The sequence below is a fragment of the Andrographis paniculata genome, unplaced genomic scaffold (assembly GCF_009805555.1).
Source record: "Andrographis paniculata isolate CXL003 unplaced genomic scaffold, ASM980555v1 Contig74END, whole genome shotgun sequence".
NCBI classification, from domain to species: Eukaryota; Viridiplantae; Streptophyta; class Magnoliopsida; order Lamiales; family Acanthaceae; genus Andrographis; species Andrographis paniculata.
In genome coordinates, this window is record NW_026137611.1 from 1,130,828 (window position 1) to 1,202,916 (window position 72,089).

The 72,089-nt window shown below is 31.0% G+C and overlaps 5 protein-coding genes across 6 annotated transcripts in view; 1 reads left to right on the forward strand and 4 right to left on the reverse strand.

Annotated features, from left to right (window-relative positions):
- Nucleotides 1-3,101: 3,101 nt before the first annotated feature.
- Nucleotides 3,102-3,826, forward strand: LOC127265864 (F-box protein At3g07870-like). Its single transcript, XM_051295881.1, has one exon. The coding sequence runs from the start codon at nucleotides 3,167-3,169 to the stop codon at nucleotides 3,824-3,826; it is 660 nt and encodes a 219-aa protein (XP_051151838.1). The 5' UTR covers nucleotides 3,102-3,166.
- A 6,393-nt stretch (nucleotides 3,827-10,219) lies between these two features.
- Nucleotides 10,220-39,088, reverse strand: LOC127266076 (cytochrome P450 CYP72A219-like). Of its 2 annotated transcripts, XM_051296191.1 has the most exons (6): nucleotides 38,793-39,088; nucleotides 24,399-24,577; nucleotides 12,017-12,234; nucleotides 11,659-11,903; nucleotides 10,876-11,257; nucleotides 10,220-10,778 (listed from the first exon to the last, which is right to left on the reverse strand). In XM_051296191.1, the coding sequence occupies exons 1-6, from the start codon at nucleotides 38,864-38,866 to the stop codon at nucleotides 10,347-10,349; spliced, it is 1,530 nt and encodes a 509-aa protein (XP_051152148.1). In that variant the 5' UTR covers nucleotides 38,867-39,088; the 3' UTR covers nucleotides 10,220-10,346. The 2 variants fall into 2 exon arrangements, with proteins under 2 accessions (XP_051152148.1, XP_051152147.1); XM_051296190.1 differs by lacking the exon at nucleotides 38,793-39,088 and having other exon boundaries at nucleotides 24,399-24,756.
- Nucleotides 39,089-51,994: 12,906 nt separating this feature from the next.
- Nucleotides 51,995-54,702, reverse strand: LOC127266093 (cytochrome P450 CYP72A219-like). The gene is made up of 5 exons (XM_051296213.1): nucleotides 54,210-54,702; nucleotides 53,710-53,927; nucleotides 53,363-53,607; nucleotides 52,881-53,262; nucleotides 51,995-52,583 (listed from the first exon to the last, which is right to left on the reverse strand). The coding sequence occupies exons 1-5, from the start codon at nucleotides 54,499-54,501 to the stop codon at nucleotides 52,155-52,157; spliced, it is 1,566 nt and encodes a 521-aa protein (XP_051152170.1). The 5' UTR covers nucleotides 54,502-54,702; the 3' UTR covers nucleotides 51,995-52,154.
- A 6,549-nt stretch (nucleotides 54,703-61,251) lies between these two features.
- LOC127266186 (cytochrome P450 72A225-like) lies at nucleotides 61,252-67,165 on the reverse strand. The gene is made up of 5 exons (XM_051296349.1): nucleotides 66,740-67,165; nucleotides 64,238-64,452; nucleotides 63,304-63,545; nucleotides 61,874-62,258; nucleotides 61,252-61,787 (listed from the first exon to the last, which is right to left on the reverse strand). Exons 1-5 carry the CDS (start codon nucleotides 67,026-67,028, stop codon nucleotides 61,362-61,364), a joined length of 1,557 nt encoding a protein of 518 aa, XP_051152306.1. The 5' UTR covers nucleotides 67,029-67,165; the 3' UTR covers nucleotides 61,252-61,361.
- A 1,780-nt stretch (nucleotides 67,166-68,945) lies between these two features.
- The window catches only part of LOC127266144 (cytochrome P450 CYP72A219-like), a 4,534-nt gene continuing 1,390 nt past the window's right edge, over nucleotides 68,946-72,089 (reverse strand). Inside the window, exons 2-5 of the mRNA XM_051296291.1 lie at nucleotides 70,776-70,993; nucleotides 70,191-70,435; nucleotides 69,682-70,063; nucleotides 68,946-69,446 (exon numbers count right to left, since the gene is read on the reverse strand). Of these exons, the coding sequence (XP_051152248.1) occupies nucleotides 69,012-69,446; nucleotides 69,682-70,063; nucleotides 70,191-70,435; nucleotides 70,776-70,993 (1,280 nt within the window). The 3' untranslated portion in view covers nucleotides 68,946-69,011. The remainder of the gene's footprint in view (nucleotides 69,447-69,681; nucleotides 70,064-70,190; nucleotides 70,436-70,775; nucleotides 70,994-72,089) is intronic.

Consider the following 72,089-nt stretch of genomic DNA (forward strand, 5'->3'; position numbering starts at 1 on the left):
CCTGATATTTTCATGATTATTATCATTAATTCCTCTTTTCTTTCGAGGATGTTTGTCTTTGGAACCGAGTGGTCTACCACGCTTTAAGCGTGTCGCTGATTCATTAGCACTTGTAATTTGTCCATCAGGGACAATTATTTTAGCTGGAGCATTAGCAGCTTGGATATATGATCGAGTGACTTTGCTCGAGTCATTGAATGCATCCGGTAACTGATTTGCAATATTTTGCAAATGTATAATGCGTTGAACTTCTAGTTCACACTGCTTTGTACTAGGATCATAAAAATTCAATGGGATTTTCCAATTAATATCCCTTTTCGGTTCGTTTTTGTCTCCTCCTAATGTCGGAAAATATGATTCGTCAAAATGAGAATCTGCAAATCTTGCAGTGAATAAATCACCCATCATAGGCTCAAGATATTTTATAATTGACGGCGATTCATATCCGATATAAATGCCCAATCTACGTTGAGGACCCATTTTTGTACGTTTGGGGGGTGGAATAGGAACATAAACAGCACACCCAAAAATACGTAGATGAGATATATTTGGTTCGTGACCAAATACTAACAGCATTGGGGAATAGCTATGATAGCTTGTCGGCCTCATTCTTATAAGTGTTCCTGCATGTAAGATTGCATGCCCCCAAGTTGAAACGGGCAACATAGACCTCATCAGTAATGGTCTAGAAATCAATTGCAATCTTTTAATAAGTGATTCTGCCAGGCCATTTTGTGTATGAACATGAGCAACTTGGTGCTCTACATTAATTCCAATTGACATGCAATAATCATCAAATGCATTCGATGTATATTCACCAGCATTATCCAGACGTATAGTCTTAATTGGATTATCGGGGAATTGTGCCCGTAATTTAATGATTTGGGCAAGCAATCTCGCAAATGCCACATTGCGAGTAGATAATAAACAGACATGTGACCATCTGGTAGATGCATCAATAAGCACCATAAAATATTTAAATGGCCCACACGGTGGGTCTATTGGTCCATATATATCCCCGTGTATTCTTTCCAAAAATGTAGGTGATTCAATACCTACTTTAGCTGACGATGGCCTGGTTATCAATTTTCCCTGAGTGCAGGCAACACATGTTAACTCATTTGAGTTTTAACATTTTTTGACCTTTTAATGAATGGCCATGCGAATTCTCAATTATTCGCCTCATCATTATACTGCCAAGATGCCCAAGGCGATCATGCCATATTTGAAAATCGGTAGTCCTTTGATCTACCGTGAGGTGTGTTTCAACAACACCTAATCTGGCATAATATAAGCCAGCAGAGAGTGATGGTAATCTCTCAATGATGCATTTCCTTTTATCAATGATATTGGTGATCAATAAAAATTCACCATCGGTATCACTCATAGTTTCAATGTGATAACCATTTTTCCGATATCCTGAAAGCTCAGTAAATTTCTTCGAGCTTTAGTGTCCAACAGTGCATACTGTATCACAATTTTCGTCCCAGCGGGGAGAAATATAATGGCTTCTCCAGAGCCTTCAATTAATTTCGTACTGTCACTTATTGTATTGACATTCATTCTTTCCCTTTTCAAATGGGAGAAATATTTTTCGTGTTTCAATATAGTATGTGTCGTTGCACTGTCAATGAAACACATATTTGCATCATTTTGTTTGGCATCCATTTAACCTTCAAATATAAATAATGCAGTATTAATAAAGGCATATATAAGTATTACAAAATGCATTACAAAAAGGTAATATGCGATAATTTAAATATTACAAAACATAATGTAAAATGACATAATATGTCTATCACTAGGGGTTTGCTGGATCTACGACAAAATCCGCTATATCAAGATGCGTTGTGTCGTAATCCAAAAGATCATCATCGGGGTCGTTATCATTATCAACGTGATTAGTCTCGACCTCCTTCCCCTTTTTTCTGCAGTGAGGCTTGATAAAGATCGGCTAGGTGTTTGGCTTTTCTGCAGGTATTGGCCCAATGGCCTTCAATGCCACACCGATTACAACTGCCGATTTGCCTATTTCCCTGTTTAGCCTTTTCGGCTATATCCCCATGTTGAGGTTTACTCTGCATCCTGTTAATGTCAAAACTGCGGCGATTGTAAGGGGTATATCGACCGCGTTGACTCTCACGGCCGCGACCACGTCCACGGCCTCTACCACGTCCTCGGCCTCGTTCAGAAAATATCACGTTCGCTTCAGGGAACGGACTGGAACCAGTGGGCCGGGACTGATGATTTTTCATCAGTAACTCATTATTTTGCTCAGCTAATAAAAGGCATGCAATGAGCTGTGAGTACTTTTAAAAATTTTTCTCGCGATATTGTTGTTGCAGCACAACATTAGAAGCATGAAAGGTAAAGAGAGTCTTCTCCAATTTATCATTCTCAGTAACATTTTCTCCGCAGAGTTTTAACTGAGATGTAATTTGATGGATAACAGAGTTATAATCTGTAACAGTTTTAAAATCCTGCAATCGCAGGTTAAGCCAATCATGTCGGGCTTTGGAAAGAGTGATATATTTCAAGTGCCCAAATCTCTCCCTCAATTCATTCCACAAATCAAGTGGATCTTTCACCGTCAAATATTCAAACTGTAGAGGAATGTCTAAATGATGACGGATGAAAATAATAGCCTTAGCCCGATCTTGGCTTGTAGCCGTATTTTCACTGGCAATTGTATGAACAAGGCCCATAGAAACCAGATGCATTTCTACATCCAGGGACCAAGTCAGAAAATTATTGTCGGTGATAGACAAAGGTTTAAAAGAAAATTTTGCAAGGTTTTTCATAGTTTAGAAAATAAATAATATATATAGTATAAAAATAAAACTTACCAAAAATAAAATAGGTAAGAGCCTTCGTGCTGATAACGTTTTATATAATAATAATAATAATATAATATAATTATTGGATAAGTATTAAATGTATATATATATTTATTTGTGTGTGTACGGATGTATGTTTATATGTATATATAAATATATGTGTAAGAGTAGTAATTATATTATATTGAATGTATTAGAAAGCAAACAATTAATGCAGAGGGGGAGGGGACAATTAATGCAGAGAGAGAGAGGCAAGGGAAATGATTGTAAATTATATTTTCATTGCCTAGAGCACACACATATTTATAGATGCGTGAGTCAGTAAATGAATGATCGTAAAGCATCCACGTTCTGTCAACGTAAGTGCTGCGTGGTTTATAACACTCACAACCTTAAACCCAAATCTTCCGAAAATGGCCTGTTATTTACCCGAAATCATCGTCGCCAACATCCTCCACCGCCTGCCGGCCAAGACCCTACTCCGCTGCACCGCCGTCAGTAAACACTGGTATTCCCTAATCACAAGCCCTCAATTCATCTCCTCGCATTTGAATTTCTCCGCCGCGAGGGAGGATCGCGCTGTCCTGCTCCGTCGTTGCGTCCACAATTCCGAGCGCTACGACCTCTACAAGGAAGACCATTCTTTCGCCAGCCTCCGCAGTTTGGAATTCCCCTTCTGGAGCATAAATTCGTGCTTCACAATTGTCGGCAGCTGCAATGGCCTGCTCTGCCTGTCCGACGATAGGGTTTATCTCACAAGCACAATTATTCTGTGGAACCCTTGCATCCGGAGATCAATTCGCCTCCCGAACCCTAATTTGGTTTCCAATTCATTTGGCACATTCATCCAATGCCTCGGATTCGGGTTCGATTCGGTCTCCAGCGATTATAAGGTGATTAGGATAACTTATACATATTGTTTCATTGGCGAGTATCCTCGGGTGGAGCTTTACAGGTTGAGCGGAGGTGTGTGGGAAGAATCTAGTTGATTCTTTAAAAATAATAAATGGAGGGGATGGCGATGAGAATATACTAAACAAGTTCTATGGTTGTTCAACTTATGCCCGAGTCAGTTAATACATCAAAAATAAGATAGGCTAAGTACTTACATTAAACAAAAGTATTCTCTAAAATTTACAATAAACAAAAAGTATGCCCAATTAATTTAAGAACCAACTTCAATTCGTAACATACTCCGAATGTGATTTGCATATTCTGCTTCTCCATGTTCGGTGAGCCATGAAATACACTGCTTTACTAATTCTTGAGATACTTGGAGATTGTTAGGTAGGGCATCTCGTCGCTGTAGTGCTTTCTTGCTCATATGTGGAATCCGATATGCATTGTGTCCTTTTATCCTCATAATCTCTAGCATGCACCCTGTAGACTTAGGAAAACATAGTTAAAGGTTTCAGCTGATAGTTGATCATATAAACGTCTAACTGCATCCACCAATTGGTCAACTGTGGTGCTTGCCGATTCAATTTGAATGCTTTGAATTGCCCTAAACCATCCAAGATCATTAACATTTAAATCGGGAGAATTGGGGGGCTGGTGCATGAGAACAATATTGAATCTATCGCTGCTTGCAGCAGCACGAAAATCTAGATCGTTGTTCTTAATGTGTGGCTTTGCATTGTCTTGTTGGATGAATATTGTTTTGTTTGCATTGGGAGGCCACTTCTGTTTGATTGCTGGGATAATCTAAAATTTTCGTATGTACAAATGTTAGCATACAATAATTATGAATGAAAACAACTAAAAAAATGCATACCTGATTGATTATACATTCTTTGATGACATCCTTTGTGATTGATTCAATTGATTTAGTTTCTAGTGTGTCGGCTGGCCAGTTCTTGCTGGCTCTCTGAGCTGGAACTTGTCGTGTGAATGGGAATATTCCAATTTTTCCATCAAATAAAACCTTTCGGTCTGGGCTGAACACTGGCCGACAGCACACATGAACATGATTTTCGTGATTAACTTTTTGTTCTTGCATGCTCTATGTGGCACGGCTTCACCTGGAATCAAATAAAAACGCCTAGTCTCTCTTGTCAAGTAAAACAACTTTTGGTCAATATGGATTGTGTTATCCATACATCGAAAAGCCAATTCTTGTTGGATAGTATCGTAAACTAGATTATTCAATGCAAACCATTAATAATAAAGTATTTATTATTAAGTAATAAGTTGGAAATGACCGAATGGATGGTACGCTGAATTTATAAAATTCAGCATTACTTAAGTAACACCATTAATTACTAAAGTATTTATCTGACTAACATGATTAAATTTAAAATTAAAAGTAGGGATTGAATGTTGAATGCATTTGCAAGTCAGCATATGATTTTATCCTTTAATTGATAATTTTGGCTCTATATGTCCAATAATATTGTTTACCTAATTTTTAATATATTATTCTCTTATAAAAATTAATATTTAAAATAAAATATTATTTTTATATTACTGATTCTTTATACTTCACATCAAAAGTTTATATATAATATCTTCGTCCAATTTGAAAATATACATTTACTTTTGGCGCGAAGTTTAAAAAATAATAGTACTTATTCTGTATGGAAGAAGAATACCATTTTTTTAGATTTAATATAATTATAAAAAATAAATTTATAAATATATTAATTTTATATTAAAAAAATAAAAGTGTATTTCAATTGTTTAGTTTGTATAGTGTAAATATGAGGTAACAGTAAAATTTTTGAGAAAAATCTAACTAAATATTAAAAAAATAATTTATATTTTAAATAATTACAAGAATAATTTGTTACGTACTTCCTCCGTTCCGGTCCAAAGGGGTTTTTGAAGTTTTGTAGTAAAATAAAAAATAATAGTATTTTATTAGTTAGTAGAGTTGTGTAAGAGGTTTTGACATTTTTGTCTTTGATTTTTTGTGAAAAGTAATTGTATATTTGTAATTTAGGTAAAATTTTAAGAGTATATTGGTGTTGATCTATGATTACTTTTATGAAAAAAATACTACTTTGAGTTGGAACGGCGGAAGTATAATTTAAATTTAATTTTTTTAGTTTTTGGTATTGTTAAAAATACTTATGCCAATAATTTGTCCAAATACAAAAATTATTTTCGTTAAAATTAATTTATATCTATTTCATTATAAATATTAAATAAACAAAAATATATCACCCTATTGCAACTATCATATCAATTAATTCAAAATAATTAACTTTTTAATATATATTTTTTTAATAACATTACAAAAAAAATTACATAATTCAATGAGACAAATGAAGTACATTTTAAAATCATATTGTTAACATAATTTATTAGATGTTTTAAAACTAATTTTAAGTCTAATCTACTACTTTGAAACTTATTTTCAAATTATTATTATTATTATTATCATTATTTATAATCTATATTCAAAAGCTTAATAATTTTTTTATTTGCATATAATTATATATTTTTTAAAATATAACATATAGAAATGTTATAAACAATATTTAAGAATAAAAAAAAAATCAATATTATACAACTTTATGATCGATTTATATATGTATTTTGATTTTTAAATTGAATAATTGTTAAATACAATATTTTTTAAAAAAAAAAATCTAAGAATATGTTTCAGAGGTAAATTTTTTTTAAAAAAAATTGAAATTAGCTTCCGTACAAAAATTTATTGTTATTCAATTACTTTAAGAATTTTCAAGATTATTTTAAAATAGTCTAGACTCTTTCCAAGCAAAAACAAGAAGCCTCCAAATTTTCGAAGCCAAATTTGAATATGCCCAAAGTTAGGTGTACAATCCAAATAGTATCAAAATTTTCGAAGCAATTTCGAAAATATTTATAAAAAGTAATCCAAAATTAGATCGCTCAGAAATTTTTTCACTTAAAAATTTTTTCATGACAGTTATGAGATTTTTAATATAAATTTATCCTCTTAATCTTCAACAAAAGTGACAACGTTCGTCACATTCTATAAAATTAAAAATAAAAATAAAAAATAGCCTACTTTGTAAATGAAATCAAAATAATTCTATTTATCAAATTTTTTTCTTCAAAATTTTGATTTGAATTTAATTTAATTTTCAAAACATTTCATCTAACACATATCAATATAGGATTACCTCTGTCTCATAAGAAGAATATTATTTTGTTTGAGTCTTGCGTCATTATATTTAATATTAAAAATATTATTATATTTGTATAATTTACTCTACAAATTATTATATTTAAATATAATCGTATTTGTATTATAACAGGATTAATAGAAACATTTTTGTATTTTTTTAGATTTATACTACGTACTTCCTCCGTCCCATAACAAAGTATCAATTTTTTCATTTTAGTTCGTCCCATAACAAAGTATCCATTTTCTTTTTTAATAATTATACTATCTACCTAACATTACCCTTACAACTTACAAATTATTACACAAATATCATTACATTTATATTACACGTACTAATAAGATTATTTTAGTTATTTCTACTTTATTCCTACTATATCCCAATATAGTACTAATATTTCTAAAACTAAGTGCAAAAAGCAAATAAATAATTACTTATGGGACGAAGGGAGTATTAATATTATACTCCCTCCATCCACACATAAAATATACAATTACTTTTGACACGGTGTTTAAGAAATACTAATATTTTAATTATAGTGGGTAGTTAAAAGTAGTATAATGATATTTTTGCCCTTGCCTTTTGATGTAAAATTAATGATGTGATGTAAGTAAGGGTATTTGTAGAAAAAAATGAAGTATTTAATGAAATATTTACTTTGCAATTGGACCTCCCAAAATAGAAATATGTATATTTTATAACTGGACTAAGAAATTAATTAATATTCAAATATCAACATCAAAAAAATTTATGATACTCTTCTTATAGAACGAAATATATTATTATTAACTTATTAAATAATATCAATACCTAGTTATATCATATTATTTAACTATTTTAATTTAAATTTTAAAAAAATTTCAGAGATAAGTCTCAACCTCTAAACAACCACACCTTATTCAAAAAAAATCTTTGTATGTTACTTTCCAAGGAAAGTGGTAAGATTTGTCAAATATGAACACGTGGTGCTGTCGGTGTCACACTGAAGTAGATGACGTAAGGCATGACGAATTTGGGACATACTGGACAACAATTGTTTCAAAGTCATTATTAAATACTTCTTCGGTTATCTCACAAAGTATATAATTATTTTTGGCACGATATTTAAAAAATAATAATATTTTAATTATAATAAATAGTTAAAAGTAATGTAATAATATTTTTGTCATTGTTTTTTGATGTAAAAGTAATGATGTAATATAAAATAAAGATATTTGTGAAAAAAATAAAGTATTTAATGAAATTGAACGTCAAAAAATAAAAATATATATATGGGTGTGTTTGTTTGAAGGATTTTGGAGGATTTCCACTATTCATCCAATTTTTTCCCCCCAAAAACATCAAATCAAACACCTATTTTTCATTTTTTATATTATACTAAAAATCAATTTTACATTCAAAACATCGCATCAAACCCTATTTATATCACATCATACAACTATTCAAATTCAAAATTTTTACTATTCAAATCCCAATCCAAAATCCAAACCCCCAAACAAACACACCCATACTTTCTAAGTTGACCAATTGAAGCTACAGGTGCAACCGTGCAATGCTATGGATCTTCTAAATAATTCAGAAAGTGAACATTACTATGCCAAAACGACACAATTCACATTATTATCCCCTTCACTAGACAGGATAGAGATTAACCAGCTGCAGACAAGACAAATAAAGCCATCAAAAGTGGGGAGTGAATTTATGACCGTGGGGTCATGGGTTCAAACCTCGACGCCTCCAGGTCCATTTGTCACATATGGTTCGCCTAGTGTGACTTGTTTTATCAGACCTAATTTGCAGGGTATTAAGTTCGGTCGAAAGTTTACCCAGAACGCAACAGCTGCAGATCACATATGAGCCATTGAAAAAGAAAAATCAGGCCATTGAACTATGCTCATTAGTACACATGCTCTCGAATATGACACAATTCATCCATTATGTACCAAAATATCTCCATAGTTAAAAAATAATAATAATAAAAGTCTATTTTTATAATGAGAAAAAATCATTTTTTTTCTAATTCAATATCATAATTATCAATTTTAGTCTCATTCAAAATTTTTTATCAATTTGGTCCTACTCAAATAAAAATTTATCAATTTTAGTCCCAAAATGGTTGATTGGGATTGAACACGGCCACGTTGGTTTGAACAACTGTCACTACAAAAAAATAATATATTTGTAACGAAATTTCGTCGCTAAAGTTCACGTAGCCAACGTAATTCTATTCCTATTTCCGTCTCTAATGTCATTAGTAACGGAAAAAATAAATTTAAAGACAAAAAAATTTTGTTACAAAAATAATTTTTTCTCGTAGTGTGTTGGATGACTCAGAAGATGACTAGACGTCTCAGGTAGCCAACACGGCCGTTCTGATTACCCTGCATTTTTTAACATGGCCGTTCTTACCCGAAAAAAATGTGGCTCGAGAAGCTATATATCAATATCTCTCTACGGTTATTAGTCGGTTGAAGGGGAAGGTTATAAAAAAACACCAGTGTTAGTCGCATGTGGGTTTTGAGGATATATAGGTTTTATCCTTCTTTTTAATTTAATCTAATTTCAATTATATTTTTTTACAATTAATAAAGTGAATTTTATTAGCTACGAATATGAAAGTGAAACAAATTCATTATTAGGTTTGTCTAGTATGATTTGCATGATCGGTATAGTTTGTATATTATTATATTTGATCGGAGATTTATCCATAATGCAATCGAATAACGATTGCGGATTCTCACTTAGTAAAAAATAAATAAAAAATACTACATTATTATGTTCTTAGTAATGCTTAATTATTACCGAAATTAAAGGGTAAAAAAAAAAAAAAAAAAGTAAATATTCAAATGGTTTGACCTATTCTTACCACAACCAAATTCGTAATTAATATTCTTGTCGGTCAAATTATATTACTATTTTTTTTTGTTTTTCTGTTAAACTTATGCTAATTTATTTATTGTAAATAATTTTATTATTTTTATTTTGATAAATAATAACTAATTGGTCACTATATTTTTTTATCTATCTCACCATCTTTTATTAATCTTTCAATAATTTTTTTATAATACATAGTACAATTTATTTTTTATCTACTCTACTTCATTATTAAAATATTATTCTTTTGAATATTTGTGTCTAACCCGGTCTACATAATTTTAACTCAGAGAGGGTGACATTTGTTACGATACTTTTGTTGTGATTACTTTGTAACTACGAAAGATCATTTTTATTATAGTGGGTCCGAACACCGTTCAGACAACCAAAACATAATAACACACAACTCATAGAACATAAAACCAAATAGAACACATGATTTGTTCACAGTTCAGCTCAACCGTGACCTACCTTTAGGATACTAATCCAGAATTTATTCACTATCCATAAGACACAATGATCAAGCCTTGATCTTCTCCAGCATTATGTGCGCACCGTGTTGAGGCTGAAGTACAAATGCTGACATAGGAGCATGTGTATATGACGGAGAAAGACTGAAACTGTAACGCTGTAATATCATAGTTATGGCCAGTTTAGCTTCTACCGTGGAAAAGTTTTGTCCCAAGCAAATCCGAGGTCCGCTTCCGAATGGCAGATATACCAGCCGGCCTTGCGTAGCATGAGAAACTCCCTTGCTAAACCTCGAGGGGTTGAATTCCATTGCGTCGTCACCCCATATTTTCTTGTCATGATGCAACAAAATGATCGGCATTTGAAGTCTCACCCCGGCCGGTAGACTTAAGTCCCCTAATTTACACTCTTCCGTAGTCATCCGAGTGAGATTGATTACCGGTGGATATAACCTCAAGGTCTCATGTAATATCATCGTTACCTGTATAAATCAAATTAAAATATGAAAAATTACTTCGAACTTATATAGATGCATCACCGGAGAACATTATAAGACAAGCACTAGAAACATGACTTACAATTTTGAGGTGACTTAACTCTTGATAATCGGGTGTTCTTTTTCCAAATAGTTGTAGAACCTCTTCTCTTGCACGAGACTGCCAATCGGTGTGCTTTCCCAATAGAATCATAGTCCAAACGAGCAGTATCGATGTAGTCTCATTCCCAGCAAGGTAAAAATCCTTGCACTCATCAATAATCTCTTCCATGCTCAATCCACACTTATTTCCTCCTATTTCAATTTCCTTGATGTTCGATTCCAGTAGCAAACCCAAAAAATCGTCACCGCAACTCCCACCAGCTTTTAGTAATTTCATTCTTTTGTCGATGATGCTCATCACGGTTGACTCTATTATCCTTTCGAGTTCATGCAGTCTACGATTTTGTTGTGTGGGTAGAAATCTGTAAGAGAATGGAAAAGAGTTATTACAACGGAACAATGGAAACCAATCTAACATTTCAATCCATGCTCGAAATGAGTTACTCTATCCGTCCGGTAAAACTAGAACATTTGGGCTAAGCAAAGAGATTTAAAAAATGAATATTTAATTTTAAAAGTAAAAAGATAGTTGATGGTATTTTAAAAATTTAGTTAGTAATTAATGTGGATGAAAAGATTATATAGTAAAATCAGTGACATTTTTTTGTAAATAAAGTTGATGGGACGTAATATTTAAATGTTATATTTTTTTTTATTTTGCCAAATTTAGTTATAGAGTAAATTTAACAGACAGGCGAAAAAAAAAAAATGAAAATAAATTTAACGTGGACGAAGGTTTTTCATATCACTAAAATGCACTTACATGGATCCGGGGATGTAAACCGAGTTATGAACTTTGAAGAGAAGGCCGAATTTTTCTTCTTGGACTTCAAATATAGCTCTTCCTTCTTCGTAATTACTACCAAAGGCAGTGTGCGAAATCACATCACTTGTAAAAGCTTTAAGATAAGGCCACACATCCAATTCAAATGCCCCTTCATTCGGGATAATCTCATCCCATTTACTCAACAGGTTGGAGCAACAGAAGTGAAACGATGAAACCATGTACTGCAAAAATTAAAGTACGATGCACAAGTTAGGAACAATGAAATCTATCTATCTATCTATCTATCTATATATATATATATATATAGCCAGCCAATAAGATCGAACAATAATACCTTGAGTTTTTCGACATAGAAGGCTGGTACGACCAGCTTTCTATGCTTGGCCCATTTGTCTCCCTCCAACCATCCAGTACCTCTTGCCATACGTTGAGATAAAGGGCTCCTCGGAGGCTTTTGGTAGATGTAATTCTTGGACAAAATCTCTCGGATATGTTCAGGTTCCAAGACAACCACTGAGGGTGTTGATCCAAACCATAGGAAGGTATTCTTGCCTGTGCGTGCAGGGAGTTTTATTTCATTACATACACATCACATTTTAAATATATATACATATATATATATCACCAGAGGCGTAGCCAATGGGCCGAGGTTGTTCGGTCACTAACTATTTTTAATTATGGGTAAATGGTATTTTTAGTTTCACATTTAATTTTCTTTTATCATTTTAGAACGCTAAATGATTTTGTCTTAAAATAGTCTGCAAGTAAAAAAATTTCGTTCGAATAGTCATCCGGTGCCGAATTTGCAATCATGTCTCGCCGGTGATGACTTGACTGAAATGTATACGCTACATTGACGCTACACGTTAGCGGCACCTGAAATTTTATTTATTATTGTTGATGTAATTTTTCAACAAAAATAAAGTAAAATTCAAAGATATAGAAAATATCCTTAAACTTGATTAATTAGTGCCTGAGATTAGGAATCTCTAAACACTGTACGGTATATAAAATAAACTGGAAAATAAAAGACTGAAATTTAAAGTGGTGATCCCCAAATCTGACTTTGCTTTGTTGAAGTTGATTGAAGATGCCTCGCCAAACGATGATTCAAATCCTTAAATATTCCCTGGGAAACCGTACTGAAAACCGTCACCCGAACGGTTACAACGTCTCCTTCTCAACCGTCTTCCAACCTTTCTCATGCTGACACGTGTCCCCAGCAGACCAAAATTCCCTATATTTCGCTCCTTGAGCCGACCACAAACCATCCGCTCTTTTGGCCCGACTTCGTCCTTCGTCCGACCTACTTCTTCGCCCGACCCCACTTGGGCCGACCTCCATATCAACCGCCCCCTGTCTTTGATCAAAGGCCTCCGCGTTTGTCCAACTCCGCCTTCTATCCGATCTACAGTTTACCCGACCTGCGGATATCCTATCTCGACAACTTTTCCGTCTCGAAGACCTCCCGACTTGAAAACCTTCCGATTCATCGTCTTTCCGTCTTGCGGACCTCCCGACCTGAAGACCCTCCGACTTGAGGTCTCTCCGTCTTGCGGACCTCCCGACCGGAAGACCTTCCGACTTGAGGTCTTTCCGTCTTGCGGATCTCCCGACCTGAAGACCGTCCGACTTGAGGTCTTTCATCTTGAGGGCCTCCCGACCTGGAGACCTTCCGACTTGAGGTCTTTCCGTCTTGCGGACCTCCTGACCTGAAGACCTTCCGACTTGAGGTCTTTCCGTCTTGCGGACCTCCCGACCCGAAGACCTTCCGACTTGAGGTCTCTCCGTCTTGCGGACCTCCCGACCGGAGGACCTTCCGACTTGAGGTCTTTCCGTCTTGCGGATCTCCCGACCTGAGAACCTTCCGTCCTGAGGACCTACCGACCTAAAAACCTTCCGTCCTGAGATCTTTCCGTCCTGAGGACCTACCGACCTGAGGTCCTTCCGTCCTGAATTTTCCTTAGAAATAAAGAAATAAATTTATTTTCCTTGATTTCCTCACGGTGTCCTTCAGCCAGTTCAATCAACCCTATTGCCAGGCCCATTCCTCGTTTTACCTTAGGCTTTTAACCTAATTCTAAATTTCGTGCGTAACAACTTGCCCGCCGCCAAGGGACTTTCAAACGCCAATAAATGTTTGGAAGTTCATAAAGCACTACCTTCTTGAAAAACTCCCTTAGCAACTACACCAGTTACAGCAACACTCCTGGTTTACAGAAAACTTCCCACAAATACACGATGACTAAATGAACCTTTAAATAGGTTCGAACCCCATAAATGGGTTCTGAATAATATTTTGTTTCAGGCAGTTTTGTTATCTGAAAAGGCAGGATAATACCTCTTCAGATATTTAGCATTAATAAAATCATGTATTCTTCTCCCTTCATGATTTACAATAATGAAAGCGCCATTCCCAATATCTTTTTGAACAATGTAAGGTCCTTCCCAATTCGGTGACCACTTTCCCAATTGGTCAGTTTTCTTATATGTAGGAAGGATGGTCTTCCAGACTAAATCCCCTTTTTGGAATGTCCTGTGAAGAACTTTCTTTCCGTAACTTCTTGCTCTGATTTCACTCTGTTTCACACTTTGCCCTATTGCATGGAGTCGGTTAACGTCCAAATCTTCTAACTGTTGCATCATAAGTTGTTGGTATTCCTCTGTAAAACCACTATCAGTAAATTCTGTTCGGCCAGATGATACTCGGATTTCGGCTGGTAAAACAGCATCTTGGCCAAACGTGAGTTGGTAAGGTGAGAACCCTGTGGCCGTATTTCTGGTATTCCTATGTGCCCATAAAGCCTGAGACAATAACAAATGCCACTTTCTTGGGTTCCCTTCAACCATCTTCTTTATAATCCCAATAATAATCTTATTTGCTGCTTCCGCCTGTCCATTGGCTTGGGGATAATAAGGTGAAGAATGATGTAATCGAACACCGAATTCTGCCAAGAAACTAGAGAACTTTTCCCCTGTGAAAACCAGGCCTTGGTCGGTTGTTATAGACTGAGGAATACCATACCTGTAAATAATTTGATTCAAAACGAAGTCTATCACTTCTTTCTGATCCACATTTTTCAAAGCGATTGCCTCTACCCATTTGGTAAAGTAGTCAGTCGCAACCAATATGAAACAATGATGTTTTGATGAAGCAGGATGTATTTTCCCAATAATATCCATAGCCCATGATTTAAAAGGCCATGGTTTTGCCAAAAATTGCAATTCGGTTACTGGCAAATGATTTAAGTTTCCATGTCTCTGACATTCCTGGCAGCCTTTTGCAAATTGTATGCAATCCTCAAAAATCTTAGGCCAGAAAAAACCCAAGCGATGAATGGCCCATCTCATATTGAGACCTGCTCGATGAGCTCCACATATCCCACCATGTACTTCTGTCATTACCTCTAGAGCTTCTTTAGACCCCAAACATTTCAAAAGCAGACCTTCAAATGACCTCTTATACAAAATTCCATTTATTAATTGAAAACGTAAAGCTTTCAATCGCGTCGCAACTGAAACATTTGCACCAGGATTCTGTAAATATGTGATAAGCTCTGTTCTCCAATCGGGCACTGTTTCACTGGTATCTTTGTGTCCGACTGTAACTAAGCCGTCGGGCTCCTGCCCGATAGTAACTACGCAGTCGGGCTCCTGTCCATCAGTCTCATGCCCGACCATAACTTCGCAATCGGGCTCATGTGCGAATATCTCCTGCCCGACCGTAACTTCGCAGTCGAGCTCAGATCCGACAGTCTCCTGCCCGACCATTCGATCACATATTGGGTCTGTCTTTTCTTCTATGCCCGACTTGACCTCCGACCACACATCCCCTGGAATTCCTTTACAGGCCCTTTGAGCCAACTCATCAGCACGTTGGTTTTCTTTCCTTGGAATGAACTCAATTATTACTTCTGAAATTTTTGTCAATAACCGACCCACGATGTCCCTGTATTTGCGAAGATGAGGGTAATTGCAAACATATTGATTGTTTACCTGGTTGACCACTAATTGAGAATCCCCTCTTATAATTACAGACTGGACCTTCCTGGCAATTAAAGCCTCCAAACCCAAAATTAAAGCTTCATACTCTGCCGAATTATGGGTCATGGCTTCCAATCTTAGTTGTAAGTTAATCTTTTGACCGTCGGGTCCTTGCAAAAAGACTCCTGCCCCTGATTTGTTTCCAGAGGTAGAACCATCAAAGAACATCACCCATGTTCTGGTACTCATATAATGCACACATCCGACCTGTAGGGTATTCAAATATGATGGACAACCGAATGGTCGGACGCTATCACTATGAGAATACTCGACTTGGGAAAATTCTGCTAAGAAGTCGGCTACTGCTTGTCCCTTGACTGCCCTCAACGGGGAATGTTGAAGATCAAACGGAGCCAATTTGATGGCCCACTTCATGAGTCTGCCCTTCATAGTAGGTCTCTGTAAAATCAATTTGATGAGATCCACCTTTGAAATGACCTCAACTCTTCTGGGCAGCAAGTAATGCTCGAGTTTAGTACAAGCAAAGACTAATGAATAACACATCTTTTCTGGCATAGTGTAATTCAGTTCTGGTCCTGTAAGGGTTTTACTGAGATAGTAGATTGCCCTTTCCTTCCCGTCATCACCATCCTGCGCCAATAAACAACTAACCACTTCATATGTATTTGCCAAATAAAGTTTGAGTGGCCGACCTTGTTTAGGAGGCATCAAGACTGGAGGGTGAACCAATGCCTGCTTGATAGCATCTAAAGCCGTCTGTTGGTCGGGACCCCATTCAAAGGCGATTTTTCCAGCTTTCAACAATTTAGTAATGGGTCTGACCTTGCCAGCAGCATTAGAAATGAAACGCCTCAAATAATTCACCTTACCCAACAAACTTTGGATTTCTTTAACCGTCTTGGGTGGCCGACTATCAAGAATGGCTTTAGCCTTATTGGCATCAATTTCAATTCCTCTCTCATGAACTAAGAATCCTAAAAAGCTCCCGGCTGATATTCCAAAAGCACATTTGGTTGGATTCATCTTCAACTTGTACTTCTTCATTCTTTCAAATGCCTCTTCAAGATTCCTCAAATGTTCATCAAAACTGGAAGATTTAACAATAACATCATCAATATACACTTCCATAGATCTGCCAATTAAATCATGAAAGATTGAATTCATGGCTCTTTGGTAAGTTGCCCCTGCATTCTTTAACCCGAATGGCATGACTGTCCATTCATAAATACCTAAAGCCCCTGGGCATCTGAATGCTGTCTTAGGAATGTCTTCTTCTGCCAAGAATATTTGGTTATAACCTGCATAACCATCCATCAGACTAAGGATTTTATGCCCTGCTGCTGCATCTATCAGCATGTCGGCCATAGGCATCACATATTCGTCCTTAGGGGTAGCTAGGTTCAAATCCCTGAAGTCGATGCATATCCTTATCTTACCATTTTTCTTGACCACTGGCACAATATTAGCCAGCCACTCCGCATAACGGCAAGGTTGAATGAAACCCACTTTGAGAAGTTTTTGGATTTCTTCCTTGATTTGAGGCATCAGATCTGGACTCATTCGCCTTGGAGGTTGTTTGTAAGGTTTACAACCTTCTTTGATGGGCAATCGATGCTCTATTAGACTTCTTGTCAAACCAGGCATCTCTGAATAATCCCATGCTAAACAATCAATGTTGTTTCTAATAACTTCGAGCATCATTGTTTGTTGCTCTTTAGACAAATAACCACTTATCCTGATCACTTTTGGAACCAATTCGGTTCCTAAATTAAACTCCAATAATGGGTCTTGTGATGAAGCTGTTGGTTCTGTTTTTTCTAATAAGTCGGGCCAACGAAATTGTTCATCTTCTTGGAGGTGAACATCCAGAATCTCTTTACTATTTTCTGCTTTATGGAATAACTGTTTTAAATAGAACTTATTAATGAAAGAACTACATACTTCTAAAGTTGTATCTTCCATAACAAACAACTTATACGGAAATGGGTGTGGCTATATCATGAGCCATACAGTGAAGGTGTTCTTTTAATAGAACATCGAGTTCTGGCCAGTGACTTTATAACCCTTGTTTGGGTATTCCCTGGCCATATACAACTGAGACATCGGAGCCAAGTGACTAGAATAAAACACTGACTCTTCCACTTGTTCTGTTACGTCGAATGGGTTGTCATTCGCTTCCATTTTAAAGACCTGATTTCCTTCCCAGAACATTAACTGTTGGTGCAAGGTTGATGGCACACATTGAGAGGCATGAATCCAATCTCGTCCCAGCAAAAGAGAGTATGTAGTATCTGCGTCCACAATAAAGAAAACAGTGGAAATTTTCTTTGGTCCGACCTCAATTGTGGCAACCATCATACCTTCAGGCTTGGTCGGCTGCCCTGTAAAACTTGTCATTTCGAATTCCACAGGGGACAGATCGTGAATTCCTTTCCCTAGCTTCTTGAGAGTCTTCAATGGCATAACATTAAAGACTGCTCCATTATCCACGAAAACCTTTGTGATTGGTTTCCCACAAATGTGAGCATTAACATACAGCGGTTTCAAATGGGAGTTCGCACCCTCTGGAATAGGAGGAAACACAATTGAAGGTGCTTCCGACTGAGGCTCAGAATCTGTAATCTTTGCCAACTCTGTTTCCTCTAATTCGTCATCTGCCAAGAATGCCCATAAAGGTTCGTCCATAGTATCATCCACCAGACTCGCCCACGTCGGTTCATCACTCATCTGGTTAATCTCTGTCATTCGACAAGGGATTCGTGGTCCCAGACGAGATTTAACAGATCTTGAATTTTCCTCTGTAGGCACCACTTCTTCCTTCGTCTCATTTCGAGATTGAACCGTCAAAGATTCAATACGAAATTCTTCCAGAGATGGATTGATGTTGATCCGTTCACAATGTTGGCATCTAAAACCTTTAATTATTTCATCTGCCATTCCTTTACCTTTCCCCTGTCCCGACGAACTTCTTTTGGTATAGTCGGAAGCTCCTAATCCGTCCTTCGGTTGCTTTCCTGACCAGACCCGACTGGACCGACTTATTGGAGACTGAATGGCCGCTCCCTGCTCGTCGGTCGTTTGTTCTGTAAAGACTCTAATGGACTGATCTCCTGTCAAGTGGTCGGCTGCATTTTGTTCGTCGGTTCTTTGTTGTACTGCAGGAACTCGTTTCCCATACTTTGCAGCATACCTGCGTTTGGCATTGCGAATCTGTGTACGATTCATACCTGGGAAACGAGGATCTATATCAACGGGTAAAGGCTTTTTATTTCGAGCCCAATCGTTCCCGACTGAACCCGTTTTTCTGGTCGGGTGGTCTCGCACTAAAACCTTTTCCTTCACTTCCACATTAAAAGAACCGTCTGGACGGTCCCATTTTTCAGCGACTGGCCTTTCAACAACTTTGAGTCGTTCTTCCGGTCGGCTGCTGTTTGGCTGATTCCCTTTCTTTTTTCTGGGACTTGCCTGAGTTTGCTCCCCTGTTTGTCCACTATTGACCGAACTTTTCCCTGTTTCCGAACTTGGTTGGATGTCAACCATTGCAGTTGTTACTTTCGGAAATGGTTGCTGGTCTACACCTAAAGTGATGTATTTGAGCCGACCTGTCTTGATGGCCTTTTGAATTTCCTTCCTAAAATGAGTACACTGACTTGTAGTGTGTGTGAAAGAATTATGCCACTTACAATATGGTCTCCCTTTGATTTCTTCTTTAGTGGCAAGTCTTTGGCCCTTTGGAATACGGATCTGCCCATCAGTCAGTAGGATATCAAAGATTTCATCAGCTTTCGAACTATCAAAGGTCGGTTGCTCCTTTCCTTCAGATCCTGGTACTGGCTTCAATTTAGGACATACATACGGTTTTCCAGAAATGATTTCGGCTGCCATCTCTTCTGACTGATTAAAATCAAAGTCGCATGTTTCTGTTCCCATACTCGCCATATGTTGGCCTCTATTACGCCTGTTATGCTGATCTTCCTCTCTGAACAAAGACTCTAGACGTCCTGCCTTGGATGCAAGACTTGCCAAATCCTCAACATCCAGGGCAGTGAGTGCCTTTCTTAAACGATTATGCATATTCCGGACCACTAAATTGGTCATCTCTTTCTCACTGATTACCGTAGGACATCGTCCCTTCATCAATCGTACCCTTTCTATAAACTGTGAAGCAGTTTCTTCTGGATACTGTCTCAATTCAAGTAAATCAGTTAAAGACACAACTGGTAAAGGATTGAAGAATCTAGCGTGAAATGCCATCTCCAGTCCTTCCCATGTCTGAATTTGTCCAGGAGGTAGACTTACAAACCATGAAAACGCCGTTCTGGTAAGAGACAAACCAAACAACTGTAATTTATAAAAAGGGTTATTGCCAACTTCTCCTAATTGTGCTGTGAACCGACCAACATGTTCTATGGTGGAAGATCCGTCCTCCCCTGAGAATGCATGAAAGTCGGGTGGTCGAAAATTCCTTGGGAGAGGGTGTTCATGAATGATCCTTTCTGGGAAAGGTCTTTGATATGCAGGGCGGTTAGCCATCTGAGGAGTTAATCCATACTGATCCCTTAATATATATGCAATCTCATCAGGATCTACATGAAAGCGTTGATGATCAGGAACCTGGAACGGATCCTGCACAGGAATATGAATCGGATCATGTATATATCCTTCAGGCCTGTCCTCCCTTGTATTGTTCGGCTGCGAATTGGTAACCCTTGGTCCCAGTGGAACATTGTTGGGAAAAGTCAAAGGAGTTTTTCCCCGATCCATTCGGTTGGGATTTGTGGCACTTGGGAATGTACTATCCACGAATGATGGCCCTGCGAAATTTGCCTGTGGTCTGGACGGTGACACTCCTGGTGGCGTTTGAGTGGATTGAAGACTAACCCTTGACAATGCTTGATCTATCATGTTCTGCAACTGACTCTGTTGCTCACGCAACATGTTCGTTTGTTGCTCACGCAACATATTCTGCATAACTAAGGTATGCTGGTTGTTCATTTGTTGAACATAAGACCACCAATCAGTTGGTGGTTGTGGGATGTCCCCGGCATTTGGCACAATGGGTGGTGGAACGGATTCTCCCACCGGTGTCGAAGATGCTTGCGGTTGTGACCCTGCCATAACCCTTCCGATGATTCGGCCGGATCTAAGACGTATGAAATTATCGCCGGAATTGGGATGAGCAATTTTGTCTTGCTCCCACTGTGGTCGCCAATTTGTTGATGTAATTTTTCAACAAAAATAAAGTAAAATTCAAAGATATAGAAAATATCCTTAAACTTGATTAATTAGTGCCTGAGATTAGGAATCTCTAAACACTGTACGGTATATAAAATAAACTGGAAAATAAAAGACTGAAATTTAAAGTGGTGATCCCCAAATCTGACTTTGCTTTGTTGAAGTTGATTGAAGATGCCTCGCCAAACGATGATTCAAATCCTTAAATATTCCCTGGGAAACCGTACTGAAAACCGTCACCCGAACGGTTACAACGTCTCCTTCTCAACCGTCTTCCAACCTTTCTCATGCTGACACGTGTCCCCAGCAGACCAAAATTCCCTATATTTCGCTCCTTGAGCCGACCACAAACCATCCGCTCTTTTGGCCCGACTTCGTCCTTCGTCCGACCTACTTCTTCGCCCGACCCCACTTGGGCCGACCTCCATATCAACCGCCCCCTGTCTTTGATCAAAGGCCTCCGCGTTTGTCCAACTCCGCCTTCTATCCGATCTACAGTTTACCCGACCTGCGGATATCCTATCTCGACAACTTTTCCGTCTCGAAGACCTCCCGACTTGAAAACCTTCCGATTCATCGTCTTTCCGTCTTGCGGACCTCCCGACCTGAAGACCCTCCGACTTGAGGTCTCTCCGTCTTGCGGACCTCCCGACCGGAAGACCTTCCGACTTGAGGTCTTTCCGTCTTGCGGATCTCCCGACCTGAAGACCGTCCGACTTGAGGTCTTTCATCTTGAGGGCCTCCCGACCTGGAGACCTTCCGACTTGAGGTCTTTCCGTCTTGCGGACCTCCTGACCTGAAGACCTTCCGACTTGAGGTCTTTCCGTCTTGCGGACCTCCCGACCCGAAGACCTTCCGACTTGAGGTCTCTCCGTCTTGCGGACCTCCCGACCGGAGGACCTTCCGACTTGAGGTCTTTCCGTCTTGCGGATCTCCCGACCTGAGAACCTTCCGTCCTGAGGACCTACCGACCTAAAAACCTTCCGTCCTGAGATCTTTCCGTCCTGAGGACCTACCGACCTGAGGTCCTTCCGTCCTGAATTTTCCTTAGAAATAAAGAAATAAATTTATTTTCCTTGATTTCCTCACGGTGTCCTTCAGCCAGTTCAATCAACCCTATTGCCAGGCCCATTCCTCGTTTTACCTTAGGCTTTTAACCTAATTCTAAATTTCGTGCGTAACAATTATAAAAAAAATTCAACGGAAAAAAAATATATTGATATTTGTGAAAGTATAAAAATTTGACTACAAAAATGACTGAAATTTATTAACAATTTATTAATCAAATTTACAATTTCGATTTTAAACAAAAAATAAATAAATAAAAATTTTTAAGTGTCGTTGACATTTCAGCCACGTCAACGCCATGTCAGCAACAGTGAGACATGGTGGCAAATCCAACACTGGATGAGTATTTCAGTGAAAATAATCTATTTGCGAGTTTTGAGACATAGTCTATTTAGGAGCTGTTTGTTTTAAGGATTTGGTAGGATTTTATGGGATTTGGACATGAAATCCATCTTTGGTTCAAAAAAATATAATAGAATTTAAAATGATAGAATTTAAAAACATGGTCCAAAATCCTACAAACGAGGAATTTATTAGTAATGGGTACCCCTGTTACTTTTAAATCCCATTCCATGGGATTTTAAATTTTACTTTTATATCCTTATATAAAAAAATATATTATATATTATAAATATATTTATATAAAATTAAATATAATAATTACAAAATTAATTTTTATTTGAATTATATATTAAATTAAATTAATATTATTTTTTATGGTACAATATTTTTTAAATAAATTAATGAATTCATTGTTTTAAATTGTTATTTATTATAAATTTTATTTAAATTATAAAATTATCAGGATGACAATAAGTCGGATTCAGCCGGAACTGAGATCCGTCCCGAATATATATATTGGTAAACTTTAGATCCAAATTGGATCTGATTATACCAGATTCAGCCGAAACTATACCCGGTAAAATCCGATGGATCTAACAAATCTAATTTTTTTTACGATTATTAAATTTTAATTTAAAATTACACATGTACCGATCCGATATATATATATTATTTATGTATTTTATGAAAAAAATATTATAATAAAATAATAAATAAATTAAACTTAAAAAAATATTTTTAATATAATTATATTGTTAGAAATTATTTTTTCATATGTATAGTCGATATATTATTAATATTATAAATCGAGTCTAGGTGCGGGTATGGTCCGCTTAGACCCTAGACCCGATTCGGACCCGATTAGAATACCCATAATATGACGCGAATCAAGATCTAATACTCAAATAATTGGACTCAACTTCCAATAAATAGGTCGGGTTCGAGTCGGGTTTCGAGTTTACGATAACCTATTGTAATTCCTATAAAATTATTAATACATTTTCAATTCATATATATTATAAATTAGATGTTTAATTTATCAAAATAAATACTCTCCCGTCCCAGATACCGTGTCTGCTACACTGTAGACACGGTATTTTAAGAGGGGTGTAATTAGTAGATAATTAAGAATATATTAGTGAAAATAATTATCATATAATATAAATAATTATAAATTAAGATTAAGACATTTAATTAAAATTTAAAAAAAAATAAAGTTAAAAAATTTAAAATGAGATTAAAGTGTGTAATCATTTTCCAAAAAAGGAAAGTGACATAGTATGTGGGATGGACAGAAACGGCAACGTGGACATCGTATCTGGGACGGAGAGAGTAAAATTCATAGGGGGACAATTATGTCATTTAGAATATAAAAAATCAAAATCTTTTCACTCATATAAAAAAACAAACAAGACGTAAGAAATATAAATCCCACGTAATTTTACCAACCAAACATATGATAGGATTCCAAATCATAAATATAATAAATCCCATTACGTATAAATCCTGCTGTGAAATCTCAATCCCACAAAAAAAATTCATGAACCAAACAGCCCCTAGAATACTAAAATGGTAGAATGAAGAGCAGTTTATCCTTAATTTTGTTTTCTTACATGTATTAATATTTTGTATTATAGATATATTTTTAAAACTTGAGTAATAATTATAAGGTTTTGAATATTAGACTAGGAACCGGATCCGAACCAAACCGGATCCCGAACCAAACCGGATCCGACAAGTCTGGATCCGGGCAACATATCTTTAGCTCCATCGGATCTGGTTCTGGATCCGAAAACTGTAATGAGAGATCGGAACTAGACCAGATCCGTTGACAATCTTTATGTTTATAATTTAACTAAAAATTAAAAGTCTTTTAATTTTAATTTATAATTACTTTCGAACTGATAGTTCCTGGCTCTGCGACTCTATGTCACAGCACATTATAACCTAGATTTGAATTCGTCAGTTCAGTGTGCTTGTATATATGGTTAGAATAGAAACAATTACTTAAAATGTTGTACTATAACTGAAGATATATAATTATAACAATAGTAAGTGGTATGGACCGTATTTGGCGATAGATTGAAAAGGAGCTGGAGCGAGTCTGGGCGCAATATCGTGAGAGAAACCAGTCATGGGCTCTGACTGGGCTTCTTTGAGCAACCTGGCCATATCCTTAAGGTCTCCGAAGAGAATCCTGTAAGAGTTTCCCTTCAAACCCTGCTTCCTCAGGCACTTCTCCATCCTTTTAGGCCAAAGCCACAGAGAGTTGAACACTTTCCAACCATAGTAAAAAGCAACAGCAACGGAAAATATTAAGACCATCAACCCCAAAAGCTCCATCTCCAGAAACACAAGCACAATAATCACTCCCAAGAGTTGAATTGTATTTGTGTCTTCCCATCATCCTTCAATACGTGGTTTATCTATATTGTGGAGAGATGGACTTACTTGGCCCCCCACATTCACTTCATAGGGCCCACATTTTATAAAAAATCTTTATTACTATTATTTTTATTTTTTATTTTTTTATAACGTGGGAATCCGAAGCCGCTACTTGTACGGACTGGATAAACCTAAATCTAATACTCTGTAAATTAGGCTTGATAAGACAAGTTACACTCGGCGAACCCGAACCACGTGTGGTAGGTGGATTTGGAGACATCTGGGTTATATATATATATATATATATATATTATTTTATAACGTGGGAACCCGCAGTTACTACCTGAAAGTGCGCACTGGATGAACCCTCGGTCGAACCTAATATTCTGCAAACTAGGTCCGACAGGCAAGTCACACTAGCCGAGCCATATGTGAGGCGTCAGGTAGCATCAGTAGTAGATTTTTTGTATTGATTTTTATTTTTAAATCTAAAGTAGATATTTTGTTTTGTTTTGATATTGAATTATTAAAGAGTTGATAAAAAAATAATGGGTTAAATTAAAAAAATAATGAAAAAATTAATTATTATTTCACTGTAAAAAAATATTATATTTGTAACGGAATTATGTATTTATAGTTCACGTAGCTAACTTAATTTAATCCTTAATTTCGTCTCTAATGTCATTTGTAATGGAAAAAAAATGAGTTTAGGGACGAAAAAAATTGTTACAAAAATAATATTTTCTTATAGAGTTTATTAAAATAAATACTTCCTCCGTCTGCCTTGGTTGGGACATGAGCACGGAACCTGTAGCTTCTCTTTTTCCATTGCCCTCATCGAATCACCATATTGCGTCTATCGAGTAGGTGATTCTGGATTACATTTATCTTTTACGTCATTGTACTTAACATTAAAAATATTTTTATATCTATATAATTTTTTTTACAAATTTCCTTCTATTAGTATTATAAGACCTAATGGAAATATTTCTGTAAATTTTTAAATTTGTACTACGTTTTGATATAATAATTAATATTTAAAGATCAACGGGTAAAAAGTAAATGAAATTCTTGAAGTGTGACGGGAGATAATATAATTAAACAATGAGTAGATAAAATTTTATAATTAATGTATAAATTTAATAGATAAAAATAAAACAAATTAACATAATGACCGGAGAGAGTATATATTTTAACTACACTAAATAATTAAAAAAGATTAATATAATTTGTAAACATTTATTATAAAAATATATTTACATTAGCTATGCCATTTTTAATAATTTTGATAGTTTTAAATCAACTCAACTTTATCACATTCATATATTTCTTTTCTAACATGAAATCAAATTATTTCTATTTACATATTAATCCAATCCAAAGTTGCTTTTAACTTTATTTGGTTTTATATCATCAGTTCATTTTCAATCTCATTAATTTAAAACACTCTTTTTATTTCAACTAATATGATTCTTTTATTCATTTTCGTATATACTAATCAAAAGTATTATTTTTTATTAATTTAAAAATAATTAATATATATTAAAATATTTTTAACTTTTACAAAAGAATTCTTTTTTATATATATATATAATTACAAAGAGACAAATATTAAAATCATATTTACAAAATTCCATTAAATAATAAAATACTATTTTTTTTATTAATTTACTTAAAAAAAAAAAGAAAAAAGCATGCATTAAGTTGAAATAATTTATAAATAATAAATTTCTGATATAATATTTTCAATAATTAATAATTTATTTATATAGTTAATATCTTGAATAAAAAATAAGTTTTAAAATTTATACTAAGATATAAAATATTAAAATTTGAAATATAAATTACAGGTATGATTTTTTATTTTTGTTGTCATTGTAGTAATGTTAATTGGCCGAGTAAAAATAAATTTGAAGCCATAATTAAATAGAGTGTATGTTTTTTTGTATAATATTTTAAATAAAAAATAAATTTGAAATTAAGTATTTTAAATTTTTTTAATAAATAGTATAAAATATAAAAAGAAAAAGGATCGTATACTTTAAATTTAAAATAATATTAATTAAACATATTAGACCTTAATCTGATTCCTTTAATTAAATGGGTTAAATAGATTTGACCTAATTATTAATTTGGTCGAAAATCTCAACCCAAATCCAACTATTTCAGGTCAGGTTCGGATCAGATTATCCGATCTGGTTAATTTTTGCCAGCCCTACATATTATAATTATAAACATAAAATACACATTTTTATTGTACATAGAATATATTATATGTAATAAAAATATATAATATTTGTATATTCTATTTGTACTGCTTTATAAAATCAAACAATTTAAAATCCTTCCATAGCTTCGCGTACATTACAATTTGTGATATCAACGGGGCGGGTCCGGGACGAGTTCTGCAGGCCTCGAGACCCACTCCGCTAGAAAATATTAGGCCCTGAGGCCTGCCCGCCCCGCTTCCACCCGGTCCCAGGATCCGCCCGCCTCCGAATCCGGAGGGTTCGGGGCCAACTCGGCAAATCCGTTTTTTTTTTTAAATATATAATAATAAATATTTTTAACAATAGAATACTAAAACAAATAGCATTAAAAGCACCCAAAATAAATAAATTTAAAAACAATCAAATATTGATCCATAAAAATAAGATAAAAGTATATAAACACACATCGAGAATTCTTTGCAGATAAAGAGATGTCAAAGGGCTCTCTCCCCAGCCTGCTATATATCCTTTTTTCAACCCAGGCTGCTAAAGAGCTGATCAATACAAATATAAGAATTTAAAACATCAAATAGTTAATTCTAACATTCTTCAACATCAAAGTCTTCATCTTCATCTAGCATTGCAGTAGGACAACTTTTTGATCAAATGGTCGATCCACTAGTACTGTTGAGATATTTTAGATATTCAATTTTAGATTTAGTAGATATATATCTAAATTTAATTTTATTCATAGATTAGATTACTTAGATTTGAGTCTATCGAGTCTATTTTGTATTGCCTATATATAGGCTTAATCAATAAGACAATCTCATTATTTTTCTCCAAAATTTCTAACAAGTACCTAATTAAAAAAAATATATATGTATTATTATATTATATTATTCAAGTAAAAAAATTAAAATGTTAAAAAAATATCCGGGTTCGGGTCCGGGTCCGGATTGGGGCGGATTTTTAGTAAAACCAGTAACCCGCCCCGAATCCGGCTGGGTTTAAAATTTCAAATCCACAACTCGCTCCGAAACATATTATTTAGACCCGAACCCGCCCCATTAAGAGCGGGTCCGGGACTAACCCACCCCATTTGACATCCCTAGTTACAATGAATGCCCAATGTAGACCTGTCAAAATGGGTTAGTGGGGCGGATTGGCCCACAACCCACCATAAGCCGCAAAGAACCAGGTTGTTTGTAGCCAACCTGCGGCGGGACGGATCAAACTTTCTTCAACCCACCAATGGGTGGCGAACTAAGCGGGTTAGCCCACGGACTTTTTAAAAATATTAATATTGTAAATATTTTCGTAATTAATATTTAAAAATAGTTAAAATATTATTATTGTAAAATTTAAATAATAAATATTTTAAAATAATAACAAATATAAAAAAATCTCAATTCTAAATATTATTAGTTAGTGTATTTTAAAAAAATTAATTATAAGAAATATTTTACAAATAAATCATAATTAATTTTATGAATCTGTAGATTCTAGAATAAAAAAATATTATAAAATAATAAAATGGACAACAGACAAAAACAAATGATGAAAAATTGAAATAAATAAGAGTGACATTGATAATAGAGCTATAAAATAAAAACAACTTGTAAACAATATTGATTAATTTATTTAAGCTAATTTTATTCGTCTAAAAAAAATATATATTTTTTAATAGATTAAAAATAATAATATGTTATTTATTAAATAAAATGTACAAGATAATTTTGATTTTTTTTTTTCTCTTTGTACGTTATTTATAAATTAATTTATTTATAATGGTATATTTGTAATTTATATAAAATTTAAATATATTCTGATATTAATATTTGATTACTTTTATTATAATTTTTTAATGTGATAGTAAAAAATTATTAAAATAAATTATATTTAGTTGATACAAGTGAGTACTAATTATTATATTTATTTGGTCTGCAAGCTAACTCGCCCCACTGCGGGCTAATCCACTCTCAACCCACGGCCCACATGGATTGGCCCATTTAGACACGTATTTTAATGAACTTATAAAAATCACAATTCAATCATCTTAAAAAGTAAGGCGGGATGGCCAACCCGACGGATTCAAACTCATTTTGACGGCTCCAGCCCAATGCAGACAACGTGAGGCAGGACGTATTTGGTAAAATACTTGGACAAGAATCATTTGAAGTAAAATAAAATTTTGATTGTATATCACTCATTTCGTTTGAGCTAATTATCCAATAATATTTATACACAAAAACTAAAAGATAATAATACTTCAATGTATAAATGAAATAAATAAAAAATAAAATAGAGTATTATAAAAAATTTATTAAATATTTAATAATATAGTGGTGGGTCGAAAAAAAAAAAAAAAAAAAAATCTATCTGTCCAACTCAATTGACAAGTTTTATATTTTTGTCTTACTGTAACAATTAACATCTTTTTATTTTTGGTAAAAGTGATTAAGACGTATTTGACAATTAGCTGATAGTTGTTAGCTGTTAGTTGATTCAATTAGCTGATAGCTGATTCAATTAGCTAGTTTGACTAACTGATTCGATTGGCTGTTTGTATTAAAATATTTGGTAAAACAACTGTTTGATATTAGCTGTTTATACGTAAAATGACAATTGATGACATTTTTATTTTATTTTTGTTTCTAATATATTCAATTATGTTCTTTTGAATTTAGAATGTTTAATATTTTTTGTTATTAGTCATTGAAAGTTGTAAAAGTGTTATAAAATTCTTTATTTTTTATTACAGTTAAATTTTAAAAAATAATATATTTTTATTAAAATATATAAATAGTTTTTTCTATTGAAAATAATGTAAAATATAAAATAATAAATTTTTTGTGTATATATTTATTATGTTAGTTATCTATTAGTTTATTATATTTATAATTTTCAATAAATTTAATTTATTTAATTTATTTTTAATACAAAATTTTATATAATGTAATTTTAATATAAAAATAAATTCTTAATATTTATATTTTCTATTTTATGTTGATTTTAATAAATTTATATACTTTACAATTAAAACAATTTTTATATAAAAATTAATTATTTTAAATTTATAAAAGTAAAACCATAATATAATAAAATATTCTAATATAATTAATAAATAATCAAAATGTATTTATTTGTGTAAAATGCATAATAAATTTTTAAGGGCATATAAGGAATAAAAAAATTTTTACAGAGAAAATTATTTCAAAACACTGGGTAAGTTAGCTTTTCAGAAATTAGCTTTTTGCCAAACACCTAAATTAGTTTTTTAACTGATCAAACAACTAAAAACTGTTCAATAAGCTAAAAGTTCTTCAAAAAGTTATTTGCCAAACAACCCATAAATCAATACATACTTAACAAATATAAACCAACTTAATTAACCATATAATATATAATATCATAAATCTCATTCAACACTCCTTTATTTCTATCTCTCTCCTAAAAAACAAATATTTGTATCTACTTTTAAAACTTCATCTCTTTTATAAAATTAATTTATGTTAATTAGAAATAAATAAATATTTTTTTTATTTACTTGTATTATAGAAAATTTTATTGTCTACAACATAATATCCATATTACATATATTTTTTATTGCGATATAATAAAATATTTAAATATATATTCTAATTCTTTTAATCATATATACATTAAATTTATTTTAAAACTACAAATATTATAATTTACATAAAAAAATAATATCATGATTCACTATTATTAACTAATTAAACATCATTCTTTTAAATATCGTATCACTAATAAAATGTGTCAATTTTGACGGAACAGAGAAAGTATGTAGTAGCAAATTAATTATTATTTGTTACAATGTAAGTAATGTAAATAAGTATGTTATGTGCTAATATGTATATACTATGTAATACTCCCTCCGTCCACAAAAAAAGTATACAATTACTTTTGGCGCGGTGTTTAAGAAATAATAGTATTTTAATTATAGTGGATAGTTAAAAGTAGTGTAATGATATTTTTGTCCTTGCTTTTTGGTGTAAAAGTAATTATGTGATGTAAAATAGGGGTATTTGTGAAAAAAAAGTAAGATATTTAATGAAATGTTTACTTTGTAATTGGACGTCCCAAAATATAAACATGTTTACTTTCTAGCCGGACGGAGAGAGTATTATATCATATGTGGTTCGCTCATATAATTTATTTATATTATGTTAATATAAAAATGATGTATTATACGTAGTAATATTATGTATTGTATATTAGTGGAGAATATGTAGTAATTTTAGATTTATAATTATTTAATTTGATGCTCTGAAAAATGATAATAACAATAATGAAATATAGGTAAAGTCATTTACTAAAAGTGATGGAAATTCAAACAAAAGAAATCTTCTACACATATTTTGAAGTTAATTTTGACACTACTGTCCATCACAATATTTGGTTTTTTTTTTTTTTAAAAAAAAAATATATTGCATTTAAACATATTTTTTACTTAAAACATTATATTCATTTTGTCCTAATGCAAGTATTCTTTTTCTCAGTTCCATTCAAAAGTATATATTTTTATTTTAATAAAAATAATCATAAACTAATACAAAAATATTTTTAAATTTTATTTAAATTATAAATATACTAGTATTATATATACAATTACATTATACATAAAATTAAATGTCAAAACCTTTTTCAAACTTTCACTTTTAATTAAATATTATTATTTTTTAATTTACTATAAAACTTTAAAAGATTACATCCGAGTGGAACAGAGGGGATATTAATAATTATAAAGCATCAAATTTCATATATATTACTCCCTCCGTCCCGGAATTAAATATTCATTTGCTTTTTGCACGTAGTTTAAAAATATTAATATTATATTGGAATATAGTAGGAATAAAATAAAAATAACTAAAATAACCTTATTAGTACGTGTGATATAAAGGTAATGATATTTGTATAATATATTGTAAGTTATAAAGGTATTTGTAATGTTAGGTAGATAATATAGTTACTAAAAAAAGAAATTAATATTTTATTATAAGACGAACTAAAATAAAAAAATTGATAATTTGTTATGGGACGGATGGAGTATATTAAACCTATTTTTCATTCAACTTTGTATTCTCAATACTTTTTAATTTTTAAAATATTTTTACGACATATTTAATATACTTCATTTTTATTAAAACTTATATCTTGTTTTTTTTTCTTATTTAAAAATATTTTTGTTTTTTTATAGGAAAAAGCATAATACTTTCTTTTTTTTTTATTATTACAAGAGAACTAAATTTTTATTTTTATTTATGTTTTAAAAAAATTGTATTCAATTAAATAGATATAATTTTATATGATGAAGGAATTTTTTAAATAAAAAATATTTTTAATATTATGTGGTTAATAAAATATCACGTGCCCTCTTTACCAAACCCTGCTAGGCCATAAATCTGATGTCCTTTCTAGCAAAATTTGGACCATTGAATTGTCATAACATGTGGAACGCCAGAGTCCACATCTTCGCAATTGAGATATCCATTGAGATTTCCACTACTTTTTGTTATATATGTCACTTTTTATTTCTGCCATGTCAGCGAAGACAGTTTCTTCTATTTTATATTCGTAATAAAAATACTTATTTTAATTTTTTAATAATTTGACGAAACAGAATCTGCTTGTTAATGCTAAATTATTCGAAGAGTTGTTTTAAATATTGTTTAAATTATATTTATTTTGTTCTATATTATTCAAATTATCTTGTCTTTTATTTTATATTAATATCTTATTATTAATTATTAATGTATAATTAATTATAAACTAAATATATTTATTGTTTAATATAATTTTATATTATTTAATTGTTTTAAAATTTATAATTATATTTTATTTAATAAATTAAATTAAATTTATTAATATTCATTTGTTCAGTAAAATTATATAATATTTGTATTTATATATTTTAAATTTCAAATTAATAAAATATATTCAATATTGATATCATTTTGTAGAATACAAAACATTATGAATTATAAAAATACTACAAAATTTAAATATAACAATAAATTCAATATAAATTATAAAAACAAAACATATATAATATATATTACATATATACATATATTATATCTTATAAATACGAGTTTGTACGGATCTGCCACTTGAAAAGTCTATCTTGCCCCTTATTTAAAAAATGACAATTTAGCCTTTAATCTACCTTTGTACTGGCTTGAAAAGACGTTTTGGAACCGTCGTCAGCAACCGCCGTCAACCGCCCAAGACGAAACGTTTTGGAACTCTGGTCGGTTACATCAACCGCCTTGCCAAACGCCTCCACCAGTTCCAGAACTCAAATAGCCCACCCAACCAATCCAGAGACCAATCGGTAGACCAAAAGACTCCTTGGCCGCACCCACCAAGCGACCTGTCTATCCGCCTGCGGACCAGCTGACTTGCCTATGCGATCGCAGACCAGCCGACCTACTTTATCCGACCGCAGACCATCAGAAATGTCTGTCCGACCTTCTGACCATCAGACCTGTCTGTCTGAACGCTAACCATCCGACCGAGGACCTTCCGACTTGCCTATCCGACCGCTAACCAACCGACCTGATCATCCGACCGAGGACCAATCGACCAGACCAACCGACCGAGGACCTTCCAACCTGCCTATCCGACCGCTAACCAACCTACCTGACCATCCGACCAACCAACCTGACCAACCGACCTGAGCGCAAATTTTTCTCCTTTTCCACCCGACTTCGTGTCTAACTTCCTTTAAAATCCTACTATCCTTATTATTATTATTATTAATTATTTGTGCGTAACAATTATCAAAGTTGAAATATCATTGCTATTTTTGACATTTCAAAACTCATAAAGAGATGCAGGGTCACCCTTCTTATCTCAGTCTACCCGCCTGCGGACCAGCTGACTTGCCTATCCGACTGCAAACCACCATCAGACCTGTCTGTCCGACCGCTAACCATCCTACCGAGGACCAGCCGACCATACCAACCGACCGAGGACCTTCCGACCTGCCTATCCGACCGCTAACCAACCGACCTGATCATCCGATCGAGGACCAACCGACCGAGGACCTTCCGACCTGAGCGCAAATTTTTCTCCTTTTCCACCCGATTTCGTGTCTAACTTCCTTTAAGATCCTGCTATCCTTATTTTTATTTTTATTATTATTATTTTTTGTGCGTAACAATTATCAAAGTTGAAATATCCTTGCTATTTTTGACATTTCAAAACTCATAAAGAGATGCAGGGTCACCCTTCTTATCTCAGTCTATCCGCCTGCGGACCAGCCGACCTACTTTATCCGAACGCAGACCATGAGACCTGTCTGTCCGACCGCTAACCATCCGACCGAGGACCAACCGACCAAGGACCTTCCGACCTGCCTATCCCACCGCTAACCAACCGACCTGATCATCCGACCGAGGACCTTCCGACCTGCCTATCCGACCGCTAACCAACCCACCTGACCATCCGACCAACCCACCTGACCAACCGACTTAAGCACAAATTTTTCTCCTTTTTCACCCGGCTTCATGTCTAACTTCCTTTAAGATCCTGCTATCCTTATTATTATTATTTTTTGTGCGTAACAATTATCAGAGTTAAAATATCCTTGCTATTTTTGACATTTCAAAACTCATAAAGAGATGCAGGGTCACCCTTCTTATCTCAATCTATCCGTCTGCGGACTAGCTGACTTGCCTATCCGACCGCAGACTAGCCGACCTACTTTATCCGACCGCAGACCAGCCGACCTACTTTATCCGACCGCAGATCATCAAACCTGTCTGTCCGACCGCTAACAATCCGACCGAGGACCTTCCGACCTGCCTATCCCACCGCTAACCAACCGATCAGACCAACCGACCGAGGACCTTCCGACCTGCCTATCCGACCGCTAACCAACCCATCTGACCATCCGACCAACCGACTTGAGCGCAAATTTTTCTCCATTTCCACCCGACTTTGTATCTAACTTCCTTTAAGATCCTGCTATCCTTATTTTTATTATTATTATTATTATTATTTGTGCGTAACAATTATCAAAGTTGAAATATCCTTACTATTTTTGACATTTCAAAACTCATAAAGAGATGCAGGGTCACCTTTCTTATCTCAATCTATCCGCCTGTGGACCAGCTGACTTGCCTATCCGACCGCAGACCAGCCGACCTACTTTATCCGACCGCAGACCATCAGACATGTCTGTCCGACCTGCTGACCATCAGACCTGTCTGTCCGACCGCTAACCATCCAACCAGACCAACCGACCGAGGACCTTCCGACCTGTCTATCCCACCGCTAACCAACCGACCGAGGACCAACCGACCAGACCAACCGACTGAGGACCTTCCGACCTGCCTATCCGACAGCTAACCAACCCACCTGACCAACCGACCAGACCAACCGACCGAGGACCAACCGACCTGACCAACCGACCTGAGCGCAAATAATTCGATTGTATTTTTGTTTTACAGTTTATATTTCAAATAAATAGTGTTTCACTACATTACATTATAGAATAGTCGCGCGGTATACCGCGCAAGAGCGTGTTCTAGTATATATATATACCTAAGTGCCACGTGTGTCCCAATTAAATTGAGACACATGACAATTGAATCACATCTTCCCGCATCTCTGCAGAGATGCTGGGAAGCACCGTTCTATTATTATTATTATTATTTGACAAAATTGTCATAACTCTCTTGTGGTTTCGAAACTCAGTGTAAATTCCCACTCTACTTTAAAAATTGTGTGACGTCCCCTTATACTTTAAAAAATGTTGCATGAAACCACTTTGTGGTTTCGAAACTCGGCATAAATCCCCATTTTACTTTAAAAAATTGCATGACGCTCACTTATACTTTAAAAAATATTGCATAAAACCCCCTGCTATGCAAAACATATAGATAGGAAATCATCTTCTTATCACACGAGGAAAGTTCCATGGTAGTGGAGTTTCATGCAACGTTTTTTAATGTATAAGGGGGTACCATGCAATTTTTAAAGTACAGGTTGATTTTACGCTGAATTTTGAAACCATAGGGGAGTTATAAGCAATTTTACCTTATTATTTTTTTTAAAAATGATGATCAGGCGCATCTGTTGGATTAAAAATTCAATGGTGGGTTAAATATAATTATTTAGACTATCAGTCGAATTAAGCCTATATTAAGTGATTTATTAATTTATTGTACGTATATGTATTGAGCAAGTGCGGACCTCCTATGTGCATAAACCCGATAATTTATTAATTGGGTGATGAGGCCAATTAATAATAAGTGATATAAATACGGTTGTGATCCCAGGTCTAGATGCAACAACCATTACGTTTCATATCTCATCAAGGGAGTAACTGCAGAAACCCTAGGGTTGAAGAATACAAAACCCTCAATTATTACAACACGGTAGATCCTGTGCTTAGGGTTAAATTCCTGATAAGTTCCAAAAATTGGTATCAGAGCTTTTCCGTGTTGAATTATTGGGAGAATTTATTTGATAGATTGATGTTTAGTTGATCGATTTTAAATTTGCATGAATTTTGTTGTCGAATTGGCCGACCACTGTATTTATATTAATTAATGTGTGTATGTTATTGTATATGCAATTAGATTTAATACATGCATAATTTATTTATTTATTTATTAGTGCTGATATTATAAATCGAATATTCATTATGATTCATTTGATAGTCCGATTAAATTCGGATTACATCATCATGTAATTTTGACCGTATACGTTTGTTCAAATTCGACTATAATTACTTAATATATTAATATATAGTTTCTTTGGGTGGCATTTTTTGTCTGTGTAATTCCGCTGCATTTAGCACTTTATTGGACAAGTTAATTATTTTAATAAGTCCATATACTAATTGTTGTGTTATAGTTATCATATGTATTGGACATACATAGTTTATGTTAAGGTGAATTTAATTAGTAATAAATAATACTCCCTCCGTCCAGTTAGAAAGTATATATATTTCTATTTTGGGACGTCCAATTACAAAATAAACATTTCATTAAACACATTAGTTTTTTCCACAAATACCCCTACTTTACATCACATCATTACTTTTACACCAAAAAGTAAGGGCAAAAATGTCATTACACTACTTTTAACTACCCACTATAATTAAAATACTATTATTTCTTAAACACCGCGCCAAAAGTAATTGTATACTTTTTTTGTGGACGGAGGAAGTATAATATATTTTATGAATTGGTTGAAACGGTTATGTTGCCAAAGCAACCCCTGCTGTGTAAATCAGTTTATTTTATATATTAGAAGGTTGTGTGTGACTTATAAGGCTGTTGATTGATCCAAAGGCAAGTCAGCCATTAAGTAGTTACATACATATTTAGTGACATTGAATGTGGTGATGATAATTTGGATATTTGTGTGTGAATAATAAATTTGTCCAAAGATTTGTTTGACACACTAATTTATTGTCAACATTCGACTGTCAAAACAAGTTTATCACTAGGGAGTCAGTAATTTGTTCAAAGACAATTGCTGATGTTGCTCAATAACTTGTGATAAGATTGCTAGTTTATTTTATAAATTCAAATACAGAACATTCAGTAGCTTATAGACATGTGCATTCAGTTGTTAATAAACATTCTTTATTTTTTTATAGAATCAGACTCGTATACATTGAACGTGATTCTGATTATAATTTAGTTTAAGAAAATTATAAATTCATTAATAATACATGCTACATTTTGATGGTGAAGATCAAGTATTTGACGTTGCCAAAGTAACCTCTCTTATATAAGATATTTTACTTGATAACGTAAGAGTTTATGTATATTTTAATTCATGTGATTATTCTTCGGCCCAAAGGCAGTCGGTAATTGACAAAATGAAATATACATCTGCAGTAGTATGTATGAGACGATTATATGGATTTAAATTATGTGAATAGTAAATCAGTTTAAAGATTGATTGTTGTTTGACATTACTTATTATCCGTATATGATTATTGCAACAAGATTACTGCTAGCAATCAATATTATTGATCTAAATATTGACCATTGATGTTGCATTTAGTGTCTTGGAATGGGAATGCATTATTATTGAGCTTCATTGTGATTCATTTGGTTGCATGAATCATGACTTGAGATTAATAATAAGACCAACTCACTCATACGGCGAAAAATACATATATATTCTATTATTTATAAATATATTTATATAATTAATATATATAATGTTAGATAAATTAATTTTTATTTTTTTTGGTATTACGATGTTACTGTTAAATATGTAATTTTTTATATTTAAATTGAAAAAATGTTACTTAAATTTAGATGTTGATTTTTTGCAAATACCGATAAATTTTATGCATTAGTCCGAACCAAAATCCAAACATAATTTCTTAAATATTAGACTTGGAATTGGATCCGAACAAAACCAAATCCGATAGGTTTGGATCCGGTCAACATATTTTTAGCTCCCGCCGGATCCCAAAACTGTAATTAGGGATCGGATCTGGATCATCAAAATCCATACCAGATCTGACCTGTTGATAGATCTATCACTACGTGTATAATGATATGTTTATAATTTAGATAAAAATTAAAATAATTTAGTATTAATTTAAAACTATTTTTAGTAAAATAAAAAAATATATCTATTTTTGAACAAAATAAGTAAAAATAATAAAAATAACACTTTAAATTAAAACAAAAATATAAATATAAATAATATCCCACCAAAACAACTCTATATCACAACAGGTTATAAGCACGACTTAATTCACCACTCCCCACTTCAGGTGTATATGTGGTTAGAAGATATACAATAAGAAACAATAATTGAAGAAATATAATTATAACAGTAGCAAGTGGTACGGACCGTATTTGTCGATCGATAGATTGAAGAAGAGCTGGAACAAGTCTGGGCGCAACGTCGTTGGAGAAACTAGTCATGGGCGCCGTATCCTTAAGGTCTCCGAAGAGAACCCTGTAAGAGTTTCCCTTCAAACCCTGCTTCCTCAGGCACTTCTCCAGCCTTTCAGGCCTAAGCCACACAGAGTTGAACACTTTCCAACCATAATAACAAGCAACAGCAAATAGAAAATATTAAGACCACCAACCCAAGAAGCTCCATCTCCAGAAACACAAGCACAGTAATCAGTCCGATGTTATATCTGGTTTAAGATATTATATTGAATTGTATGGTCTGAATTGTATGGTCCCCCACAATTACGGGCGTCATTAATGGGTCTTGTTTGTGTCGGAATGAGCCAGGGATAACAAAAATATTGTCAACTCAAACCGACCCGAACCCGAAGCCGAAATCTGAGCTGAAATCCTAGATCCGAACACGAAACGAATTCTTTCAGGTCAGGTTCAGGTTGATCTGAATTAGTTTCAGGTCACCCGAAATTCGAACAAAACCGATACGAACCCGACACGAAACAGACCCGAAAATTTAAAAAAAATTAAATTGACCTAAAAATATCATTTTTATTTTAACTTTATATAAAATAATATAAATATTATAAATTAAAATAATAATAATAAATATTTCAGGTCAACCCGAAACACGAAATCCAAAACCTAATCTAATTTTATATTTCAGGTTATCAGGTCAACCCGAAACGCAACCCGAACATGACACAAATATTTTTCGTTTCAGGTTCGGATCGATCCGATTTTTTTCAAACCCGAAATACCCAAATCCGAACCTGGAAAATTTCAGCTCGAACGGGTTCGATTTTTCGGGTCGGCTTTACTTTTGACACACCTACCCACAATCACTTCATCGGGCCACCATTTTATAAAAAATCTTTATTATTATTATTATTATTATTATTATTATTATTTTATAGAGCCGGCAATGAGTCGATTCGTGACGGATTGACTATTTTAAACGGGTTAAATTACTCAATTCTAACCCGATCCGTTTATTATTATGTTGGGTTTGTGTTAATCCGTTTATTATCGTGTCGGGTTCGAGTTGACTCGTGTTGACCCGTATACATAATTAAGTCTAATTTCTTGATTCAAATTAAATAATTTTTATTTTGTTGTCGTGTTATGTTAGTTTTTATTGGTTTGAGTTAAATTATTTAAAATTAAACTTAGTTTAAATTAATTTATGAAAAAAATTATTAAATTATGATTATATTTTTATATATAATAAATATATTAATCAATATTATATATTATAATCGGGTTGTCGTGTCGGGTTCGAGTTTAGAGTCTCAACCCTAACCCGACCCGTTTATTATCGTGTCGGATTCGTGTAAACTCGTATACATAATCGGGTTGAAATCTTTGACCAAAACCCAATTATTTTGTGTCGGATCAGTTTTTGCCAACTCTATTATTTTATAACGTGGGAATCCGCAGACGCTGCCCAAAAGTACACACTGGATAAATTATCGGCCGAATCTAATACCCTGTAAATTAAGCCCGACAAGACAAGTCATACTATGTGAACTATGTATGGCAGGTAAACCTGGAGGCGAGGTCTATTATTATTATTAGTAGTAGTAGATTTTTTGTATTGATTTTTTTTTTTTAAAATCAAGAATAGAAATTTTGTTTTGATTTGTACTAGAATTATTAAAAAGTTGATAAAAAAGGTAATGAGCTAAATTAAAAAAATAGGGTAAACTGTTTTTTTTAGTCCCGTAGGTGGACCTCCTTATCATTTTATTCTCGTAAGTGTAGTCTGTCGCAAACTAGTCCCATAATTGAAAAAATTTAGTTGTTTTAGTCATTCGGCGCCGGAGACGCCCACGTGGCTCGCCGAAGGTGACGTGTCCGCAAGGTCAGCGACACCTAGCGGACAAGTGAATTTATTTATTTTTTTCATTTTTTTTAATTGGACTAAATAAAAAAATAAAAAATACAAATAAAATTAAAAATAAATTAAAAATAAGTTTTTAAAAAATTTTGAAAAAATGAAAAAAAAAAAAAAAAAAAGTAAAAAATCCACGTGTCCGCCAAGTGTCGCTGACCTGGCGGACATGTCACCTCCGGCGAGCCACGCGGGCGTCTCCGGCGCCGGATGACTAAAATAGTTAAAGTTTTCACTTGTGGGACTGGTTTGCGACAGACTCTACTTACGGAACTAAAATGATAAGGGGTTCAGTTATGGGACTTTAAAAAAAAAATTTATCCTAAAAAATATGACAAATTAATTATTGTTTATTAATATAAATATAATAAAACTATGAGTTAATAAAATTTTATAATTCATGCCAAAATTTAATAACAATAAAACAAATTGATATAATGATTGCACAGAGAGAATATATATTTTAACTAAACTAAATAATTAAATCAAATTAATTGTAAATTATAGAAATTAATACAAAAATATATTTACAGGTATGCCATTTTTAATTATTTTGATAGTTTTAAATCAATTCAGCTTTATCAAATTCATATACTCCCTTCGTCCCATCGAAAGGTTATCATCCGTCCCAAAATAAGGTTACAATTTCTTAATTTAGTAATTGTACTACATACTTCACATAATAAATACCCTTTCAACTTACAATATATTACACAAATGTCATTACTTTTATATTACACCATACTAACAGGGGTATTTTTATCTTTTTTACTACAATCAAATATAATACTAATATTAAAAAATTTACGTGGAAAGAGCAAACGTTACCCTTGTAGCGGGACGGAGGGAGTACTATTTTTTTTTCCAACATAATCAAATTGTTTCTATTTACAAGAAGACAAATGTCAAAATTATGGGTATGGGTCGGCTACTGGCATATGTTATACAAGTAATTAACATATATATATATATTTTAGCATATGTTGTACTATGGGTGAATATATTATGGTTATATGTATGATATATGTTGATCTGGTTAAATCAACATTATAACATGGCCGGATCAGCACAAAATTTGCATTCCAAAATTATCTTTCACACATTTTAAATAATAAAATACTTCATCCGTTCACTTACAATGTTTATATTTACTTTTGGCGCAGTATTTAAGAAATAATAATATTTTAATTATAGTGAGTAGTTAAAAGTAATGTAATGACATTTTTGCCCTTACTTTTTTGTGTAGAAGTAATGATGTAAAGTAAGGGTCTTTGTGGAAAAAAATAGGGTATTTAATAAAATATTAACTTTGTAATTGAACGTACTAAAATAGAAATATGTAAACATTATAAGTGAACGAATATAGTACTATTTTTATTGCTTTGTAAAACTTTTCCAAAATATTTCCCAAAAAATTAAACATATTACACATATCTATTATTTTTTATATTACCTACATAATTCTTTATATTTCACGTAAAAAAAAAAGAAATCTCATTTGTTTTTGCGTGTTGATATTTGAATATTAATTATTATATCAAAATGTAGTACAAATTAAGAAAAAATTGCAAAAAAAAACTTCAATTAGTGTCTCGTAATCCTAGTAGAAGAAAAACTGTACACAAAATTATATAAATATAAGGATATTTTTAATGTTAAGTACAATGATGCAAAAGGTAAATGTGATCCTAAGAGCCGGACGGAGTGAATAAAATTTTGAATATAAAAGAAAATTCTGATATATTTTCACTAACTAATAATTTATTTATATAATTAATCTTGAATGAAAAATAAGTTTTGAAATTTATATTAAAAAATATAATATTCTATCCGTCCGGTAACTATATACTCATTTACTTTTTGAATATTGAATTCTCATTTACTTTTTGGATATTAAATTTTAAATATTAATATTATATTCATACGTAGTACAAATTAAAAAAAATAAAATAAAAATACCTTTATTAATATTCTATAATACAAATGTAATAAATTTATATAAAATATTATACAAATATAAAAATATTTTACTGTTAAGTATAATCTCGTAAAAAAGCAAATGAATATTACATTTTCTTTGCTATGTATAAAAAAAGTATAAATAATTATTACGGATTGAAAAAATATAAAATAAAAAAAGGGATCATATGCTTAAAATTAAAATTCAGCAGTCTTGCTGAATATTTAACATTAATAATTTTTATTTATAAAGTTAAATAATATGATTAAATTTTAATTAAACTTTAGGGATGAATATGGCTGCTAACCCGATTCATGCTAATACTCTTTTCGTTTCATAACAACATAACAACATATTCATTCACTTTTGGTACGTTGATTTTTGAATATTAATTATTATATTAAAATATATTAAAAATTAAAAAGATGACAAAAATATTTCTATTAATGTCTTATAATACTAATTGTTGATGTATTTTTTCAACAAACAAAAAAGTAAAATTCAAAGATATAGAAAATATCTTTAAACTTGATTAATTAGTGCCTGAGATTAGGAATCTCTAAACACTGTACTATACAGTACATAAGAAAATTGACTGGAAAATAAAATGCTGGAAATTTAAAGTGATGATCCGCAAATTTGACTTTGCTTTGTTGAAGTTGATTGAAGATGCATTCTTCGGAAAAATCAAAATCCTTAAATATTCCTTGAAGAAAACGCTTGGAACCGTCGCCTGGTTGGTTACAACAACCGCAAAAAAAAAACGTTTTGAAACGTCGTCTGGTCAGTTACATCAACTGTCTCGCCAACTGCATAACCCAACCGACTAATCCAACTACTAACTGGTCGCTAAACCAGAAGACTCCTTGACCGCCCCACCAAACGACCAAACTACTGTTCACTTAAGTGGGCAATCAATTACCAGACCTTACTTCGCCCGACTTCCGTAGCAGCCTACTTTACTTGGTCCGACTTCTGACCAATCGACCTGACTACCCGACCTGCTGACCAACCGACCTGCAGACTTTCCGACCTATGGACCATCCGACCTGATTACCCAACCACAGACCTTTTGACCTGACTATCCGACCTGCTGACCAACCGATCTACAGACTTTCTGACCTATAGACCATCCGACCCGCTAACCAACCGACCTAGACCAACCGACCTGAGCGCAAATTTTTCTACTTCTTTGCCCGACTTCGGGTCCTACCTTCCTTCAAGACCCTGGTACCATTATTTTTATTATTATTATTATTATTATTATTATTATTTGTACGTAACACTAATATAATGATATTTGTACACAAAATTATATGTATATAATAATATTTTTAATATTAAATATAATGACGCAAAATATAAATAAATACCTTGTTATAAAATGAAAATAGTATAAAAATTTATTGGTCCAGATTTCTTGATTATCAACACGTGAATTTTGTGCCGGCCAGTAGTGGCAGAACTAGTGAGGGCCAAGGGTGTTTAGAAATATCTAAGGAGAACAGATAAAACAAACAATTGTTTGTAATTTTTTAAAAAAAATTTTGATTATATATTATTTTTTAATCCTATATACTAAATTATCTAAATTGTTTTTATTTTTAAACACTTGGAAATATTTTATATAAATATAATAATAAAAAAATTTAATATTCTCTCTGTCTCATATATATTTATCAATTTGCCTTTTATACTGAAATTTTATAACTATTAATATTATATTGCGATATAATATAAATAAAGATAAAAAAATTAAACTAACATTATTAGTATTGCATTATATAAGAATATATATACATATTATGTCATGACAATATGTTAGAGTAATATTATTAAGGGTATTTTGGGTAAAAAAAATAATCATGCCATATAATCAAATAAAGTAAATAAAAGTAATATAATTTTATCTAATATTTAATCACGCAAAGTAAACGTTATTAATTAATCTATTTATCATATAATTCACTGAAATAATTTAAGTATTATAATACAATCGTTCAAACTAAACACACCTATAAAATAATCATTAACATAGATAACATAGGCAGGCAACACATAATATGCAAAATAAAATTCGGTTTTTCTTGTTTATAATTATAAGTGTGTTGTTCGTAAGTATGCACTATAAGAAAAAATTATTTTTATTACAATTTTTTTTATCTCTAAATCTACTTTTTCCGTTACTAATGACATTGGAGACGAAAATATGAATGAAATTACGTGAACTTTAGGGACGAAATCTGTTACAAATATATTATATTTTTTTATAGTGATATTATATGCTAATATGTATTGTGACTCTAGAATATTATATCATATTCGATTAGTTTGTACATAATTTATTTATATTATGTTAATATGAAAATAATATGTTATACTTAGTAATATTATGTATTGTGTTTTACTGGCCAATGTTATCTGAGGACTGTATTGAATTTCAGCATGTTCTATAAAATTATAATAGGTAAATTCTTTTACTAAAAATTATGGAAATTCAACCAAAAAAGAAAAAGATCTTATACTCTTTTCGACCCGCTGTAAGGTTGCTATTGATTTTTTGCGTGTTGATTTTTAAATATTAATTATGATATAACAATGTAGTACAAAAAAAAGACAAGAATATATTTATTAGTTTCTTATAATAGCAATAAAATGATATTTTTAGAGTATATTATTCAAATATAAGAATATTTTTAATACCAAGTATAATGGCGGAAAAACAAAATGACAACCTTGCGGCGGGACGAAGAGAGTATATATATTTTGAATTTAACTTTGACACCATTGTTAATCACAATATTTATTTTAAAACAAAAATATATCAAATTTAAACATATTTTTTATTTAAAATATTATAGTATATGTTTTGTTCAAATTCAAAATATCATTTTTATCATTATCAATATGTTCTACTAAAAAATATTTATTTTATATTTTATTAAAAATAATTATAAACTATTATACTCCCTCCGTCGACCCGGCAAACATAAAACTTTTGTTTAGGCACAAAAATTTAGGTAGTAAATTAATTATTTAAAATAGTGAAAATTAGTTATTTAATAATAAAAAAATATAAAATATGTATTTAAATATTTTTAATATTATATTTCAAATATATTGAATATGAATATAATTTTCTAAAGAATAAAATTTAATATAATACAAATAAATAAAAAATATATTTATTTATTTATTATTACTATAAATTTGTTTTATAAAAAATAGGAAGAAAAATAAAAAAAAGGGGTCATTTTTTGTGGGACAAACAAAAAAGAAAAATGAGTCGTCTACGACGGAACGGAGAAAGTAAAAAATATCATTAAATTTTACTTAAATTTGAAATATATTATTATATCATACAATTACTTTATAAATAAATTTAAAACAAAAATATTAAAATCTCTTATACATTTTAACTGACTAATAAAATACTATTATTTTTAATTTATTAACAAAATCTCAAAAAAATTATATTCAAGTGAGAAAGAGAGAGTATTAATATTTAATAATTCTAAAGCATCAAATTTAGTATATTAAACCTATTTTACATTCAACTTTTTATTCTCAATACTTTTCAAAATTTTAAAATATTTTTAAAACATATTTAATATTTCAAATAAAAATATCTCGTGCCCTCTTTACCAAAACCCTGCGATGCCATAAATTTGATGTCCTTTTTAGCATAATTTGGCCCATTGGATTATCAGGACATGTGGAACGCTGGACATTAATTTAAGAAAAAAAAAGAAAGGACACAGATATTTTCTGAGGCTATGTAATGAAAATACACAAATTTTTTTTTGGGCATTTTTTTTTTTTTTTTAATAATGTAAAAATTTGTCGTCTTTGTTACCTGAAAGTGCACACTGATAAATTCCTGGCCGAACCTAATACTGAAAATCCAATTTTTTCTCTCCGCTGCATTGGTGTGTGGATATTTTTCTTAAAAAATCCTTATCTCAATCTTTTTATTTATTTATTTTTATTTATATATATATCCATGTTATTGTAACTGTAACTACAAAACTTTATGTAAAATACAATCAGTAAGTATTTAAAAAAAATATTAGTAAAAATAATTATTGTAAAATAAAAATAATTATAAATTAAAAATAAGATAACTAAATAATTTAATTAATATTAAAAAAAATTATGAATTATAAATTAAAAAAAAAACAATTTACATAGAAAGGAGAAAATATACTTTTAAAAATATTATACTACATATTTTATTAATTTTATACTATATATTTTATAAATTTTATAATTAAATAATACTAAATCAATATTAATTTTTATTAATATTTAATTTATTAATAATTTTTTTACGAAATAATTAAATATTTAATTAAAAAATATGTATTTAATATTAAGTATAATTTTGTAAAATATAAAATTTATAAAATATTAAAAAATCAAAATATAACAATACATTTAAAATAAATTACAAAAACAATACATATAATATACATCATATACATATATCATATGTCCAATACAATATATTTCTTCCGTCTCATCTACCATCGTTACATTGCCGTTTCTGTCCGTCCTACATTCCATGTCACTTTCTTTATTTTTCTACATTGCCGTTTCTGTCCGTCCTACATTCTATGTCACTTTCTTTATTTGAAAAATGATTATACACTTTAATCTCATTTTAAATTTTGTAATTTAATTTTAATTAAACTAATTAGTTATCATAATCTTAATCTATAATTATTTATATTATAGGATAATTGTTTTCAATATATTTTTAATTATCTACTAATTATACAGTTTACAGTGATCCAGACGTGACGGAGGGAATATTTATTAATTTTGGACACCACCTAATGTCTCTGTGAAAGGACTTGTGACTAGAGTTGGTAAATGAATCGAGTAGTTCGCGACCTAACCTCGACTCGACTTGTTAACAGTTCGATTTGATTCTAGAGATGACAAAAATGGATTATCAGGACATGTGGAACGCTGGACATTAATTTAAGAAAAAAAAAGAAAGGACACAGATATTTTCTGAGGCCATATGTAATGCAAATACTCAATTTCGGGTTATTTTTTCTCTCCACTACATTGGTGTAGATATTTTTCTTAAAAAAATCCTTACCTCAATCTTTTTATTTATTTATTTTTTATTTTTAAATTATTATATATATATACATTTTATTGTAACGTAGCTACAAAATTTTAGATAAAATATAGTAAGTATTTAAAAAATATATTAGTAAAAATAATTATTATAAAATAAAAATAATTATAAATTAAGAGTAAGATAACTAAATAATTCAATTAATATTAAAAAATTATGAATTATAAATTTTAAAATGTGATTAAAAAAAATAATCATATTTTTTTTTAAAAAAATGATAAATTATATAAAACGAATCGAAATTGAAAAAACTGGACAATTTACATAAAATGGAGAAAATATACTTTTAAAAATATTATACTACATATTTTATTAATTTTATAATTAAATAATAAATAATAAATCAATATTAATTTTTATTAATATTTAATTTATTGACAAATTTTTACGTAATAATTAAAAAAATATATATTTAATATTAAGTATAATTTTGTAAAATATAAAATTATACTCACTCCGTCTCGTAACAAGCTATCCATTTTTCCACTTTAGTCCGTCCTATAACAAAGTATCAATTTTGTTTTTTAGTAACCGTACTATCTACGTAACATTATAAATACCCTTACAACTTACAATATATTACACAAATGTCATTATATCACATAATACTAATAAAGTTATTTTAGTAATTTCTATTTTATTCTTATTAAATTTCAATATAATACTAATTTTTCTAAAATTCCATGCAAAAAGCAAATATATACCTAATTATGAGAGGCTTAATTATAAAATATTAAAAAAAATCAAAATATAACAATACATTTAAAATAAATTACAAAAACAATACATATAATATACATCATATACATATATTAGATGTCCAATACAATATATTTATTAATTTTGGGCATCACGTAATGTCTGTGTGAAATGGACTTGTGACTAGAGTTGGTAAATGAATCGAGTAGACCTAACATCGACTTGACTTGTTAACAATTCGACTTGATTATAAAGATGACAAAAATAAACACAGTCCGAAAGTCCTATCGGAACACGGCAAGAAAAAAAATCATATTTGGGCGTAAAAAAATAAGCTTGAAATTTTTTGGACAGTAAATGACTCGGCAATATTTGAAATAAAAACAAAAATTAAAATATGACTTAATGGTAAAATTTTTAACTTGTATATATTTAGTTAGTGTTAATATATTTATATTATTTTATATATTAATATGATATATAAATTTTAATATCAATAATTGTATTTATTAATAAAATTCAAATATTTTATTATAATAAATTATGAATAAAATTAAATATACTTTAATTTATACTAAAAAAGTATAGATAATATGTATAAATTTGAGCAGAACTCGAATTCGAATTCGAGTTGAGCTTGAGCTTGAAATTGAATTTGAGCTTAGCAAGCGGAGCTCGAACTACTCTTTTAGTTCGAATTCTTAATGAGTCAAGTCGAGTCCACACCGTTAACAAGTTCAAGTCGATCTCGCTCGGCCCGTTTAACAATTTTACTTGTGACCGTGATATCATGAATTTTCGAGGTATAGTTCATCTAGTATGACTTATTTTATCGAATCTAATTTGTAAATTATTAGATTTGATCGTGATTTAATTCGAGCATACCGAAAAATAAAAACTCCAAATTTTTACCTAAAAAAAAAAAAAAAAAAAAAAAAAAAAAAAAAAAAAAACAAAGCACTTATAATTACACATGTGACAAAAGCAAAACATCTCCCCAAAAATCTTTGCAAAGATATTGGGAGAATCTCCTTTATTTATATTGTTGCAGAGAATTTGGAAGATGTTTTATCGAATTATTTAAAGAGATATTTTTTTTTTAATGTAAAGTAAAATAATATTAAAATAATAAATATTTATAATATATTACTTGTTTATTATTTATACTATATTAATTGTTTTTAAAGGAAATATGTATATTATTGGCAAAAAAAAAAATACACTATTATTATATAATAATAATAATATAATAATAATAATAATGATAAGTGTGTATATATGTACGAGTCTGTACGGGTGTGTGTATATATATATGTATATAATTATTATAATTATATTATATGTGTATAGTATGTAATGAATTGAGAGAGAGAGAGAGGAAAAATGATTTTCTCGTGAATTCAGCTTCATCACTTTATGACCTACGTATATATGCACACAAATGAGGCGGTAAATAAATGATTGTAAAAATATCCATATCTCATTGACGTAGTTGTTGCATGGTTATAACAACTATTTGTTTTTGTTGTATGTTCTATTATAATTGAGACACATGATTATATTTTAATTTCATAATGTATAATGTTTTACAAAATAACATCAATATTAAATATACTTTTGTTAATTAAAAATTTAATTATTATTTTAGAATTATAATAAACTAAAATTTCAATAAAAATTAATAGTTTATTTAATATTAATATACTTATGGGATTGGATTTTAAATACATTATTCATTCCATTTTTTTTTTCAAAAATATCAAATTAAACATCTAATTTTTATTTTTTATATTATACTAAAAATCAATTTTACATTCAAAATATTACATTAACACTTATTTATATCACATCATACAACTATTTAAATTCAAATTTTTTACTGTTCAAATCTCAACTCAAAATCCAAACCCCTAATTATTATATACTTTATATTCTCTCCATTTAATGAGATTAGCTTCAGTTCTTTTTTACAAGCAGAGTTTATGGATTATTAAATTAGAAAGTTAATTAAATTAATTCAATTGAATAATAAGTTTGTTCGTATGGGGGTTTGTATTTTGAGTTGGAATTTGAATAGTAAAAATTTTGAATTTGAATAGTTGTATGATAGTGATATAAATAGGTATTGAGTTGATGTTTTGAATATAAAATTGATTTTTAATATAATATAAAAAATAAAAAGTAAATGTTTGATTTGATGTTTTTAGGAGGAAAAAATTGGATAAATAGTATAAATCCAATCCACTCCCGCAAACAATGAAATGTTTATTCGGTTTTATCCATCCAACAATAAGAGATAGTAAAAGATATTTTTTCCGCAATCAGTCAAATTTGCACAATAGAGTGATGATTCTTTTGAATGATTTTTTGTTTTTTTAGTTGCATTGCCACAAAAAAAAAAAAAAAAAACTTATTAATATTAGAAACGAAGTTATAATTAATAGCTTCCAACTTAAATCATGAAAAAACATAAAGTTTATAATCATAAAAAATAAATTGTTTGCATGTTTCTTAATAAAATTCAATCTTCTAATTTATTTTATTTTGAAGTTAATATTTTACGACACCAATAGGAAATATTTATCCATCCGCCTCGAGCTTTATCCATCTTGAACAAGATTACAACTCCCATTGAAATTACCGACTAGCTAATGCATTCCGTACAACCCGTCGAGAGTCATTTTGAAAGTATTACCTAAACTCTTCCTTTCCATACATAACCGAAGAATGAAAAAGATTGAGCAATAGCATGATGAACTAAAAAGTCTCCAACATCTCAGAGATCGATAGAGGTAGGAATTTTGTTGAAGTAGATTCCTCTATCAATCAAAATGGACAGAGTGGAAGAAGGGAGGGGATTCTCTTGACTTTCTTGTTGTCATTGTCCGAAATAAATTGTAGCTAGAACCTCCGGAACCATAATAATCCTTAGTTAGAATGGAATAGTTGACCCAGCCCTTTGTTGTTTGAAGAAATCCTCCACTTCAATTGATATTTTTTCACGATACTGCTAATTTTAGTAATCACTCCCATATTATTAAATGTTGTGTGTCTTTCTTATGGTTGAGTTCAGAAAAATTTGGTTTGAGTTTAGTATTAAAATAATATTTGATGATATATTTTGTGAGAGAAATAAATATTTTTTTTTAAAAAAACGCAGAGTCCAAATAGTAAAATTTAAGAAAATTTGTGTAAAGAAACGTACCCAATTGTTATTATCATAAATATATGCTTCAGTGTTTTGGTTAGTATGTTCTGTCAGTTTTACTACCTCCGACTGCACTGAGGGTCTTGTTTACTTTTTGAATTTTGATCTTTGAATATTAATTATTATATCAAAAAGTAGTACAAATTAAAAAAAAATTAAAAAATACTTGTATTAGTGTCATAATTACTAATATAAGAATATTTGTATAAAAAATTATACAACGCAAAAGGTAAAAACACATGTATATTACTTTAGCATAGTAATACAATACATCCCAAAATAATGTTTCGTCTTTTCCATTTATTCTGTATATAAAAGTTAAGTCGACAGCATATAAACAAAGTAGATTCAAGTCGTAACAAAGACAAACGATCAAATATTCAATCCTTAAATCTTTTCCATCATTAAGTGCGCACCGTGTTGAGGCTGAAGTGTAATCACTGTACAAGGAGCATGCGAATACGACGGAGAAAGACTGAAACTGTAACGCTGTAGGATCATAGCCATCGCCATTTTAGCTTCTGCCATAGCAAAGTTTTGTCCCAAACAAATCCGAGGCCCGCCTCCAAAGGGCAGATATGTCATTTGGCCTTTCGTAGCATGAGAAACTCCCTCGCTAAACCTCAAGGGATTGAATTCTTTGACGTCGTCACCCCATATTTCCTTGTCATGATGTAATAAAATGATCGGCAATAGAAGTTGCACCCCGGCCGGTAGACTTAAGTTTCCCCCTAATTTACTCTCTTCCTTAGTCATCCGAACGAGGAATATTCCCGGCGGATATAATCTCATTGTCTCGTGGAATATCATGTTTATCTGCATAAATACAAAAGAACAAAAATTGTCAGTTGTGTTCTTTTGTGAGTTTTATTATACGTTATTACTATTCAGATTCATTTTTTCTTTTTAAAAATATCACATAAAACAATTAATTTTTTTTTTATATTATACTACAAATTTATTTCACATTCAAAACATCGCATCAACCTATATTTATATCACATCAAACAACTATTCAAATTCAATTTTTTACATAGGCAAAGTGAATATCCAGAGTTTGTTACCCAATATATCTAAATTTACCAATAAAAGGAAAGATTTCCGAAGACTTACAGTTTTGAGGTGGTTTAACTCGTGATATTCGGGTTTTCTTTTACCAAAGAGTTGGAGAACTTCATCTCTAGCGCGAGACTGCCAATCGGTGTACTTTCCCAATAGAATCATAGTCCAAACAAGTAGAGTCGAGGTTGTCTCCTGCCCGGCAAAGTAAAAAAGCTTGCATTCTTCGATAACCTCTTCCATGCTCATTCCAAACTTACTTCCTCCTACTTCAATTTCTTTGATATTCGATCCAAGTAGCAAACCGAGCAAATCGTCCCCACTACCCTCCCCGGCTTTTATCGATTTCATCCTTTTCTCGATGATGCTCATCACAGTTGACTCGATTATCCTCACGATTTCCTTCATTCTTCTATTGTGTTGTGTCGGTATAAACCTGTAAGAGAATAGAAAATGAGTAATTACACCTAATATGCAATCGAACGATCAATTCAAAACAAATCGAAGTTTTGCACATATAAATGAAAACGACAAACCTCCAACCGGGAATGTAAACCGAGCGACTCGCTTTCATAATAAAGCGGGCTTGTTCGCTTTGAAGTTCAAATATTTTTCTTCCTTCCTCGTAGCTACTACCAAAGGCCGTGCGCGAAATGACGTCGCTTGTAAGAGTTTGAAGATAAGGCCACACATCCAATTCAGACACCACTTCGTTCGGGATAATCTCATCCCATTTGCTCAACATGTCGCAGCAACTCAAGTAAAACGACGTCGCCATGAACTGCAAATAAACGATGTAATAATATATATATATATATATATATAGGGTACAAGTTTTCGTTCCAACACAAACGACAAGTAGTGCATTCATACAGAAAAATACCTTCAGTTTCTCGACATGGAAGGCCGGATTGATAAGCTTTCTATGCTTAGCCCATTTGTCTGTTTCCATCGACGCCACACCTCTTGCAATACGACCAACCGCAGGATTGCCGGGAGGCTTTTGGAAGAGGTAATTCTTCGACAAAATCTCGCGGATATGTTCGGGTTCCCAGACAATCACTGTGGGTCGTGGCCCAAACCATTGGAAGCCACTCTTACCTATAGGGAGTTTTATTACACATCAAAATCCTAACACATAACCAAAAATATTTGTATATTTCAATTCAACAGTTCATAATCTACAATAACAAGAGACATATATTCACTCTCATTCAGTATCAATTGCCAATATTGATCTAACAAAATCGTGGATAAAACAGGGCACCAAATCAACTACAGATATTAGTATAACCAATCGATCAATCCTTTCAAAAGCGATTAATTTCAGAGTGCATCTGCAAGAAAGAATAATTAATCAAGAACCCCTGTAAAAACTCATACCGTATTTGTTGAGGTTTTGAAGAATGGTGGGAGTAACTCTGGGGACAATATCATTTGAGAAACTACTCATTGGCTTTGACCTGGCTTCTTCTAGAAGCTTCGCCATGTCCTTAAGGTCTCCGAAGAAGAGCCTGTAAGGGTTTCCCTTGAAACCCATCTTCCTCAGCCGTTTCTCCAGTCTTTTCGGCCTAAGCCACACAAAATTGAACACTTTCCAAGCGTAGTAACAACACACCGCAGCAACAGAAGCTATTATCACCACCATCCCCAAAACCCCAATCTCCATCTCCATGGGATGATCGATCGATAAGATATGATACTGTTTTCTTACCACCACCCACAATTCAATAAACTAATTGAACACTTCCTACCTTCCTTCTAGGTTATTTGTATCAGCTTTACTGGATTTGGATTGTATATTTGTAGTGAGAGATTGGTTCTGTCCTCATCCTACCTCCAGTCTTAACTCACTCTATATACTGTAATATCTATAGGTGGTAAGAGGATAACTTTACTTAGACCATAGATATACTTATGGGTGTGTTTGTTCGAGGGTTTGGATTTTGGGTTGGGATTTGAATAGTAAAAATTTTGAATTTGAATAGTTGTATGATGTGATATAAATAAGAATTGATGTGATGTTTTGAATGTTAAATTAATTTTTAGTATAATATAAAAAATGAAAAATAAATGTTTGATTTGATATTTTTGGATGGAAAATTTTGTGGGAATAGTAAAAATCCCACAAAATCCCCCAAACAAACACACCCATAATGGGCAATCCTCGATCCAATCCCTTTACTCGATGTTCACTTTTCTGCCACGTTCTTGGGTCAAACCATACAATAATAAATTTGATGGACAGAAGAATATTAATTTTACATATAATATAAAATTTATATAAAAAAAAATAATCTCTGTTCATCCAATTACGTATTTATTTGACTAGTATCGATTTAAAAAAAATCAAATAAAATCAAATTTTTTATTTTTTGGATAAATAAAAAAATAGAAAAAGTGATATTTTGTAACTAAAAATGAAACGACAATAAATTTGGCAGACAACAAAAATATTAAAAAAAAAAATAAATAACGAAAGGAGTATAAATTAAAACCTATAGCATAAAGTTTGGATAATAAAAAATATAGAATTTATTTAATTTTGATTTAAATTTAATTTTAATTGCAGGATTATATATCAATAATAATTTGTAAGAAGAAATAAATAATTATATTTATTGAAAATTGATTTAAAATCAAAATTAAACACATCTTTGTATAGATGGCTTTGCTAATTCATTAAATTAATGAGTATATTAAATAATGTATAAATTATATTACTTCATAAATTCCGAGCAAAAAAAATTTATATTACTTCATAAAAATATATATATACAATTAAAAACAATTAAATTTAGAAATCATTTATTTCTCTCTTGGCGAAGGAGAGAGAAGTGCAAGAATTCTTGGATGCATTTGTTTGTTGGGTATGATCAAAATTTTGGTAATTATTCATTAAAAATAATTACTGTATAAAATACTACTAAATTAATAGTTTATACATTTAAAATAATCCATTATTTAATATTATATAAAACAATCCTTATTTCATGTTGAATTGGGTGTTTTTCTTTTTCTTTTCTTTTTTTTCTAATTTAAATCAAAATAACATTATTTTGTTATACAATTTTCAATAAAAAAAATGTTATTTTTTAATAAAATATTACATCAAAATATTATTTAAATTAAAACTTAAATAAAAAATTTAATTTCAAATCAATACCAAACAAAGCTATGCTATTTTGCCATTTTTTAAAAAAAGATTTCTATTTATAAAACACCACATTGAATATACTTAAACAAAAAAATTATAATAATAATAAAACAATTAAACTCAATCCAAAATAAATAAATAACCACTAAACAAACACATGTTTCTCAAACATGTTTTTAAACGTATAGTAGTATTTAAAAATTTATGGTTTATTTAGAAAAATATGTAAAAAAAATAAAGTTTATATTCAAAATATCACATTCACTAATTATTTATATTATATAAATATTTATTTGTTATTTTTATTTTTTACTATTTCAAATTAATCAAAATAAAATATATAATCAAAATAAAATATAAATTATATTACAATAAGTATTTATTTGTATTTAATATAATGTATTTAAAGTATCGTACAAAAATTATTTTAAATTAATATTTTATTATATTTAAAATAATAAAAGTTATTAAAATACAAAAATCTCAAGCAAACTTACAAATTATACACAATTATATTAGCTATATATTATAGTAAAATAAAACTAACTACATTAGCGCATTGGTTGAGTATAGAGCTGGCAAAAATTGATCCGACACGAAATAATTGAGTTTGGGTCAAAGATTTCAATTCGATTATGTATACATGTTGACACGAACCCGATACGATAATAAACGGGTCGGGTTAACGTTGAAACTCTCAATTCGAACCCGACACGATAATCCGATTATAATATATTAATATTGATTAATATATTTATTATATATATATAAAATAATCATACTTTAATAATTTTTTCATAAATTAATTTAAACTAAGTTCAATTTTAAATAATTCAACCCAAACCAATAAAAATCAATATAACACGACAATAAAATAAAAAATTATTTAATTTGTATCAAGAAATTAGACTTAATTATGTATACGGGTCAACACGAGTCAATCCGAACCCGACATGATAATAAACAGGTTAACACGAACCCGATACGATAATAAACATATCAAGTTAGGGTTGAGTAATTTAACCTCTTTAAAGTAGTCAATCCGACACGAATCGATCCATTGCCGACTCTAATTGAGTAGCTGACATATTTCCAGTTATAAAATAATAATAATAATAATAATAATAATAATAATAATAATAAAATGACACTAACAGCCCGAATTAGACTTTTAGTATCGGACAGGGTCGGTCTGAGAAAAATACACATCTCCAATTAAGTTAAGTTAATACATTGTTTGATTTGAGGAATTGTAAACGAAAACGACAAAGATGAAATCAAAACAACTTAGGCTCTGTTTACGAGGTTTCTAAATTACTCAGTCCATTTCATTTTAATGGACTTTTTTTCCAATTTTTTTAATCACATAAAATATTTATTTTATATTTTGAGTAAAACTTACTAAATTAAATAAAATTTTAAATTCACTATTTATCTTTTTTTTTTTTTTTTGGTAAACATCCGGCCGCATTGGGGGTTTGAATCCATAATCTCACGGTCAAACGTCCAACGTCCACAACACCAGGTCACTTCTTATCGGACAACTTAATTAATTATATAACATATAACATCATAAAAGACATGCTCAAAACTTCTTTATTTCTATCTCTTTTAAAAATAAATAAATATTTTTATCTACACATAGTGTTTTGATTTGAAATTTTTCTTAGATAAAATATAATGAATTATGTAGATAATATAAAAAAATAATATTTTATATTAAATATTAACTTTTGTGAGAGAATAAAATATATATATTAAAAATCGCGTAAAAAAAAATATTGTGCAAACAAACCCTTAAAAACATTACATATTTTATAAAATTAGTTTATTTTAATTATAAATAAATATATATATTTTCTATTTATTTGTACTATAAAAAAATTTATTTTTTACAAAATAATATTCATATTTGTAAATATTTTTTATTCCGAAATAATATTTTAAATATTTAAATATATATTATAAATTTTTTAATCATATATAGTAAATTTATTTTAAAACTACTAATATTATTAATTATATAAAAATAATATTATAACTCACTATTATTAACTAATTAAACATCGTTACTTTAAATATCATGTCACAAGTGAAAATGGTCAATAATTACATATTAATTATAAAAAGATATGTACTTTATCTTGACTCTGTTCCTTAACAATATATTTATTATTATTTTTTTATTTTGATCCGTCTAATAACAAAATATCCGTTTCACTTTTTAGTAATTGTATTTTTTACTAATATTAAAAATACTTCTTACAAGTTATAATATCACGTAATACTAATAAAGTTATTTTAATCTTTTAAACTTTATTTATACCACACTCTAATATAATACTAATATTTCTAAAATTATGTGTAAAAAACACATAGATAGATTATTAATAAGGCAGGAGGGAGTACATCATTACTCCAAATATCATATGCCCGAAGTGTCATATATCAAAAAAAAACTTCTCACTTTATTAATTAATTCATATATTTTTCAAATACTTATGATTTATATCACAATAAACTAATACTTCCTCCGTCTTACATAATTTGTCTCTATTTTCTATTTTCGTCCGTCCCACATAACTTGTCTTTTCTATTTTTGAAAATATAGTTATGCAATTTAATCGTTTTTTAAATTTTATAATTTTTTTAATTTTAATTAAATTATTTACTTATCTTAATTTTAATCTATAATTATTTTTACTAAATAATAATTATTTTTACTAATACACTTTTTAATTACTTATTAATTATACTTTACCTAAATTCTCGTGGCTACAGTAATACACCTATATTAAATGGGACGGAGGAAGTACTTTTTTGATGGTTATATATATATTTTTTCACATGAATTTTAGTATAATATATGTAATTGTACAATAATAATATAAAAAGACAAATTTGCCATTAAATCAATTTATTTTTTAATCACATTATTTGTAATATTTTGTACATTGTAGAAGTATTTTTTCATTAAAAGTAAAAATTATATTTAATTAATAAAAAAAAAAGAATGAATACATTTGAGTTAAATATAAAAAAATCATAAAATAATTACATACGACTCGGACGGATAAAATATAATAATATATTTATTAAAATTTGTGTTTACCTTAAATGAATACAAATTTTGTGGGAAAGAGTATAAAAGTTGAATGTATTTATAAAATATAGTATGATCAATTTTACTAAAAATATATATATAAACTTCGTATTTAAGACAAACAAAAATGATAAAAAGATAAATTTTTTGGTTGGAGGAAATAGTATTTATTAAAATTTTATATTCAATACAAAATATTAAATCTAATAAGTAATAAGAATATATTTAAATCGCATAAATAAAAATTTGTATTTCAATATTACTATTTTAAATTTTCTTTAGTATCTTATATATATATATTTTATATGTACAGTAATTTTGAAAATTTTGACACTATTTACACATATTAATTCAAAATATATATATATATTACAAAATATGATATAAAATACTAATTTTCTATTATTTTTTTTGTTTTTAATATTTCAAAAATTTCCAAAATGTCTTATCTAAGTAGAAGTTTTTGTAAAATTTATTATTTGTAGAAGGTAGCTATCAGTGTTACACGAAACATGGCGAGAAACTACAAATAGAATTGAAGAACGTAACACCCAAGAAATAAAGGTGTGGGGTAGCTTCATCTCTGATTACGTCGCAAAAATTGACTCGATACGATACGACCCGATATAAAATAATTGGATTTGGATCAAATATTTCAACTCGATTATATATACGGGTTGATACGAACCCGACATGATAATAAACGGGTCGGGTTAGGATTGAGACTTTCAATTCGAACCCGACACTACAACCCGATTATAATATATTAATATTGATTAATATATTTATTATATATATAAAATAATCATAATTTAATAATTTTTTCATAAATTAATTTAAACTAAGTTTAATTTTAAATAATTCAACTCAAATCAATAAAAACTAACGTAACACGACAACAAAACAAAAAATTATTTAATTTGAATCAAGAAATTAGACTTAATTATGGATACGGGTCAACACGAGTCAACTTGAACTCGATACAATAGTAAATGGATCGGGTTAGAGTTGAATAATTTAACCCGTTTAAAGTAGTCAACTCGACACGAATCGACCCATTGCCGAGTCTAGTTACGTCAAGTCAAAATTTGGTGAAGATCTCCTTGTTGAAAATTATATACAAATATTGATATACTATTGCTACTGGTTCAGGGGCTTTACGTATTTTATTTTATTTTTATAATATTATTACTATAAAATATTTCTTCGGTATTATATAGTCAAATTATTTTATAATAGTAAATTATAATATTATTTTTTTATATAATTAATAATATTGATATTTTAAAATAAATTTAATATATATAAAAAAATTAAAAAATATATATAAATATTTTAAAAATTATATCGAAATAGAGATATTACTTTTTAGAGAATAAATTTTTTATAATATAAATAAATAAAAAAATATGTTTATTTATTTATAATTAATATAAATTATAAAAGAGATAGTAATATTTTAAATATAGATATAAATATTTATTTTTTGAGGAGATAAATAAAAGTAAAAAGATTTTATGTGGATCTTAGATGATGTATGATGTAAATATGTTATTTAGTTAATTAAATTGATTTATATTTGTAAGATATGTTTTAATTTTGTAAGTTTTATTCAAAATAAAAATGTGTCAATGGTTATAGAATTAAAAAAAAAAAAAAAAAGTCAATTAAAATGTCAAACTGTTATGTTTGAATTATTGAGTTTTTGAATGAATGGAATATATATTATATATAGTGTATTAAAATAGTGTATATTATATTATATAAATATATTATAATATTTATGAGACTTGTGTAGTTCAAAAATAGATTAAAGTGAACAAAAACAGCCAAGCCTAGATCTTGCAACCTCGTGCAATTACCATGCTATTAACCCATACTTCCTGAATGAAAGCTTATCACTTACGTATCAAAATCCACCTGAAAATAACCCCAAACACAAAATAATATCGACCTAGTATCTCTTGAAGACTTTCATTTGCGGATAAATAATTAATGACTGCGTTTACCTAACAATTCGAGCTTTTAGGTGAGACGATAATTCTTTCATTTGCGAATAAATAATTAATGAGTTCGACTTTTTAGGTGAAACAATAATTCTTTATCCGTCAGTATCAATGACAATACACATTCAAAATACAAACCTACAATTTTCCATGAAGGCAAACCAAAAACATATAGATGATCTTTCTATTAAAAATGCATTACTACATCTTACAATAGCCATATAAATTACTAAAGGATAACCTATGTGAAAACTAAGCATCAACCCTAATTAAATTCGACGCAAGATCAACTGCGCGCCGTATTGAGGTTGAAGTGAAAGACCAACTTCAGGTGCATGTGCATAAGAAGGAGATATTACAAAAGCATAACGTTGTAAAATCATGGCTATCACTAACTTGGCTTCTAACAAAGCAAAACTTTGTCCAATACATATTCGAGGCCCCCCGCCAAATGGAAAATACGAAAATTGATCTTTTGTCGCCTTTGAAACTCCTTCGCTAAATCTCTCGGGTTTGAAATCATCAGCATCATCTCCCCATACCCTTTTGTCATGATGCAACAAAACCGCAGGCAAAAACAGTTGTACCCCGCCGGGTAAGATCAAATTTTTTAGCGTAGTTTCTTGATGAATTGCTCGACTTAGAATTACGCCCGGCGGATACAACCTCAAAACCTCGTGGAAAATCATTGTCACCTGAAAATGTTATATGATTCATGTTCTAAATGTATCATAGAAATTATATGATTATTAATAACTTAGGCCAAGTTTAATTTCCTTACAACTTTCAAGCGGTTTAGGTTGTGAAAATCGGGCACTTCATTGTTTGCAAAGACATGTAGAATTTCGTCTCTAGCTCTTTCTTGCCAATCCAAATGTTTACCCAATAAAAGCATTGTCCAAACTAGCAGCGACGAGGTTGTCGTTTGCCCAGCAATGTAGAAAAGCTTGCATTCCTCGATGACATCCTCCATGCTCATTCCAAACTCATTTCCATTTTCTTGGATTTCCTTGAAATTGGATTCCAGTAGTAATCCCAGAAGATCGTTCGAGTTCTGGCTACCTCTTTCAATCAACTGCATTCTTTTGTTGATGATTTCTAGTACACATGATTGTGCTTCCCTCGCGTTTTCCTTCATCTTTCTATTCACTTTTGTTGGCAAAAACCTTCAAAAGATCAAGAGTGTTCAATGGCTATTTTTAGCATTTTCTTCTTAGTTTAAGGGAATTTATAAAATGCATATATACATGAGTTGTGTTTGAAAAATAAATGCATAAAACATCTCGATTTTACCTTCATAACTCACTTTTATCTTAACAAAAATAATGCATAGAATTCCTATTTTATTGAGTCGAAAGAATGAAGGTTCATCAGTACAAAAATTAATAACCGGAAAACTTGCACTTTAGACAATTTGAGTTATATGATCCCGTTATTTTCGATATAAAAAAAGTATTTTCATACTGCGGGTTCTCACATTATAAAAAATAAAAAAATAATAAAAAAATAAAGCTTAGAATTCCTATTTTATTGAGTCGAAAGAATGAAGGTTCATCAGTAAAAAAAAATTAATAACTGAAAAACTCGTACTTTAGACAATTTCAATTATATGATCCAATCATTTTCGATATAAAAAAAGTGCTTGATTAAACCTTGCACTATATAGTTTCACTTAGCTTCTTAGTTTGTTTACTTATTATATCTTTAACTCTGTTTTTCGATTACTAATAAAAATAGTCATTTATCAAAAATATTACACTACATCTTTCATTCAAATATTTTCTTATCCCTTTTATATTTGACAGAGAGAATTAGAACATATTTCAATTTTAACTACTGAGGGAGTAAATAATATTTATTTACATAATGTATAATACCAAATTTTTATTGGAATTACTCTTACATTTTACCAAAATCCAGGATAATAAAATATTTTAAAAATATATCTAAAACACATATTTTGTAGAAAAATGTAACTAGCCTAAAGATAATCTCATAGAAGCATAACTTTTTTGTAGAATTTCAAAATTTTACAAAAGAAAATTTGATATGTTAAAAAGAATTTGAAACTGTAATTTAAAATCAAAATCAATTGATCTTAAATGAAATTATCCTTGGTCTTTATAAACTAATTAGTGTGTCCCAATATTTTTTTCAATATCGAATATATTCAACTATGATACTTAATAAATTAGTGAATGAATGAATTACCTCCATCCCGGGATCAAAAGGGCAAAGGAATTGAGGATAAGTGTGGCTTGTTGATTCTGAAGTTCAAATATCTTCCTTCCTTCTTCATAGTTACTTCCGAAAGCAGTGCGCGAGATTGCATCACTTGTTAGAGTCCTAATGTGCGGCCACACATCCACTTCGCATGACCCGTCCATCCGCACGATCTCTTCCCAGTTGCTCAGCATCTTAACACAGCTCGAATAAAATGATGGAAGCATGTGCTACACCGTATGAAATGTACATATATATATATATATATAACAATGAGTTAATGATCATAAAATTCATAGTAAGACAATTACATTATAAGTTCAATTTGGAACAAACTACATGCACATGCATAGGGGTGTCGAAAGTAAACCCGATTCGAAAAATCGAACCCGTTCGATCTGAAATTTTTCAGGTTCGGGTTTGAAAAAAATCGGGTCGACCCGAACCTGAAACAAAAAAAATTCGTGTTGTGTTCGGGTCGTGTTTCGGGTTGACCTGATAACCTGAAATATAAAAATCAGGTTAGGTTTTGGACTTCATGTTTCGGGTTAACCTAAAATTTTTATTATTATTATTTTTATTTATAATATTTAAAATAATATAAAAATTAAAATAAAAATGATATTTTTAGGTCAATTTAATTTTTTTTAAAAATTTTCGGGTCTGTTTCGTGTCGGGTTCGTATCGGGTTTGTTCGAATTTCGAGTGACTTGAAACTAATTCAGGTCAACCTGAACCCGACCTGAAAGAATTCGTGTCGTGTTCGGGTCTAAGGTTTCAGGTCAGATTTCGGGTTCGGGTCGGGTTCGGGTTGACAGTTTTTTTATTATCCTCATGGCTCAACCTAACATATACACGACCCAAAAACACGAATTGACACCCCTACAGATGTATATATATGTATTAATGATTATGCATGTACCTTGACTTTCTCTAAATGGAATGCTGGATTGAGAAGCCTTCTATGCTTTGCCCATTTTTCTGTATCGTATTCAGCAACGCCTCTTGCTATAAGTTTGTTCAATGGCGAATTGATCTTCTGGAAAATGTAATTCCTTGAAAATATCTCTTTTATCATTTCCGGGTCTGTAATTAGAACCGTAGGCTTTGTTCCTAACCAGACGAAGCAATTTTCACCTGCAACATGCATATATACATACATATATATATGTTTGGATTAATCTCAAACTCCAATATTATATACATATATCTATCTATAACAAAACCTAAATTGGGGTGTGTTTTTTTCGATGAGTTTGGAAAAAATTTGATTTGAATTTGATATTAAAATAATGTATGATGTTTTGTGAGAGAAAAAAAATATGTATTTTTTTTTTTTAGAAATACATGATACAAATAGTAAAAAACTGAAGTTTGGAGATTAAAAAAAACACAATCTGTACAGTTTTAGTGTGCACAAGTTGCCCGGTCGCTTCTATGATATAGGTGTTTCCTATTAACCTTACTTGTAACTCCCCTAATTAAATTTTCATTAAATCTCATTCATCTTCCTTACTACTTTATGACTGTGACACCCCCGCCCGCAAGCTATGCGAAGTTGAGCATGTTGGTATCACAGACTGGTTCAACATGTCAATACGAGTCCTTCAACAGTCTAGTCAACTTCTAGGCCCGTCAACAATCCGGTCAACGACTTCGGGCCGTCGCAGGTCGGCTCTGATACCAACTGTGACACTTCGGCCTGCAAGCCACGCGAAGCCGAGCATATCGGAATCGCACTTTTATCCTCACGCCGCAAGCCATACGAAGCCTAGAATGTCGGGATTGCGCTTCTATCCTCACTCACGCGTCCCTTTGGAGACTTCTTAGGGGTCACCCACTAAAAAAAAATAGTATATTTGTAACAGAATTCCGTTCCTAAAGTTCACATAGCTAACGTAATTTCATCTCTAATTCCGTCTCTAAAATCATTAGTAACGGAAAAATTGAATTTAAAAACGAAAAAACTTCGTTACAAAATTGATAATTTCTTGTAGTGACCCAATCTCAAGTCCTCACTCACGCGTATCTTGGGAGACTTCCCAAGGGTGACCCATCCTCAAATTACTTTAGAGCAAATACGTTTAACTCTAGAGTTGTTTCGGTATGGTTTCACAAAAAGAATATACACATTGTTGACATGAGTAGCCTATTCAATCTATTTAACATCTAATCAACTTCGAATAGCTTAATACCGGTTCATTCACATACAAGAATTGACTAAGCGACTGGCCCAACTCCGGGGTATCATAATAATAAGCGTCATTTGATTATAGAAATTCCTATTCTCCAATGGGTCCAATCTTTCAAGTTTCTCTAGATCATATTTTAGATATATTTTTCAACAATATAAGCCTCTTGTCTTGGTCCTTTCTAAAGCCCTTCTCAAAATAGATTCGATCAAAGCTTTTCTTGTTGGTCTCTTGGTACCATAGTTCAATTGAGTGTACAACAATCTATCCAAAATAGATACTATGATGGGCTTATTTAGCCCAACACCTATTAAGTCTAGGACATTTTGTGAAATTCCCCTTCGACCTCATAATTGGGCTTCCCATAAATGGGCCTTCTTTCACGTTGACTTCTTGATTCGTTGGGCGAAGCATTCCACTGAACATAAACAATCACTTCACCATGCTTTGCTTTTAGGCCAGTGATAACGAGCTTAAACTAGATTATATATGTAGCGTGAGTTGTCTTGTCTAGTATGATACTTCCTTCATCCAATTTCTATTGTTGTAAAGTATATTTGCACGGTTTTTTAGGTGATTGTCTTTTTGTTATGAATTAACAAATTTGCCCTTAATTGTACGGTAGAGATTAAAAGTAATAAATGAATGAAGGGTAAAAATGTAAAATTTGTGTTTAAAAAATGAAATAGGACAATAGTTGTTGGACGTCCCAAATAGAAAAGTAGGACATTAGTTTGTGGACGGAGGGAATATTAAGTTAGATCAGAAATTTATCCAAAACACACTCGAAAAATAGTAGCGGTAGGTTTCACATTATAGAAAATAAATAAATAAAATAGATATGGTCTCGTTGAGAGGAAGCCATAATAAGAAGAATTGTCCTACTTCTTCCAAATTAGATAGGACCTCTTACCATTCCTAATAAAAATATATTATTTTATTTAATAAAATATTAAATTAAAATACTATTTAAATATAATACCCCAGAATTGGGCAGATGCTAGATTAATTTTCGTGGATGAATATGTGTCAGACCATCCGAAATTAAATAATATATAAATGAATTGAATAGACTACTCATAATAACAACAACATAAACATTCCTTTTCAAAAGTTCTATTAAAAGAATTCTAATGTATGGTTTGCAAGCTGGGTGTCACATTAAATCAACACTTCATTTATATGCACACACTTGTTAGTTTCATATTAGATTCCAATGCATTCATACATACCATTTTCTTGAAGAGCTTCATAGAAGAAGGCCAGAGTTGTTTCCAAAATATCATTGGAGAAAGCAGCCATCGGCTTCGACTGGACTTCCTTCGCCTTTCGACTTATATCTTTGAAATCTCCGAGCAAGAATCGGTACGAGTTTCCATTAAAGCCTTGCTGCCTAAGCTGTTTCTCCTTCTGCCTCGGCTCAAACCAAGCCCACTTCAAGAATTTCCACACATGTAGTAATACTAATATCATCATCATCATCATAACAATAGTGCTCATCGTGTATAGAACCATGTCCATATATACACTTTCTTTTGCAACTCAATTCAAACTCTTTTTTTCATTCTTTTACACGAACAACTATGTTTTATATATCTGTACCTATAGAAATGTTTTCATCCATTTCTGTGGTAGAGTAGGAGCTTGCAGGGGGTTCCAAGAAATTTCCTTGAGTGTATGTATATGTGTATATATATCTTCTAGAATTTAAATTAATTGGTTCAAACGAATGGTCCTACTCGATCTGTCACTGCATTTGTTTGACTTTGCTTCCTTGATGAGTGTTAGTCTTGTCAATATTTTAATGGTTTCAAGAACTAGTGGATAGGATGAGGTGTAAATAATGTTTTTAAAAACCCACCCATCGAATTCAATGAAACTACTATTAATTATTTGTGGTGTTTTGGCTTGCCATTTCTAATGTATTTGATTATGCATTGAACTATTACATAATACATTTAATTTAAAAAGAAATAAAAATATATTTAATATGAATATTATTCGAATTTTATATAATATAGCTATAAATAACTAGTAAAACAGAAAGGGTATTATATATTATTTGAATATAAAAATTTTTATTATTCACACAATGCATAGTATTTAAATTTTGAGAGAATATAGTATATATATTATTTATATTATATGAATATGGCGTATATATTATATTTTTTTTTATTAATATCTATTGAAATTGTATTAAAAAAAAATATTAGATGAACAATGCTACAATACACATATTTAATTTATATTTCATCAAACATATTACATTAAAATTTTATTTTCACATTATCAATAGACATCAATTATGATATAATTATTATATTTTCCAAAATAATTCAAAACATATCAATACACGTTTCTAATTTTCAATTGATATTATTCAAACCAAACATTTTTGGTGGTGTGGTTTCAAATTGATTCAAATTTTCAATTCATATAATCCAAAACAAACATTTTGGGGGTTTGGTTTCAAATTGATTGAATAGAGTGTTGATTTGTGTTTTTATTTAAATAATATTTTGACGTGATATTTTATGAAAGAAAGTAATGTATTTTTTATTGAATTAGAAAATATCATCTAAAACACATCTAAACCATCAATGTTATTTTGTAATAAAATAAGGTTCTTGAAAAAATTCATGAATTTTTTGTTTGTGACTTTTCAAGAAGTGTGACAATTATGTGGATATAAATCATGGCATACATTCTACACCATTTTGTGAATTTATAATCATTAAAGTTTGATAAATTTAATATTTAACATATTGTTTTAATATAAATTGCAATTGGTATTTGTATTTCAAAGCAAACTATTACATGATAAGTGTATTCTATTTGATTTCTAACATATGTTTAACACTAGATATAGTTGAGGTGTGAATTTTAATAGATTTCAGGCTAATTTAGCAAACATAGTCTCCCTAAAACCAAAGTCTCGTAAGGGATGATCCGATGGTGTGGAATGGACTTGTGACCGTGAAGTCATAGTTCAAAACCCGATACTTACCGGTCTTCCCAGCTACACATGGTATCATTTAGTGTGACTTGTCATGTCATACTTAGTTTCCAGGCTATTAGATTTGCCCGGGGATTTATCCAGAGTGTATTCGAAAAGTAGCGGCTGCGGCTTCCCACATTATAAAAAAAAAAAAAAGAGAAAACAAATTAAACAGCTTTTGGGGTGGCCTATGTTTGCAAATAGCAAGGAAACCTTGTCTGAGATCACAAAGGTTGATTTGTTTTTTGCATACAAATATTGCATTGAGGAATAAACAAGATGGTGGTAATAATTGTGTATACTTGGAGATTTTTTTTTTTTCATTTTTCTATATAAAATAAAATAATAATAATATAACATATTTTACATTTTTTGTGAATATATATATATATATTATTTTAGCATTGTAATACATTCCAAAATAATGCAAACGTGTTTTTTTTTTTTTTTAATTTTTTGTATAGAAGATTTTAATCAGAAACATATAATTTAAATAGAGACAATTAATCCTTTAGCTTTTCCAGCATCAAGTGCGCACCGTGTTGAGGTTGAAGAGTAAATACGGTGAAAGGAGCATGTGAATACGATGGAGAAAGACTGAAACTATAACGTTGTAAGATTATAGCCATCGCCATTTTAGCTTCTGTCATGGCAAAGTTTTGTCCCAAACAAACCCGAGGCCCGCTTCCAAATGGCAGATATGCCATTTGGCCTTGCGTAGCATGAGAAACTCCCTCGCTAAACCTCGAGGGGTTAAATTCTTTTACGTCATCACCCCATATTTTCTTGTCATGGTGCAACAAAATGATTGGCAATAGAAGTTGCACCCCGGCCGGTAGACTTAAGTTCTCCCCTAATTTACTTTCTTCCTTAGTCATTCGAATAATCATGATACCCGGGGGATATAATCTCATGGTCTCATGGAATATCATGTTTATCTGCATAAAATACAAGCAAAATATGTATAAACCTAAAACACAAAACATGGAAATAAAAAATAAAAAAAAAAAAAATTGTTTCTAACTTAAGACTAGGCAGTAATATTCAGACTTTGTTACCCAATGTTAAAATTTACCAATAAAAGATGTTGAAATTTAGTTCAAAATTGCATTGTGCATAAATAATACTAAAGTTTATACGACAGACAAATGTAAAGATATCCGTAATACTTACAATTTTGAGGTTGTTTAATTCTTGATATTCGGGTTTTCTTTTTCCAAAGAGTTGTAAAACCTCATCTCTTGCACGAGATTGCCAATCGGTGTACTTCGCCAATAAAATCATGGTCCAAACAAGTAAAGATGAGGTAGTCTCTTGCCCGGCAAAGTAAAAAAGTTTGCACTCTTCAATGACCTCTTCCATGCTCATTCCAAGCTTATTTCCTCCTACTTCAATTTCCTTATGATTCGATTCTAGTAGCAAACCAAGTAAATCGTCACTACTACCCTCACCAGCTTCTAGCAATTTCATCCTTTTCTCGATGATGCTCATCAAAGTTGAATTAATTATCTTTACAATTTCCTTCATTCTTCTATTATTTCGAGTGGGTAGAAACCTGCAAGAGAATGGAAAATAGTTATTACACATGTGATGAAACAATCAATCGAAACTAAACATAAAACAAAGTTTTTTTTTAAGCTACAATGCACATATAAATGAACACAATGAACTATATATCACACCTCCATCCTGGGATGTAAACTAAGAGAATCGCTTTTAGGACAAGCTCAGCTTGCTCCCTTTGGAGTTCAAATATTTTTCTTCCTTCTTCGTAGTTACTACCAAAGGCAGTGCGCGAAATGACGTCGCTTGTAAGAGTTTGAAGATAAGGCCACACATCCAATTCAGACGCCCCTTCATTCGGAATAATCTCATCCCATTTACTCAACATGTCATAGCAACTCAAGTAAAACGACGACGCCATGAGCTGCAAACAATTGAAACAATAATGATGTACAAGTTTTCGTTCCAATATACTCTCTCTGTCTCACATAAAATATCCATTTATCCGTCCCACATAATTTGTTCATTTTATCCTTTGAAAAATAATTATACACTAATCACATTTTAAATTTTATGATTTATAATTTTAATTAAATTATTTAGTTATTCTAATTTTAATATACATAATAATTATTTTTGTTAATACACTTTTTGATTATTCGTTAATTATACTTCTTTTAAAATTTCGTATCTACGGTGATGTGGACAATTTTTAGGGGACGGAGAAAGTAGATGACAAGAAGTGCATACATATAGAACAATACCTTCAATTTCTCGACACGGAAGGCCGGGTTGATAAGCTTTCTATGCTTAGCCCATTTCTCTTCTTCCATCCACAATACACCTTTTGCTATTTCTTGAACTGCAACATTTGCGGGAGGCTTTTGGTAGATGTAATTCTTTGACAAAATTTCTCGGATATGTTCAGGTTCCCAAACAATCACTGAGGGTATTGGCCCATACCATTCAAAACTATCCTTACCTGCAAGGAGTTTTATTACACATCAAATTATTGAAGCATAAGCAAATAACATGGGGTATGCTGTCGGAATTCTTATTTTGAGATAATCCGGAAAATTAAGTATTGACTAAAATATTTACTTCTTGGAAGATTAATATTTGATATTTTTTTCTCAAAATTGAATTTCAATGGTTGAAAAATAGACCAGCTAAATGATAAATTACGATTATTCGAGCTATGCCATATTGTGATGACATATGCCGAACCGAACCAAACCATGCTCTATCTTACCCTCATTTGTTCTAGATTGGATTGAACTGAACTAAAACTAGAGATTGAATGTAAAATCTATTAGTAGGGCTTTGAGCACACTAGGGATGTCAAATGGGGCGGGTTCGGATCTAAAAAATTTGGTTCGGGATGGGTTACGGGTTTTAATAATTATGATAATTTATTTATATTTTTATACAATATAAATTATACTATTTATTTATTTAAAAAATTTAAATATAAAATAGAATCTTAATTTTAAATCAAATTTATGTTCGCATCAGTTTTTCCTACAATTCTCTTTATAGTCGGGACTACTGCTGATCGCCATCACTACGGACTATCGTCAATTTTTTATTATTCTTATTTTTAGAACTATAATTTTTTGGTATTTGACGCATACTTCTTTTACTATTAAATTATTTTTAAAAAATTTATTTTATTTTCTTCTTAAAAAAAAAACAAAAAAAACAGATTTATCGGGTTGGCCCTGAACCCGGAGACTTCGGAGCGGGACGGATCCTAGGGCTGGGTTAAAGCGGGGCGGGGCAGGTCTTGGATTCTAATATTTTCTAGCTAGGCAGGTCCCGGGACCTGCAAAATCCGTCCCAAACCTGCCCCGTTGACATCCCTAGAGGTTTCATAGAAAAATCCAAAAACTTTACTATATTTACAAATTTCCTTTTATAGAATCTTAATTATGGTTAGTATCATAATTATGATTATTTACTTATTTATGATTATTTCATTTTATTCAAAATTATAAGTAAGGAAGCTTCCTTATCTCTTAAATTCTTTTACAAGAACTTTTTTCTCAAAGATCAAAAAAAAAATAAAATCACACTCT

Coding starts and splice junctions, on each gene's coding strand:
- LOC127266186 (XM_051296349.1), bottom strand. CDS start 67,028: ATGGACATGGTTCTATACACGATGAGCACTATTGTTATGATGATGATG. Junction 64,453..66,739: donor TGAAGCTCTTCAAGAAAATG/GTATGTATGAAT, acceptor TGCATGTTGCAG/GTGAAAATTGCTTCGTCTGG. Junction 63,546..64,237: donor TCCATTTAGAGAAAGTCAAG/GTACATGCATAA, acceptor CATACGGTGTAG/CACATGCTTCCATCATTTTA.
- LOC127265864 (XM_051295881.1), top strand. CDS start 3,167: ATGATCGTAAAGCATCCACGTTCTGTCAACGTAAGTGCTGCGTGGTTT.
- LOC127266093 (XM_051296213.1), bottom strand. CDS start 54,501: ATGGAGATGGAGATTGGGGTTTTGGGGATGGTGGTGATAATAGCTTCT. Junction 53,928..54,209: donor TCAAAACCTCAACAAATACG/GTATGAGTTTTT, acceptor AACTCCCTATAG/GTAAGAGTGGCTTCCAATGG. Junction 53,608..53,709: donor TCCATGTCGAGAAACTGAAG/GTATTTTTCTGT, acceptor GTTTATTTGCAG/TTCATGGCGACGTCGTTTTA.
- LOC127266076 (XM_051296190.1), bottom strand. CDS start 24,675: ATGGAGCTTTTGGGGTTGATGGTCTTAATATTTTCCGTTGCTGTTGCT. Junction 12,235..24,398: donor TCAATCTATCGCCAAATACG/GTCCATACCACT, acceptor CTGCACGCACAG/GCAAGAATACCTTCCTATGG. Junction 11,904..12,016: donor TCTATGTCGAAAAACTCAAG/GTATTATTGTTC, acceptor TAATTTTTGCAG/TACATGGTTTCATCGTTTCA.